This window comes from Stylophora pistillata, chromosome 5 (assembly GCF_964205215.1).
Source record: "Stylophora pistillata chromosome 5, jaStyPist1.2, whole genome shotgun sequence".
Lineage (NCBI taxonomy): Eukaryota > Metazoa > Cnidaria > Anthozoa > Scleractinia > Pocilloporidae > Stylophora > Stylophora pistillata.
In genome coordinates this window covers 26365914-26427857 of record NC_142523.1, presented here as the reverse complement: position 1 = coordinate 26427857, position 61944 = coordinate 26365914, and the positions used below count along the sequence as shown (strand labels likewise).

At 37.8% G+C, this 61944-nt stretch overlaps 4 protein-coding genes and 2 pseudogenes across 4 annotated transcripts in view; 3 read left to right on the top strand and 3 right to left on the bottom strand.

Moving 5' to 3' along the window:
- Positions 1-6997: 6997 nt before the first annotated feature.
- LOC111345804 (fibroblast growth factor receptor 3-like) lies at positions 6998-45293 on the top strand. Its single transcript, XM_088760045.1, has 22 exons — positions 6998-7837; positions 8599-8664; positions 10180-10221; positions 11362-11607; positions 20225-20398; positions 21335-21610; positions 22617-22940; positions 27507-27755; positions 28562-28807; positions 33540-33800; positions 34867-35148; positions 35557-35679; positions 36072-36081; positions 37107-37297; positions 39118-39234; positions 39688-39872; positions 41155-41274; positions 42360-42436; positions 42565-42605; positions 43339-43435; positions 43787-43883; positions 44236-45293. Exons 2-22 carry the CDS (start codon positions 8604-8606, stop codon positions 44386-44388), a joined length of 3372 nt encoding a protein of 1123 aa, XP_088616171.1. The 5' UTR covers positions 6998-7837; positions 8599-8603; the 3' UTR covers positions 44389-45293.
- Positions 23780-24415, bottom strand: LOC148731115 (uncharacterized; annotated as a pseudogene).
- LOC148731114 (uncharacterized) lies at positions 24612-25925 on the bottom strand (annotated as a pseudogene).
- Positions 45294-47136: 1843 nt separating the features above from the next.
- Positions 47137-54234, bottom strand: LOC148731113 (methylglutaconyl-CoA hydratase, mitochondrial-like). Its single transcript, XM_088760056.1, has 7 exons — positions 54010-54234; positions 52511-52578; positions 51863-51935; positions 51142-51393; positions 49878-50116; positions 48883-48930; positions 47137-48594 (listed from the first exon to the last, which is right to left on the bottom strand). Exons 1-7 carry the CDS (start codon positions 54194-54196, stop codon positions 48517-48519), a joined length of 945 nt encoding a protein of 314 aa, XP_088616182.1. The 5' UTR covers positions 54197-54234; the 3' UTR covers positions 47137-48516.
- Positions 54235-55810: 1576 nt separating this feature from the next.
- LOC148731112 (histidine N-acetyltransferase-like) lies at positions 55811-57476 on the top strand. The gene has a single exon (XM_088762325.1). It carries the CDS (start codon positions 55932-55934, stop codon positions 56895-56897), a length of 966 nt encoding a protein of 321 aa, XP_088618451.1. The 5' UTR covers positions 55811-55931; the 3' UTR covers positions 56898-57476.
- A 1039-nt stretch (positions 57477-58515) lies between these two features.
- Positions 58516-61944, top strand: part of LOC148731110 (leukotriene A-4 hydrolase-like) — an 11140-nt gene continuing 7711 nt past the window's right edge. The window contains exons 1-4 of the mRNA XM_088761564.1: positions 58516-58747; positions 60328-60461; positions 61399-61519; positions 61921-61944. The exon at positions 61921-61944 is cut by the window's right edge and continues 45 nt beyond it. Of these exons, the coding sequence (XP_088617690.1) occupies positions 58577-58747; positions 60328-60461; positions 61399-61519; positions 61921-61944 (450 nt within the window). The 5' untranslated portion in view covers positions 58516-58576. The remainder of the gene's footprint in view (positions 58748-60327; positions 60462-61398; positions 61520-61920) is intronic.

Here is a 61944-nt window from a genome sequence, read left to right as displayed (position 1 = left end):
TTAATACCACATTTGTCCATATTTACACCCAAAAGCAAATGGACAATTATCCTGTTTATCTTTAGGACAAATGTCATATTTGTCTTCAGGTCAATTACTGACAAATATGACAAACCACATTTGAACCACATTTGGACTGCATTTTTCTGACGTCAAATCTGATTTTTCGCCCAGTGTAACCGCAAAAAGAAGCTAATCGTTAACCATTATAACTATTCTAAGTTGTTTAACCCTGATCAGTATTCTTAGTGGACATGAATAGTAACCTAATTCGATTTAACAACACGGGTAAGCTATAGATTTATAATGAAGGCTTAAGAGAAAGCTACCTAATTAGTGGTGTCGTTAACGCGCGGCAAAATTAAGAGCAATGCTTCATTTCAAATAGCCATAAATTTGACTTTATTTAAATTACATCGTACATTATTGAAAAAAAAGGAGATTTGTTGGATGAACTAACCTAAGTTTAAAAGCACCTAACTTGGAAAATATTCTAAAGGGAGTGGGAAAGTGACAGGCTTAAATGAATTTACATGCATGGCGAGTTAAAAAACTTCTTTGGCACGGTAAGACACGAGAAGTTGATGAAAACGTTTCTTAAAATTACTGAAGGAAGTTATTTGAGTGAAGATAATTAAGGCTGAGTAATGTCTCTATGTTTTGGTATAGCCAAAACAATATGAAACTCATTACTTGTTACTGGTGCTGTGGTCGGATACGGGTCTGGTTTCGACTTCACAAAGACTTTGTTTGTAGCTCTAGCCCGTGGAACACGGAATTGTGCTATTCTTCCAAGCCCATCTACCTGCAAGGACTCTGTGGCGCGCTCGTACTCTGCCTCAGCGATTGTTCGAGATGATCTCTTTCCATGCTTAAAGGCTTTGTACGTTACTGCCGGTCCAGGTGACAAAAGGATGCTCTCCTCGACTGAATCGCTCGTTGGTTGTTCGATCGTTTTATCTCAAAACGAATTAATAAATTATTCGAGGAACTAGAGGAGAATAAAAGAGAGTTACACAAGAATTAAGGCATGTAAGAAAAGGATTGAATTGGGAAGAAAAACTTAAACGAGTATTTTACAATGAGTGCTCTACTGGTAAAATTCAGTTACCGTAGCCACAGACTTTCGACGGAGGGCATTCCTTTCAAATGTAGGCAAAATGCGACTTAATAGTAAAATATGTTGCTTTAAAAATAAACTTCTGTTGCTTTACCTGACATAAGATTCCCTTCTGAGTCTCAAGATGGTTAACGAAGACTGAGGCATTCTCCAGCGTTGACTTGCTTATTTTGGTTGGAGGTTCCGTGGAAGGGACGCCAGCGAGCAGTTTGGCTATGACGTGATTGAAGACGTGTAGGGCTGTAGCTAGGCGGGGGATAAGTTCTGGTGTCTTGGATTTTGGAGGCACTGTGCCGTCTTGAATTGCTTCATTTACCTCTGCGACAGACATGTCAAGGTTTTCTCGCACAATGGCGATTGCGTCGTCCTCAAAGGTGTAAACTGTATTGTTGGCAATATTATTAATAGTCAGAAAGAGTTCCTCGAAATCGCTTATGACTTCGGTTGATCGGTAGTCTTTAGCAGCCTCCATTTTGGAAAGCGTAGACCTGAAAGCGAGAGGAGTTGCAAATCAAATTCGGTCGATTAAACCGTGGCCATGGTCCATCTTTGCGATAAGCTTGGAGGCGTTTAACAATTGTGTTGAGCCAAGGATGCTGAAAGCAGTGTTAGGTGGTATTAGTCTCGTGTCTTCCGTTGAGTAGTGATAGGAACAGCGCTCACCAGAGAACAGTTTGCAGAGTAGCTGGACGTCTCCTGTGGCGTTTTCATCGTCTGACTTCATCAATCTGTTGATTCTGTAAAACACCTCCGGAGATAATAGAATGGCTTTCTTTTTCTGGGCCAGATGCTTCACCAGACCTGACGAAGTTGTTTTGCTGAGTACAGATGAGGTTAGGTCTGAAGCTTCTAAGGGATCTTGAGCTGCGTGCTGTATCGCAGACGATTTTCCTGTTGTAGAAACAAAAAGTCTTGTTTATGAAAAGGGCCCTTAAAAATAAGGGTTAAATTAGAATTAGCAAGAGGTTTGCAAGACTAACCAGATACGATCTAACCCATGTAAACCGTTGCCGAACGGAAGAAAAAGATAGGAAATTTTTGGTTAAGGCATCGTAAAACCAAATATACATATTTTATACTCACCAGTCCCTGGAAATCCAACAAATATGGTGAACAGGTTAAGAGGCTGCCTGTGGGTGGAAATGACTTCAACGCGGGAGTCGTTGCATGCGAGGATAAAGGCTGTTGTAGTAAGAAAAGTGGGAATAAAATAGCTTTCTGAGCTTCCAACCGATACAGCCTTATTTTTAACAAAACGGTGTATTTCGTTGTCAGTGAAGAGCTTGCTGTAAGGAAATTGTATAGAATTCAATCGTCGCTGTAAATTCACTCACGTCTGTTCGTTCTGCTTGTAAAGCTTGCAAACGGTATACATTCTTGAAGGGATTACCACGAGTACAACTAGAATATCATATCCTCAGCTTAATACAGTGAACTAAGAAAGAGGTTAACATGACTGGAATAACGTGAGCTGTTGTTTGAGACGCCGGCACTAAGATTTATGCTAGTGGTATTGTTCTGGCGAGTAACTGCAAGCAATTTTCGTTTGTTCATTATTTAAAAGTTGTTAAATCTCTGAAATTAAAATTTAAGGAATAAAAAGAATTTTGTTCTCACATTTAATAAGATATCATATCCTTAGGACAAACAAAGGGAGGCGGTTGTATTGATTAAAAAAGGTAGTTTATTGAGACATGTTTACAAGTGTGTATAGGATCGAAAAAACCTCGGCAATCCAGCAGTGGCACACAAACTCCACCTGAAGCCCAAAAACAAGACAAGGTGATGCAATGTGGCATGCTAAAGGGAAGTTATGCGCGAGATGAGAAAAAGCAGAGAAAATGGCGTTACGATGACTTGATTGTTTTACTGAACGATAAAGATAGACTTATTCAGTGGTTAATGGGGGAAGGTTTGCTGGCCAAATCTCGATTATGTTCTACTTGTGGAGGCGACATGAAACCTTGTTAATTGCGATGACCGCTTTTGTAAATATAGTAAAAAGTTTTCCACGATTAGCTTGCGCCTCCTCGGACTAAGTATGTAAGGTTTAATTTGAGATGTGTGTAATTACTATTAATAGTTCGCGTAAACGCGCGGCGATGACTGTATTTAATAGTTCGCTTCGCTGTTTGTTAATCGGTAGTTAATATTTATTAAAGTTCATAGAAAAAGAATTTCCAAAAAATTAATCAATTTCTTTATTTTGGTTGAGGGGTTGATGCGGTCGATTCGCAACGTGCGGCGATGACTGTATTTAATGATGCGGTCGGTTTAGCAAAAGACTTGCCACTGCGGACTGCGGGGGCAGCATTATTAAACACCACTGCGGGACTGCGGTGGCAATTTCTCAAGTAAGGCATTTTTGTGGCCGGATATTCTGCAATCTAGCCCGATATTTTCTAACCAGATCAGATCTTTTGTTCAGCAAGTTGACATTGCGATTGCTTAAGGTACATTAAACAAACTGACAGTGGTTTAGCGGAGTCTGTACTCTTATCGACAACGATATTCATCCTCACAGTGGTCAAAATGTTGTGGACTCTTCAAGCGCAACCGATTGGTCGACAACAAATATCGAGGTCAAATGAAATGATTATTTCATTGCGTGTCACGTTGGCATGAGCAGCTTTGTGTGTACTCATATCAACAACGGCAAATTGGCCGATCACATTGCGACATTATTGCCACTTGTGGTAAAAAAGTTCCTTGTAGTAACCAGTAATAGAAAGCACAGTTCCAACCGAACTAAATAACTTTTTAATGGAATTTTTTAATTAAAAACTTGAGCGTGTAATTCTGCTTTCGTAGAATACCCTTCAGTCTGATGATCGCTTAGTAGGGGAAACTTAAGTGATCTAAAATCGATAATTTCCTCAACGTATCTATCAGATCACTTTAGGACAAGTGAAACAACCTACGCAGAGTATATTCAGCTACTTAAAAAAGAAGAATATCATTCGCGCACAACAGTTTCGTTGTGTGTTATCATTTGCCTTTTTCAGTTTGGGATCATTGGCCTTTGTACACGTTAAATCTCTTACTAACACAAAAATGATTTCGCACAATGCGGTGAAAGAAAAAATGTACTATTTAGTATCGGTGTGTTCTCTTTGTACATGTGTAATCATTTTGTATCAAACACTTCAATTCAACTAACAATTTATTTTGTCGTTCTTTCCTCTTTAAAATTATGGTTTATGGACATTTTAGCGGGTAAGAAAATATTTTAATTCAGAAATCATGTTTCAAGCAATACGTTAAAAATTTGAAAATTTAACAGTACTTCCCGAAGCATTTCTCTTTATTGTTACTCTTCAAAGTGGTTTGCGATTCATGTAAATTTTGGTGAAATAAAGCAATTTAACCTTCTTAGCTTTGCAAAGTATATTAAGTTTTGTTTCTCTTGTAAGTCAGTCACTATTTCTCGCTATCATCATCATCTCTTTGCCTTTCTTTTTCTTCCTTTTTTGGCAGTGAAATGTCGCTTTATCTTTTGTTAAGGAACATTAATCGTTTTCGCATGCCTGTAAATGGTTCACTTATCCGAAAACAGGAGCCCATAACTTGGAGCGTTTGACTGCTCTTTGTTTCTGTTTGCTATCTCTTGTGTCCGCAAGAGATTATGATATAAGTACAAAAATATTTTCAAAGACAAAAGTTAATTCGCATTGATAATTTCTATATTAAACCGGCTTTAAACTGACACAACATTTAAGTTTAATTATGTGCTTTTTCTATTTTATATTGTCACCGACGTGTCATTGACAAAAAAGGTCGTAAGTATCTTCTTTTTTTTTTTTTTTACTATTTCTCATTCATTTTCACATTTCTGACGCACCAGTCAGTCATTATGAGAGAGACACTGAGTTACTACGATTTTTCGTTATCTCCTTTCGCGAAAGAGTAGAGTTGTAAGCTTTCCAGACAATGAATCGGGCGGGCATAGTTTTCGCCTCAGTCGTCGTTTATAATTGCAGCCAAGAGGAATATTTTTGCAAAGTGAACTTTTTACCAATGGTGGTTGACAATATGTCAAAGACTCTTTTTCGGTCAGACTTCCCCATTCAGTGCCGATATGATCACTATTTCAAGTACTCAACAGTTTTGGCAAGCTTTCCATTAACAAGACACTTTGTCTTAACCATACCAAGATCAAGAACTATGAAAGGAATAACAATTGTGCATCACTTAATAAAATTTCTCTCTTTTACCATTACCTACCTTGACTGACAAACAGACCGTAAGTATGTGGTTTTTTTAATAGTAATTTTGGTGGGTTTAGCATGTCTTTTCACTGTTTTCACCACTGCAGTAACCATTATGTAATATATATTTGTATTTCCCTATAATGTACTCTTGGTAATGATAGACATTACAATTTTCGTTTCAGAAATATTATTAGGAACAAATATATGGATGGAAAATAATGATAACTAATAAACACGATATTCTGAAATTCGCCTTACTACCTAAGTTGTATTTGCCTAAAACTGCTTTGAGCCGTTTTGAACTGGCTTCTTTTAAAAATATTCATTCAGGATGAACCATAAGTAGCTAAGGATCCGGTTTCGATCGAGTGGCTCAGTTTAGGTTAAGATTTAATGCCATCTACAGAAGGCTGTGACATTGAAGTGTCATTCATTTGATACTAAGGATTTAAGTCTTGATTTTATAAATAGTTATATATCAAAACTAGCTATTGTACAGAGGCTTTGGCCGACCGATTAATGAATATCTCTTGCTAGTTAGGTAATTGCTAGTTAGGTAATTCCATTTATTTTCCTGTTCTTGATTTTTTGTTTTTGATTTTTTTTTGTTTCTATTCCATGGCCTTGGTTCTGATAAAACCATTAGAACGTAAGTACATGCTTTATTTTTGAATAAAGCATTTGTATTTTTATGGCGCCTTTACAGCGCGTTTACGTTAACTTATTGAACTGGGGTACAGGTGTTATGTGAAGGAAAAATTTTGCAGTATCTCTTAAAAAACAACTGGATGTATTTGAGCTGAAGGTGCGTATTTTAATTTATTTCTATATGTTTTACTTTACATGCCAATTCTTCAATCACTTAGCTGGTAAGTTGAAGAAGACTTTTCCTGCGCAATTTTTATTCTTAATTTTCATGCTCAAAACGACAATTTTTTCTTTAGTGCTTAAGATCCCATTTACAATAGGATCCCGTGTGAATTACTTATTCTTTTCGGAGGCCATGTCGATTAAGTTTTAAAAAATCCAAGTTGTTGTAACCTATTGTTCCCCCCTAAGGGAACTTAAATCTAAAGGAAGCATATGGCATCCCGTGCTCGAAAATGCACTTGATAATGGATTGCTTATTCTTATTCTAAGTTAAGTTCTCGTAGCAGTGAATTAGGACAATGAAAAATCAGTTAAAGCTCTAGGAACTCATATTCAACGTAAGCAGTTGGCATTCAGCGCTGGAAAAAGCACGCCATTATGAGAAATAGTATTTTGCATCTGATTGGCTGAGAAGTTAAAATGAAGGATTTGACGTAGTAAAACTTCAATGTGACCTTGGATCAATACAGACACACCCATAAGAAGTTGCTTTTCCTTTTAATAGTACAGTTTTAATCAATGAAATCTACGCTGACATCCATCAGTGTGTGTAAGGCGTATTTCTGTGATTTGGTGAAGACTACCATAACTGACTTTTTATCCTCTGATCTACTTGTGCCCGCTATCGAGGAACATTCTCTTAAGTAATGCTAACGTTTTCTGCTCTGTGATAACGCCTGAATCTCGTCAAGGACCGCAAACAAAAATGTTTACGATGTCTGACTTACGATCACTGAGATTCTTAAATGCGTATTAAGAACGTTCATTATTATTATTATTATCACTATAAATTCTGCCAGGCGCAGAGGGGAGTTAAAACCGCAAGTACTTCAAAGACTGGTCATACGACGCATAAAATCAGTCAAACTCATAACGCGAAATCGACATGAAACATGTACATTTGAACTGGACTCTGGAAAGGCAATCCATCCTCAGTAGTTTGAATGAAGTTTTTGGGGACTTATTTTCCCGCATCGCATCCTGGGAAAATGTTTCAGAAATGTAAAGTTAGGTGCCATCACTCGCTTTTTATGCGTGACTGAAACCCAATTCCTTTTTTCCTAAAATGTAAGTTAGAATTTACGATGGATTGCTATTCCCTAACTTAAAACTGTATTTACATTAGATTTACATCATTAACTTCTCATGTTTTCTTGTCTCATCTTTTCTTCCAAGCCGAAAGGGAAGGTAACTATCAAAATCATCCGTTCCCATTAATGAAGAACTCTCCTGTGAGTTAATATATATCATTGACTCTCTGAACCACCTGCTGATCCGCAAATTGCAATCGCAAACAGAGCAAGGGGATCTTGGGGTGAATACGTCTGACGATAACCGATAACTGTTTCTGTTAAGTGTTAAAGTCGAAAAGACGTTACTTTCAGTTTTGGTCAGTTTTAATGTATTTCTGAAAACCTAGGTCCTGTAACAAACTATATTTGTACGTGTGATCATCATCAGATGTCAGTCATGTTAGGACTGATCGTTTGTTGTAACAAACCCTGTTATTTTATTTTACTTCAACGTAAAAGAAAAATAAGACAAACCAAACAAATTGGTTAGAATAGAAGTGAATTAACGATTTTTTTAAAATTATTTTTCTCTTTCATGGCATACTTTCATGATTTATAAGCGGGTGAGTACAACATGTTCAGCTAGTTCATGAAACTTATGATGCGGTTGTCAAGTAATTCAACGTTATATTAAGCCACTCATTTACTTATTGTATGTGCAATCTTTCTTTTTATGTTCACTTAACGTCCTCATCCTAACTCGTTTAACAGATTGTAAGTAGTTATTCTTGAACTATCGTTTATCAGTAGAAATAATAAAGTCCATTGAACAAACGAATAGTTCCCAATAAAAACATACAGGCAGAAAACAGTGTTCCTCTGTGGATCAGTGGATGATGCCAATACAAAGATTCATAATAGAAGCAAAACTTTTAAGTGTTACAGCGACTGAATATGAATGGCTTTGACCACCCTCTGGTAGGGCTTTAACAGCAACAGTGGCATTCAGAAGTGACAGCGTTTTAATCTTAGTCTGTTTCTTCAATCATTTTTGTACAGGCATCTATTTGAGCAGTAGAAAAAAAAAGAAAAGAAAAACCTCACTTTCCCGGGCTTGATAACATGATAAATCCCTGGGGAATGTTTGGAGTACATGGATGATGCCTATAAATAGGGACCTGTAGGGCGGCTGATTTATAAGCCTCAAGCCATCTATCTTTTTAACGCAGTGATTTTAGTTCAAGGTCTCTTTGGAAACTAGAAACCTAGGATATCGACAATGATAACTATTTACGTTCATATCCTTTACGGCAAGGTGCAGATTTATGCAGCTGGTAAAACATTTCCCCAAATGATTTCTTCGCACAACTTATTGTTTTTAAAGGTTGTATGGCGTGGTCATCATGGAGTGGCGACTGCAAAGAATGCAGACAGTACCGGGAAAGAGTTGGTAAGTGACAAGACGAGATTTTAATGCTGGTAATTCGAAAGTGCAATTGCTGGTTTTTGCCCATGGATATTTTTAAGACAGAAAATGCATTTTAAAGATTTTATTCAAATGAATTTATACAACTTTTTTTTCAAACTTCTTATATACTGAGATTGCAATATAGGCTGTGTTTAAATCTAAGGTGGCTGAACACAGTTTTTGATACCTTTGTTTCTTTCACCATTTTCTCTAAAGCCCTTGCCAAAACTGGCAGCAAGCAGGTTAACAACACAAACTTTGTTTTTTAATTAGTTGGACTGACGTATTGGCGTTGCCATGGCGACATGGATAGATATAAACAGGCAATTAATTTCTTTGTAGAAAATTTAGTCATTAGATTTTCTTTATAATTTGCATGCAACGAGCCTGTAACGGTACTCACAGGTTAATACCATTTTGCTAACAATTTAACAGAGAGATCTTTTAATTATCTCTTGTTGAAGGTTCACTCAATTTTCTACAATTTCCTTTGTTTAAAATCATTTTTTTTTAATACACCAGCTACTTATTTCCTAAAGTATTTTCGTGCCACATTCGTGAAATTCTAAAGAGTGGTTTTTAAGAAATAGGCATATTTCCGAGAAAGCAATTTTCCATTCAATCGCAAATTTTTGGCATGCGCTGCATTTAACTGGGTTCTTTCGATAACGACGAAAAAGCTGAGAATTGCTGGGTTCTTTGCACCGTTAACTTTTGTAATATACCCTTGTAATAAAAGATAAAAGACCTGAATACACTGCGCCAACTATAGAGAAAAATAGCACAGATAGTGCGCGTACGTGTTGTGTAAATAAAATTACCGCTCTTTTGACAGCATGTTTGTTTTTTGCTATCCCTGTGCGCGCGCTGAATTGCATCAGCAAAAGCGCGCGCAAAAACTGTGTTCAGCCACCTTGCGCTACACATGCACCGCCTCTCGGCGCTGGACTGTTATGCGGGAGGTCGAGGGCTCGAGCCCCGGCCGAACCAACACTCAGGGTCTTAAAATAATTTGAGAAGAATTTGCTACCTTTCAAAAACATCAAGAAATGGTTAGATATTCTAGTCTTCTCGGATAGGGACGAATAAATGGAGGTCCCGTTTCCTGCAGGGTTGGGGTAGGAGACGTTAATTCCCACATATGAGATTACTGTGTGATGGATGTCCTCCCCTGAGGTGGGATGGGTGGGATACTGAGCACACTTATTTGGAGCCTCGCTCTGTTGTGCGACCCTCGCCACACTCTGGTGAAAGTGATTAAGTAGATTAATAACCAAACATTAACTATTACTGTGGTTAGAAAAGTACCAAATGCATGTTCAAGTCATATTAACACGAGATTAAATTTATTTCTTGTCCGTTTCCTATTCTCTTAATTGGGAATTGTCCTAGAACCTTCACGTCTTATTATTTTTTTTTTCGCCGACAGAATCAAGAGGACTTAAACTCTAATCGCTTATTACTTTTAAAAGATTATCTGAATAACCTTGCTTCTAGAATTTAACTGCTCAAAAACTCAGGAGTCACGGCCTTGTAAATGTAAGTGGTTTGATGTATGAAGAGAAACAAGAGGACTCCAGAAGTGCTGGTCGAGAATACTCCCCCTCAGTCCCCCTCCTGTTTATTTATTTGCAATAAGAAAAAGAGAAGAAAGGGCAAAAAAAAAAAAAAAAAAAAAAAATGGACGCGTTGAATTAAAAAAAAATATATATATATATATACATTAAAATTTTACAGGACTTTTATCATTTCCGATTAGATGCTAGACTTATATTCTGTCAGGCAGAAGAAACACAATTTTTCTTTGGTCAGAAGAAGGCAAGATCGTTACACTTTCCTATTGAACAAGCGAGATTTTGGCTGGCGAGTGCTTTCTATTTTCTTAATCAGAATAATTATGACTGCCATCTTTAACTTTCGCAGCAGGGGAGAACTTGGGAGAGTTATAAATTTGCGCCAAGATTGTGAGCGACGGTCGAAAGGGGGAAGAGGGGAGGGGATGGGGCTTACCTTTTAAATTAATTATTAGTTTCCTTTTCAGAGATAAAAGGTCCTCCCCAATGAGTTCTCGGCGAGAGAAGTCTGTCAAACTAGGTTCCACAATTCAAATAAATTTGTTTGTGAGGGATTTCCCTAAGGCTGTGTTAAATTAGTTTTTGAGAGCAAGTACTTAGCATTTTATCAGTGAAAACTATATATAGATTTTAACAGCAGGGAAGAGGAAGGGAAAGACTGGAACTTACAACAAGGGGGTGAGCGACAGTTAAAAGGAAGGAAAAGGGGGAGGATGGGCGACATAAAAGAAAAAGTCCTCTTCAAACTAATTATCGGCAGTAAAATCTCGTCAAATTAGATTCATCAACTCGAGCGAAATACTTTATGAGGGGTTTCTTCTGAAACGGAGTTGAATTGGACAAAGGATGGAAAGTTATTTGGTAACACAAACATGCTCACCATTACTGATCGAGCGAATTATGGAGTCGCTGGTCACTACGCATTCATTGTAATGCGGCATTTGTTCAAATACTGAGAGAGGAAGGAAAGCAGCTTTTCGGATCAAATGTCACAGACTAATCTTATTTTACTTTTACTCTTTTAGTTATTCTCTCTGTTTTTCTGTTTTTCTTGTTTTATTATTTTTCACCTACTTTGAATTGTGTTTTTCAACTCTATGCCAAGTTCCTCCTGAAATCAATCCTCAGCTCAAGAATCAGTTGATTGGATATAATTCATCGCTTCAGTTCAATTGCTTTCTAAGAGGTTGCCCTACACCTGAGGTAAGCTGGACTAAGGATGGGGTGAGTCTCGGTAACAACAACACTCTCACGATTCGTCAAGCGAGATCGGATGACTCTGGCCAATACACATGCAGCCTCAAAAACAGCGAAGGGAGGAAGAGCTCAACCTTCTGGATTAAAGTGAGAGGTATGGTTCACATTTCTAGATATAAAGAGCTGGAGTCCATAATCAATATAATTTCAGTTAGATATGGGGAAAAAGCCGATTCTTAGGTTCCAAATCAGATTCAAGGGCTTCAAACGACTTATATATCTACTTCAAAATTGATGAAAATGATAAAAAACAAATTCATTGATAAGGGCATTTAAAGAGCGAGTACATGTCAACTGATATAAATGATGTGAGTTTATTTGTATGTAGACGCATGCAAATAGTTGTTTGGCAGTCCAAACCGATTGTTCTTTGGATTTTCGTTGAATATTTTTTGTACCGATCTCGACACCCCATCTTTTTTAACATGGCATTCAGTATAAAAATTCGTTTGAGATTTTAATTGACCTCCCATTTCACTCCTCATCAAAATGCTTGATGAATATCAGTGACAGACGAGTCATGATTTTATGTACATTATCAAAATTAGTAACGGTGTACGCGTTATGGTTTGTCAAAGCAACTATCGGCGCGTCTTTATCAAGTAAGTATTTATTATTGAAGTTGGAAAGCGATCTTTTTTTAAAAAAAACTTTCCTGAAAACATTTCACCGAATTTAAAATTGCTAATTCAGCGACCAAAAATTAGGAAGAGATATATGAAAACAATCCAGACGTCATTATGAACTTATACCCCTGTTAGAATTTGGATGTATAGAATGACAGATTTGAAAGGGACGTAGCAAGTTATTTTAAGCCTATTCCATACCTCGTAAGAATAGTGCAGGAATAGTAAAAACAACAATAATAATCGAATTTTTTACCCAGGATAACCCTTCAGTACAAAGTGCTGTTATCAGCAGGGTCCTGCTGGCTAAGAATTAAAGCTATAAATAAGAATTATTCAGATATGTAAAATAAAACTAAAGAACATATGAAGGCAAAAATGCATTAAGTTAAAAATCGTTAAAAATATTAAACAATAAACTTTCAAGTAATAAACGTCTAAGGATTGCCTAAATAGAACTCTAGAATTAATGTTTCTTAAAAATTAGAGGTAATGATTTAAAAATCGAGTCACCTAAAAAATAAAAGCTACGGTGCGCAAAATCCAGTCTGACCTTTGGTGGTGTTTCTGATTTCCCATTGTTTCTAGTGTTCAAAGCGTTATGATGTAATCGTTGAATTTAATCTTTCAATGAAAAGCATGCAGTGCCATTAAGGCAGTCAAATACAAAGTAGCGCGCTCTTTTTTGCAAAAAGTTATCAATTGTTAAAAATTGAAGATCACAGTTCTGCAGACTGCATTTCGAGGAAATGATGGCTTCGGATCTCAATGGAGCGGATCATGCGTTTGCGGGACTCTGACCATCAAAGACTAGTATAGCAGCCATACGTAAATATTTGTATAATCATCGATTGGTGAATTTGTCGGGCACTAACAGTATCAATGCTGGAACGGATGCGCCGTAAGAGGTTTGCTCTTCCAGCTACCTTCTTGTAAATTTTTTGAAAATGCGTTTCAAAACTAAGCGTCGGATCCAGATGCACGCCGAGGTACTTGTAACATGTAATGGTGTTGATGGGAGAACCATTGACTGAGAGCTTGACCTGACAGCCTTGAAACAGATTTAAGCGTTTACCGGTACCAAACAGCATCATTTCAGATTTTCCTTTCTTCAGATTAAAAATAAGTTCATTATCACGAGACCAGTTAGAGAGATTATCTAAGTCCTTTGAAAGGCTGCTTTGTATCGCATCGATGTCACTTGAGGATGTAAAAGTCCCCTTATCATCAGTAAAACTGATAATCCTACAATGACAAAGGGTACTATGCATATTATTAAAGAAAATGAGAAAAGGAGGGGTCTAAGGAACTCCAATGTTAATTGGATTTGGTTCAGAGGGCACACCATGAAACTGACCGATCTGCTTGCGATAAAATAAACAATCAGTAAACCATTGTAGTTCCATATCATATACACCATAACGGGACAGTTTACTCAATAGAACGGAATGACTGATGGTATCGAATGTCTTTGATAAGTCAATAAAAACGGCTCCTGTTGCCTTTCCGCTGTCGGTTTTCTTTCTGATGAAATCAGTGAAGTAAGTAACAGCTAGCTGAGCGGTTCGGATGGAAAGCAAACTGGTGCTCAAAAAGTAGACCATGACGCTCCAGATGAGCCATCAGCTGCTTGTACAATATTTGCAGACTATTACTAGTTGTTAATAAGCATGAAGATGAATATGGAGATGAAGATGTGGGAGATAAATGGACACGAAGATAAAGATGAAGGTGACGGTGATAGTGAGAAAGGGGTGAAATAGGAGCTCAAGGGTTGCACATATATACAGCTTACGGACTACACACAAAAGATGGAATAGGTATAATTCTTATTGAAGTTTCATTATTATCGAAGTGAGAATTTTCTCAAGCTTGAGGAAGCTCAAGAGTCAATACGGGCGATATCATTCCCGAGTAATAATATTATTGAGTGTATTACATTACAAAGGGATACGATTTGTTACAACTTATTCAGTTCCAGACCCTAAAAGAGCCCGCAAAGAAAAACTGCGGTAACGGCGCTGTAGTTTGTTGATTGGTACGAAATTCTTTATAATATGCTTGGGTCCTCTGTAATCGGATACGCTGTTGCAGTATCCCTGCCATTTTTGTTTTTCTTTGTCATTGATTGTCATTTTCAGCTGTGGGTACGCGAAGCGTGGAAAGAATGGTGCAGAATATGCAAATGTGTCAGTCACTTAAATGTAAACAAATCGATATGTCGACGGCAGACCAATTGATCGCGACCTTCCGAAATTATACCGTAACGCTTCTATCACGTTTCCAGAGTAATGCTGCGACGTTATAATTTAACTCGACCTTTCTTCGAAGGAGTTTCGATTTGATTTAAAATACTCGTCGCAGTTAGCATATGGGTAACCGAGTCAAAGCTCTTTGAAATACTAAAGGTGTAACTATGAGTGAAGACGCTTAATGCAATTGCTTTTGCGCGATCATCTTTCGCCATCATTTGCATTATTGTGGAATATTCCTCGCCGTTTCAGAGTATATTTTGTTTTTAACAAGGCGTCCAGCCCACAACCGTTCTTAAATACAATTTCAAGCCCTCATTCTTCTCACTGCGAGCCGTCAGTTTTTATATTGTTGTATATCGCTAAAATGAGTAACCGGCGAATTTTTATAGCGGAAAGCGTGACGTTGTTTTAACGTCGGACTTGTCAATTGTTTGCTTTTCTGATGGTTTTACCTTTCATCTGTTTAGTGACTACACCAACATTAATTTGTGAAAGTCATTGTGTGTACACCCCTGAATGTTAAAAATATAGCAATTCGAAGGAACAGTTTTAGTCTAAGTCATTTTGGTCAACAAAATGAAAATTTTAGAGGTGAAGACTTCGTATCACATACAAAAGCTGTCTTTTTTTTTTCAATACTGACATCGCGCGAAAAGAGAAGACTATACGAAAGATTGAAATTCTATTTGAGAACGATTGTGGCCGCTTTTTTAAAAACCCAATTCAGTGGCCACTTTTTTAAAAACAAAATATGCGAGGACACGGGCAAGTGATCATGAAAGAGATTGCAAAAAGCGACTGCGTGACACTCAGTAAGTTGTAAGATGACATATGTTCTCGTGTAACAGCCGAATATGGCAATTTGCGGTCTTTCCTTACATTTAGGCAACACGGAAAGCCGCAAAACTCTCTAACAAAAGTTAATCTTTCAAATCGACACTCTTAATCCCACAGGTATCAACGAACGCTTTTTATTCCACTAATTTATTTGTGTTTTTCTCGTTGCCATGTTCTCACCAATGGCGTACCTCCGCTTCTATATATAAAAACACATACAACCCACAATTCCTCCTTCCGCTCTGACGAAGGAGTAACGCTCGAAACGTCAGATTTTTTATTCGTTACGGTGGCCAATTTACATATTTCAACCGAGTTGATATAACCAAATTACATTGTTACTCCCACCGACGCAGCACCACAGTTTCTTTAGAAACTTTTAGCCTTTAGATTGAAAAAACAGTTTTCAAAGTTCCCAGTCTGCATTCTGTACCCAATGTGGAGTCTGTAGTCTGCATTTTGTACCTAGTCTGCATTTCGTACCCGGTTTGCAGTCTGTATTTTGTACTGACCGATAACTAAACTGTGAATTCTGACCATTCAGCCAACATCACCCCAGCAGTTCAAAGTAATACCAAGTAGTTTCAACTGTGTCCGGGAGTTACCCATTGGCATTTAGATATCTTCAAAACTCATTCAAACGCAATGTATTCACGACTTATTCACAATTTCCTTTTATTTATTTCTCTTTTTATCACGGTGGCCGTTGTTGTCTAGAAAGGTTAATGAATAAATAAATGAATAAATAAATAAGCATCTAAGGCGAAATGTCTTAAAAAAGGTATTTCTGCGACGGAGAGATCCAAAAAGTTCAAAATAGAGCGTTGGGAAATGACAAAGAAAGCGCAAGTCAAAACCTATTTTTGCATGTGATAGAAAGATTAACAATCTTGACAATGAACGAGGTAATGAAAACACGAAAAACTGCAAATATTCCTGAGCAAAATTTGCTGTAAAATTGCGATTAACTGTTCAAAACGATTCCTTTGGATATCTACTTCCTTTGCATCTATCAACAGCTTGAAGTTGTTTTGTGGATCTTTTTAATTCGTAATGAGACCCATTCAATTGAGACGAAGAATATTGCAGGCTTGATTATTAGGTGACAAGAGCTCTTCAATCTAGCTACTTTGTACTGGAAATGGAAAACGTTCTTTTGAATGGAGAGTAAGAATGAAAGATTAAAAAGTGAAACGTTTCAGCTAGCCGGTATGATTACAACTGCCAAATTTTAACCATTAGTCATAAAAATACCTAACCATAAAAAAAGACTTTTATTTTAATCGCAATGGACAGAAATTGACCGTAGGCCTTAAAATAGCTAGGGATTTAACTGTTAGCTGTGAGGGCCATCACCACATTGAGGCGTAGGTACTAAAAGTTGGAATCACCTGAAACCACCTGAAACCACCTGAAACCATCTGAAACCACCTAAAACCATCTGAAACCATCTGAAACCATCTGAAACCATCTGAAACCACCTGAAACCACCGATGAAACCACCTGAAACCATCTGAAACCTTCAAGGAAACCATCTGAAATTACCTGAAAATATCTCGAAACAATTTAAAACAACATGAAAGCACCTAAAAATTACGGGTAACATCAGAAAATAAGTGTTAACAATGGATTTTATCCACAGGGAGCCCGGCCTACGGATATCGTATATAATTCCGTACAGTACAGAATAGGCACCACAAACAGGTCTTCATGGAAACATTCCATTGTTCTTGTTGAAAACACACTCAATTAGCTCTACGAATGGCTGGGAGTTGCACGGGAATATGCGAATTCATTTCTTGACAAATCACTTGCGTGACAATAACAACATATGATCGCGAATGCAAAGAAGAAACTGTTTTAAACACGAAGGCGCGTTATAAAAGGAGCCTTAGGTCCCACTGGACCATTAGTCAATCAACCGTCGTGTGATGTAGAACTCTTAGAGTCAAGTCAGCTTGAGCTACAGATAATATAAAGCAATGAACAGCGGGCGCATTCCTCAAAATTGATTTATGTCTTCATCACAATACAAGAACTTTTGAGATTTGTATTTCCTTTCTCCAATGGAAACTGTCTTTATTTGTGGTGGTAAATTTGAGATCGAAGTAGGTGGTTCGCACGTTACCTCATGCCACCATGCTGGTGGAAGTAAACGATAGATATCTCATTAGCTCCTTTTGTTCGTCTACCAGCATTTAAATTTGACCCGCACACGTCAACGGTGAATTACAAATGAGCCTAGGTCTTCCCAGGGAAGACTTCCTTAAATAGCGCGTCTTCGTGTTTAAATCGAAGAAATACGTGAGATTTTTCAACAGGATCATGCAAATTATATATGAAAAAGCCCAGGAAGGCCTAAATATTTTCAAACTTCCTAAGGAAATTTTGAACATTGTGTTTCTTTTTAATCAGAGACGAATTTATAGCGTGACCTAGAGTTTCACTGACTTTGTTTTTGCAAGAGTGAAATATATGTGGATCTTTTGCATGGTATTTCACTGCAAATGACAGAATATAGCTGATGAATGGTGGCTTTAACTTTCACTGCCTAAGTCAGTTTCAGGTGGTTTCATCGGTGGTTTCTGATGGTTTCAGATGGTTTCATGTGGTTTCAGGTGGTTTCAGGAGGTTTCAGGTGAATCCAACTTTTAGTACCTACGCCACATTGAGGCCCTCCTAAGTGCATGACACGGTCATGAGTCTCTTGCTTCTCTTTGCAGAACTACCCATTGTTTAAATTATTCTAAAGCAGCCACTTCCCATAATGGATGGGGAACACTTTAATTGACTTGCCTATTCCAAAAATCAAAAGATTTAATCTGGAAAAAAGATGGTGCCTCAAGAATTCAAAGGGCAAAACTCGATATCGAAGAAGGAAAGACAATTATTGCCATATCAGATGTTGAAACTGGCGACAGCGGTAAATATTCCCGTGAATCGTCCAACATAGCTGGGAATAAAGGCTGATAGTTTCTAAAGAAACTGTTTGGGTCTGCGTCGGTGTGGGTAACGAAATAATTTCAATATATCAACAAAGTTGAAATGGTAAATTGGCCACCGTTACGATTATAAAAGCTGACTTTTCGAGCGTTATCGCTTTGTCGGAGCGAATAGAGGAATTGTGGGTTGTGTGTGCTTTAAAGGCAGAAAATGAAGCTACGTGATTGGTGGGAACATGGCAACGAGAAAAACAGGAATGAATTAGTGGAATGAAAAGCGTTCGTTGATATCTGTGGGATTTAGACTGCCGGTTTGAAAGATGAGCTTTTGTTCAAGAGTTTTACGGCTTTCCGTGCTAGTACCTAAGAGTAAGGAAAATCCGCAGATTGCCATATGTTGCTTAGAATGATTAGGTAAATTAAAATGTCTAGCGACTGGTTTTGATGTGTCCTTGTCATTCCTCTCCACGTCGCGAAGGTGTTCTCAGAATCTGTCACCTAGTCTTCTGCCTGTTTCGCCGATGTAAATCTTTTTGCAATAAGTGCAAGTTATGCAATAGATTACATTCGCAGAGGTGCACGTGAAGTGATCAGTGATCTTAATGGATCGTTTGGGTCCCGATATTTTCTCAATGTTGTGAATGAAAGGAAACGTTTTGCATCGTGCACGGGCGCATTTAAAAGTGTCTGGTTGGTCATTAGTCTGAAAAAGAACTTCTGACCGAAAAATTGCCTATGTTTTTGTCGCATTTGAATGAAATGAGCAGAGGCTGAGAAAAGATAGTGCTTGTCTCTGGATCGTTTTGAAGTAATGTAAAGTTTTTAAAAATGATGGATTTAACTGAGTGGTTGGGAAATAGATTCGCTGATGCGCGGGTAAAAATAATGGCTGGTAGTCTTTTAAATCGCAATGCCTTTTTTCGCCTCCCAGTAATTTTTTGTTTCCCTCTGATAGGTGCAAGTTACCATACACTCATGCTTCGCTTGTTGATGATCTGAAGCGGCGAAACAAGAAATGAGCGGAATTCGTTGCCGCGTATGTTTAATTTCAATCAGTTAAAAACCTTGCCGTCGCAAAAAGGTTTGTTCTGGGGCATTTTCGTTCCGAGGCAGAAAACTCTAAGGTTTGTTATCAGATAAAAACGGGAGAAAACCCTGTAACGGCTTTACAATGCAAATATTTTTTAAGCAGCTGAGGCGAAACAAGACATAAGATCGGAAAAAAGTGGAATTTAGCTTGTGCAGGCGAAGAAAGATTCTGTTTACAGCGTCGAAAGTTGACGAATTTTGAATGTGTGCAGTTTGTTTAAACTATATATGCGTACATTATTTTTCGGAGTTGGATGGTTACAATACTTGTGGATCTCTCAATGAGTTAAGAGGGGCTTGACTTTTGAGATTAAAAGCAACCCTGCATTACCGCAAGAACAATAACTACAAGCTCACAACCATGTTTTATCTCTAGATTAAGTGCTTTAAGTATGAGTTAGTCGTAAGTATTCTTTGACTATTTCCCTCTTTACACATGCATCTCGCGTGGCCTTGCGGCCACGATACGGGCAAATGAAAGCGTCTCTTTGTACATCTCGTTATTCATTTCTGCTTTTCTGAACTTGCGTCAGCAAATGTGAGGTTCAAATGGTTTTTCTTGAACATTGACTACAGTTGATAACATAAGAATAATCTGAGTTGAACTAGTTTTGCTGGCGACGTCCGTAAACCATTCATAACGTTCGCGTGACTAAACTCAGTTAAATCCCAAACCTGCATGACTCACAACTAAGAGTAAATCAAATTATTTTTCACTAAGGATTTTTAAACTCGAGATACTTCAACAAATTATATGCAAACTCTACAACATCGCTCCTTACCAAATTAATGAGCCCACCGCAGTTAAATGTTAGCTTGAACATTCAAATTAATGACAATGGAAGGTCGAAATATAGACTGTGCCTTTGTCGTACATACCGTAATTTGTAAATGATCTTAATATATCGTCTATGGTTGTTTCTCACATCACAGTTATTTGCAACATTGTACTTTTTTTTAAGTCGATGGTGGCTGGAGCGACTGGAACTCATGGAGTATCTGTACCAAGCCAGTTGGTGGTATACAAACAAGGAAAAGAGAATGTACTAATCCAGAGCCAGCAAATGGTGGGAAACACTGCAATGGGGCCAGAGCACTGCTGAGAGAATGTAGCAACACGTCCAGTTGTCATCAAGGTAACATACAAAAGTCTAATTTTGTGATTTCAGTGAGAGGAAAGTCTCTGACAAAAAAAAAAATAATGAATACACGAATAGATATTAAAATAACAATGAATTTAGGACAAATTCTGGGTTTGAACTTTAATCACACACTATCATGAAGGCATGTATGTAAAAACCACAAATTACTTAAAGTAAGGATTTCATTAGAAGTCTCACATCCTTCATTAATGCATTAAAACTGTACCTGTACAAAATTCACCATGTACGTTTTAAAAGAAAGAGAAAAAAACTCGTTCCATGTATATAAATTGTCAAGTTACCGTTTTCTGATAGCTATAGATTATGCTCGTTTTAAGATCTCTTCTCCTCTTCTATTCAGCATAGCAATTATTACAATGAACGTTATGTCGAGGGTCCTACTTTGATTACAAAACTTTTTCATACCCGTTTCACTCAACCTCGATGGCATCATTATTTTTGAGACTTTCCGTAATCTGAAATATTTAGGTGTTTTCTATGGCATACGAGGGAAAATTCTAAGGACATGAATTCATAATCTGCTTAATCATTTTAATCGGCAAACATCATTATGTCTGTAATAGAATAAGAAAGAAGGTAAATTTTGAGCTCGGTAAAGAACGAAATAGAGAGGGTGGTTGTTCGTCTTGTCACAAGCGTGGGACAAGGAACAAATTCTAACTCTCCACGAGGAATGAAACCTAAGACCTTCATATTCCGTGCTCCTATGCCCTACCACTGAACCACAGAGACTCCATCGTGACCAAGGCCCCACATAAAGTCCATGTATAACACGCGTCCTGCATACTGCTGGGATGTTTGTTATTAGTTTGATTATTATCGATGTTATTTCCATCATCAAAACAATGAAAAACAAAAAGAACAAACAAACGAAATAACTAGATTTGTTCCTTTTTTTAACTTTTAAAGCATTTCCACTGCGTTTTAAAACAGACAAGAACCCATCTGTCGGTAAAATGGAAATCTACACGAACAATAGCTGGGAAAAGCTTTGTACCAGTCAATGGGATGAAGCTGATCTAAATTCAACCTGCATGGCCATGGGCTATTATAACAACGGTGTTTATGTTAATGACACACGGTATGCAGAAAGAGGCAACGCCTCCAAGACATCCATCTACCACAACTGCACCATTCCAACTACATGTGATAAAAACCTGGCAAAGAAACAGCAATTTTGCAAAGGTAAAAGTGAATTGTACTAATTTTCCGGCCTTTATACCACGATAACTTCAAGTGCATTGACAGAAAGATAAAATTGCCTGAGAGAAATTATTTTTAGTCTTCGAGGTTTGCTCAGATACAAGAAAGGTATCAAAAATTAAAAATTCTGCCACAGCTGGCAGTAATGTCGCAGTATGATTGGCTAATGTCTTGTGGACTCACTCGACTGCGCCTCGTGAGTCCTCAAACTATTGTCGATTAGTTGATTTTAGCTGTTTTCTACAACTCCAGTTACATGCTTAAAAGATAGCTATTTAATATAGCTGTCGAAGTAAGAACCTGCGCTATCATGCATTTATGGCTGATAAACGTCATAGTTTCAAAAGAATAGTCAAATTGATACTTTTAAATCCTTAATTTCAGCTCCCCTAAAACTTTTTTCTCCTTTTCATTTCCCATTTTTCCTCTTTTACGTGCAATAAGAAAATCTCCACATTTCCAACTGACACCTGAAAGAACGTCTCTTCCTTCAGAGTTTATAGTCTATCATATGAATTTCCCGATTGCACTCTCACAGTTTAGCGTAATAAAGTTACGAAAACATGCTTTCAAAAGTTCTAAAATACTGCAAATATAAATTAGATCTTGTTTGCTTTCAAGTTAGTATAATGATGAAACTTGCGAGGTGAATCACACGAATGCTTTAATTGTAAAAGAGGATCGTCGACCACATCGCCTCAAGCAGACCAACATTATGCAACGTAAACGTCTTGATCCACATCGGAAAACAAATGACACCTGCAACATCGAAACTATTATTTTCCGAACCGATGAAAATTGTAGCCTGACGGAAAATATAAAACAATATGCCAAGAATGTTGAAGAATACAATCACTTAGTGATTTAGTGGCACTAACTGAATAATTCACTACGTGATTTATGGCCATTCGTAATGTTTCAGATATTTATCATTCCTATAATTAGCGAATTTTATCCTAGTGTATTTAACGTTTTATAATTTCCTAAGTTCCTGTTCGCTTGAATGGTGCAAATGTGGAGTATGGAGGAAGAGTGGAAGTATTTTACAAAGGTAAATGGGCAAAGATCTGCAGGAATGGATGGGATTTTGACGATGTCAAAGTCATTTGTCGTCAACTTGGCTTTAAGGAGGCTTCGGCGAAATTGAATGGTTCAGACTTAAAGGATGAGGGAATTCCTTTTGTAATGTCAAATGTCTCTTGCAATGGAGATGAGCCAGAACTTGCATCTTGTGCTCGTATTGATGGAAAGGTTAATATCCCACCTCAATGTTTATCAGATGGCAAGGGTTCTCAGGCGTGGTGTCAACCAAGTAAGTAGTTCATTATCAAGCCCGAAAGGTGATTCTGTTCTCTCGTGTTGTCTCTCTTCCACGGTTAGAAACTTTAGGGTAAAGGAAAGTCAGCTAAAAACTCGGAGCTATAGATGACTAGTAGCTCTTTTCTGAAGAGTGCCTGTTGGAGTACGGCTCGCGAAAAAGCATATATTTTTTTTCGCATATTTTACACTTAAGATAAAGATATGGCTCGGACTGGGGGTGACATGACTTGCTTTGGGGTGACATGACTAAGCTTATTGGTGATTTTACTTAGTTGGTCTGAGGTAATATGACTCAGGTGAATTAAGCTAGGGCTCAAATGACTTTTATGGGGGTTTCAGTGGCTCTTTATCGGATTTCATGACTCGGTGAAGGGTTACCTAGGTCTTTCAGGGTCTTCACGTCTTTTCAAAATTTGGATGTAACATAAATTGACAACGGTTGACATGACTTTGTGTGGATTAATGTAACTTAGCCTAATATAATGTACGAAAAATCTACAGATTTGTCAGTTTAAGGATTGGTATAGGTAAATATACTCATCTTTCCTTTCTGTACCTGTGATGGTACGGTCAGAAAAATCTCCCACACTGATAGAATGCGGTGGATTTTAATCTAATTTCCTCCAACAATTGTTTGAAATTTAGGTAGTAGAAGGTTCGAAGCTGGATTCATTTGAAATTAATCTCGCCAATCGAGAGCATTCCATAATTAACCATGTCACGCGACAAATTTAAGAGACCGAAAATAAGGCTTTTTTAATTGCAAATATCTCCAATGGGCAACGTTACATGTCGATCAACATGTGATCACAGTAAAAACCAATCATAGTGCTATGTTTCTGCCGAAAAAATTTTTTGGCCTCTGAAATATTTATAAGCGAGATTTGCTTTAACACCGGTTTCCTCTCCCTGGAATAATGTTTTCTGAAAATTAAAGCGAACACGCTCGGGAAATTGGATTGACTTCTTTCTCTACTCCATTGCTCAACCCTCCTCCACTGATGGATTGTCATCAGCGGCTGATACTGATGGGGTCTCTGTCACTGACGGAGCATCACCAACTTCACCTTGCCCATAGTCTCCTGTAACAGTTTTACAGGTCTCTGCCCACTTTGCTACGATGCTGTCATAGTCCGATTTTCTTTCCTATAATTTAACTTGATTAGGTGGCGTCCAAAATCAAGATGTTTCTCTACACCTTTCAATTCCTTGTAGACTTTGACACAGTTGTTTAGGGCAGGAATAGGAGACGACCAATCGTTTTGCTGACTCAGCCTCGTCTGATTGAATTGTTTGCACTTCCGTTGGCGCTTATGGTCCAAGAACTTGGGCCTCCATTGCTCCTGCACGTAACGTGCCGACTTCTTGTAACGGTTGGCTAAATGGCTGAAGTTCTTTTATACCTGTAGGACCTTTAAGAACAACTCCTCCACATTTCCACAAGACTTTATTCTTGATGATCTCCATTCAAATTCAACGCTTTCCGCCGGAGCTTCCAACAGATTTGCAACTGAACTTTCCTTCTTTCATTGAGTTATGTTCGAGTCTACCAGAACATGTGTGAAGTAAAAAATCCTAGGTCAAATATCAATCAAGTCATCGCGTTCCCATTGGATACCTAGACAACAGTACAAATCACGTGCGACTGAGTAACGAAATCTATTTAAGTAACGAAATCGATAGTAACGAAATATATTTTCAAAACATACTTCTGAAGCTGTGCCAGCGCCAAAAGCCTGCCGGTGCCCACATTGTATGCCTTCTAAGCTCTCAGTCCAGCTCAATCGAACAAGAAATTGTTCAGTGCTCGAGTTGCAGTCATGCTACGTTTCATCATAATAAGAAAAGAATCTTGGATTTCTACTACAGTGGCATAAAAGCCCTTTACCCCACCATACGATTCAATTGCAACCTTCATGTAATTGGCGGTGTTTATGTCATTTCCCTCGTTTATAAATCGCCGCTTGTGACATTTACGAGTGGCTATACGGCGGTCACAGACATCTTTGCCGGCTTGGGGATGCTGAGGTCATAGCGTAAGATTCTGATTCCGACGCGCTCGCCAAGACTTGCCAATGACAGAATAAGATACGCATAGTGGTAGCACTCAGCGTTATCAGATCGTAAGAAAGCTTCTATGAGGCTAGAATAGCCAGTCTTTAAAGCCACAAGCGTACTTTCCAAGATTGATGCCTCTGCAAGCCAGTTTTGGGTGCATTTGTCGAAAGGGTGGATATAGCTTCTTGCCTAGAGAAAAAGGGGATTGTATTACCTAATTAGTATTGTCACCGTTAGGCATACAGCCAATGTTGAGGTAAAGCACTATATTGTGAAACACCGACGCAATAGGGAATTTGTTTAAAGCATGTACTTGCATTTTCGGTTTACCAACATTTTTACCTCCAGAAATTGCGTAAAATGTGTAAATCAACTTTTTCTGGCCAATGTCTTCTTCACAGATATAATATTTGCTGATGTCTTGGTTGCGGCATCGCTTTCACTTTATTGCGTTGATCTAAGTTAGTCTGATGACTACTAGATTAGTTTATCACTCCTTCTGTTACGCTGGCGCAGAGCCTTAACCTGTTTATAGTCGAACGTTATCGACTACCTTTTACCTTGTGTGCAAAGTAAATGGTCAAAATTTTTTTTTCCGTTTCCTACTGAAGCTTTTCTGTAACAAGAAGTAAGCAGTTATTGTCATATTGACGTGCGAAATAAACTATTTACAAATTCTGTTAATTTCCCATCCAGTTTAAGTAATTTCATCTATTAAGTATTAATTCTCTGGCAGAAGAACAAGGAATACCACTGGTGTCTATCTGGTTCGAATTTTGCAAGAGACATGGTTCCAAACAGGAAAATTAAAAAAAAATCATACCTGCACCGACGGGAACAAGAACTCTCCATTTCTCTATAATCTTTTTACACATCTGTAGGCTTGCTCCTCTTTCTGGTTTTCGTCGCTTGTTGCCATGTAGAATAAGGTAACATTTTAGACTTGGTCTCCACCAGGTTCCTACCGGAGCGTGATGCTTCGGACACACTGTTATATCGTCCCCTATCTCATCAAAGAATCCCACTGTAGCTAAAGTGAGGTCTTTTCCCGACCAAACAGATGTTTGGGCAGACTTCGGTTGTCGCAAATGAGATTTGATATCCCTCCCACAGGATAACAAAGGAAATAATTCATTCTTCTTTTGAAATCTCACTGAAAAATCACAAGTGCTATTGGGATGCCAAGATAACAAACAAGACAATTGGGCAGCCATAGCTTTGGATTGCCGCTAAAAAAAATCGATCAAGTAACGAGAAAAAACAACGGCAAGACTTCACTGACAAGAAAAGACTACGTGTTTTTTTTGTCATCTTTGTTTACTTTTCATGGCGACGGCGTTTACATTAGCCTGATTAAAGGAACTCTACCTCGAAAATAATCATGCAATCAGACTTAACAAAGGTAAAAGAAGATAAGTTTTTTTTAAAGTAGAATGGGAATTTCATTCCAGAATTCATGCAAGTACATGTGACAGGAGCACGTGTCACGCCACACACCTAAATTTGCATGACGGCTGTTTTTTCTCTGGAAGGAAATTAGTCAAGTGCATCCTAAGTTTGATAGTAGATTTAACAAGTATGGAAGGTAACAAAATGTACAAAATATACCTCGCATATTTTGTTTTTAGCTGTTGACTTCCAGCGTATAAACCAGAATCGGTGTTATTAGATCTGCTAGTAACTGTCAGTGAATTGTGTCAATATCTTGGAATTGGTGCAATTTATTCAACGCCACGATTTGATTCGGCTCATTAACTAGCAGCTTGTGATCACAAAGTGCTTAAATTAACCTTGCCTGTCACGCACTTCGGAGGAATATGATCACGACTATTTCAAATAAGCCAAAAATTGTTTTTCGTCAGAAACATAGCACTCTGATTGGGTTTTACTGTGATCACATGTTTATCGACAAGTAACGTTGCCCATTGGAGATATTTGCAAATAAAAAAGCCTAGTTTTCGGTCTCTTAAAATTGTCGCGTGACATGGTTAATTATGAAATGCTCTCGATTGGCGAGATTAATTTTAAATCAGTCCAACCTAGAACCTTCTATTACCTAAGGTTCAAACAATTGTTGGAGGAAATTAGATTAAAATCCACCGCATTCTATCAGTGTGGGAGATCTTTTTTGAAAGTTCAATTTTAGGGCTAATTTCGGAGTTTATCCCTGGGATTTGATGTGAAAGCCCTGTACCCCAGAGATTAACCGGGAGCCCAAACCACTTGGAGTCTTCAATAACTTTACGACCTTAATCATCTGTGAAAGTCTGAGAGAAATCGGTGAGATGGCATGTGTCACGTCTGCCTGGTCCTCTCGTGGACAGACTCAACTCCTGACTCGGTCCAACGCGTTTTGCGGAGATGAAGATGAGAATTGCGCAAAATAGGCCTCAAACACTTGTATAAAATCTCTATCAGATATGTTGATATTGGACAAGAGTACTTTTTTCCGTTTAGTGATGCCACCGTTTTCTGTTTTGGTTTTTCTTTAACCTCCTAGTTCGACCAAAAGTAAACATTTCTGGAGCAAGCAATCTCATCATAGAGGGAAACAGAGTGAACTTGACGTGTGAAATTGTGGCTGGTCGGCCTGCGCCTGAGATAACCTGGCTCAAGAATAAGACTTTGCAGGAAAAAGGCTGGTCTCTCCTTTTCCCTAAAATAAAAAAGAGCGACGAAGGGCGGTACACTTGTAAGGCACAGAATCCCGCGGGAATATTTACCAAATACGTTGATATTTCTGTTATGGGTGAGTTTGTTAATCTCACAGTTATGTATTTGGTTTGTCTACTGGGTGAAAATCAATGTTCCGTGGGCCGGACTTTGGATTAAGGGGTCTGGGTCTGGGCTACAGGATCATTCTTTAGGTAAGTAACAACTTGGTTTATGAAGGATGACACATAAACGGTATGAACTGTTGAACTAGTGGCTCTGTGCCCTAATAATCTTCTAAAGACAATTAAGAATAGTTTAGAAACAGGCAGAACTTGAGGAACTTATAGAATTCTTCTTATGTATTTCTAAAGGGATTCCATTCCGTAGCTTTACCCCACGAACTTGAAAAGTTCTACCTTCTTCCGTTTCCCTGTTGTACCGAGGGCACATTAAATTGTAGTTCCTATGACGACTGACCCTACTGTGTAAGTCAGAATTTCTGGGAACTATCTGCGTTAGATAACTTTGACAGTCGGTCTCTCTGATGCATGTTGTGTTGCTGAGTGAGATAAAAGTACTAAGTAGAAATGAATCTTAAGAAAACCATCAGGAAAAACTTAACATCTAACGTTTCAGCAATGTTAACTGCAATGAATTAATTTGTTAGAACCAGGTCCATGATAAGTGTTTTTTCAGACCGCTTAATCTTATATCTGTTGGTGCGTGATGATTTTAAAGCTCAGTTAGGATTTTTCAAGCATTTGCATGATAAAATCAAAGCCTGTTTAATCATCGTCTTTATACTTATGTATTTGAGTGGTGGTGGTGCGGTGGGGGTTTTGAACATGTAATGACTATATTTGCAATTTGCAGTGTGCGTCTTTTCTGCTCGCCTTGCAGTTCCACCCCGTGTAAACCTTAAGATCAAGAATGTTAGCATTGAAGTAAACTCCAAGTTTACTGAGAAGTGTTATTGGAGTGGTGATTCAGAAGTTTCTGTCAACTGGACCAAGGATGGAGTGCTTCTTAGTAACAAAAACACCCTGGTAATTAAACGCGCGACCTTTAAAGATAAGGGCAAGTATGAATGTACTGCTCAAAATGATTATGGCAAAGCTGACGCCTCCTTCTGGATCGATGTCACAGGTAAACTCCATACTGTAGCCTATGTCATATATTGAACTTGTAACTCGAGAAAGTGTTAGTTTATGTAGTTTAAGTGTCTCTGTCTGAGAAAGTGTTCCAGGGGCCAAAAGTGGTGGTCAACCGATTTGGCTGAGACTTGGCACAAAGGTTGAGTGTGATAAGATATTTCAAAAGCCACTTTGACCCACTTCTCTCACTGTTCGTTCTGGAGTTTCAGGGGGTCCCATTTGTGGCCTATAGAGCACCAAGAATTCATCCTTTTAGGTGGCATTTTGAGAGCGCTATAAAACTCCATTAGTAAATTGTCCTGCCAACGGAATTTGACCACGGAGTCTACTTAAGTGGAGCTTTTACTTCGTAAATGTAACTTTGTTCTCAAGCGATTAGACATAGAGGGGCCTGGGGCTAAAGTTAGGTCAAATTTGAGGTCAAAATCACTACCCAAACTTGCCACTTTTCAAAAAACCATAATATTCACCTGCCTTGTTGTATAACTTTCATACCAAGTCCAGTATGCACTTTAGTAAACCATTTATCAAAATCAGTTGAGAAAAACTTGGCTTATTTAGTTTTGTTAAGTTTTTGGCACAAACTCTCCATGCCCCTCTAAGGCCAGGCAAAATGGAGTTTCGAGCATAATTCACGCTATAAACTGACCAAAGTCTTGACATACAGCCTTTATTTTGTATTTGTGGAGTGAAAATGAAACATTAAAGCCAAATCATTGTCATTATTTAGAAATACCTCGACTCAGCTTATAATTACTCTAATAAGGCCTCCGATTAGAATTGCAAATCAGCGGTTTAGCAAAATAAAGGTAATTTTTTCCTATGAAAACCTAGTACTCATCATAGCCTAAATGATGATGTTCTGACCTAGATATGGCAATATTTTTTAAAGATGATTGAATTCTTCCTGATCTATGTTTGTTAGGCCATATTTCCATACATATTATACTCCAAGCATGCAAAGTCTCAGGCCGTTTTTTAATTGAAAGTAAAGTGGCCTTAACCCAGCCGGCCTTAACCATTAACCTCGGAATAAAACGATCGTTAAAAGATGATCTACGCCTGACCTTTGAATAGACAGTGAATAGCTTTTGCAAATACCCATCACTTATAGCGAGCATGACCATAAGCTTTACACACTTTATTTTACACACTTTATTTTTTCTTTTTCTTACAAAATGATTTAGATTATGTTGACCCGCAGATAGCAAATTTGCTATTCGAGGCGGGTCAATCATCAACAAACATTATTTACAATATATAAAGAAAATTAAAAACTAAATAATTAGATATTGTTAAATTATAAAAAGAAGCATAGCTGGCAAATACATCAATAGTTGTTCAATAAAGTATAGAAGCAAATACATTAGTACTGAAAGCAATCGGATCAATTTGTTTTAATTATGCAGTCCTTAAGTTTAGAGGAGATCTTTTCAACATCAAGATAAGAATCTTCATTATCTAGTATCTGAAATAAAGACGTTTTAATTTGTTTATTAAAGGAATGTTTTGATAACGTTTTGAATTCTTTCGGTATCTTATTCCAAATTTTGACACCAACACGCGAGAAAGCCTTTTTTTGTAGGTTAAGTCTAGAGTACTTTGTACTAAAGAGCTGCGATTTGGATGATCGAGTATTGTAGGTATGAATATGAGATGTTTTAGTAAATAGTTTCAAAATATTAATGGGAGCCCTCTGGTTGTGCACGTCAAACATAAGTTTACTTACGGCTTCATAATATAGGAACGTAACAGGCAGAATTTTTGCTTTGGCAAATAAAGGGATGGCATGCTCTCTTCGATCGGTGAAATAGATTAAGCGCAAAACTCGCTTTTGAAGAACTAAAATCTTGTTTAAATAAGCATTTGACGCATTGCCCCAGGCAAGGAGTCCATAAGTTATATAAGGTAGAATTAATGAATTGTAAATATTTACAAGGATAGTAGAGGGAACGAAGTACCTCAGCTTTGCAATCATCCCTATTGTTTTACTTATTTTTACGATAACAGAGTCAACATGGTTTTTCCATGACAAATTTTGATCAATTAAAACGCCTAGATATTTGATATAACTTTTTTGCTCTAAACTAACTCTTCGGTTTGTCTCACAATCTAAAATACCTATTTGTGGAGAAAAATGCATTTTTTTCCGATGAGGACGGAAAATTAAGAAATTTGATTTTTTTGTATTCAATGTCAACCTATTTGTAGTTAACCAGTCATGTACGTTATTCAACTCTACATTAACCGTTTGCTCGATCGCCTTAAGATTCTTATCAGCATAAAGTATATTAGTATCATCCGCAAAGAGATAAAATTTTAGCTTACGTGCCGCAGTGAGCACCGTCCAGGTGACTCGTGATCCATCAGAGATCTTAGGTACTTTAGAACTGAATAAATGGAACCATCCAACAAGGGGGAATCCACAGTCAGAAGAGCTGGATGACAAGAAATTATTGTTGCTGTTTAAATGTAGCAAATGGCCTTTTTAGTGCCACTCTCGCTAAGAGCGGTCCTCTCAACTTCCCGTCCAAACAAAACTATCCTTAAATTTTTTCCTATGAAAAGGATTTAGGAAACATGTTTCAAAATAGTTCTAAGGTTTTCCTGTTTTCTTTTGCATGAAGATTTCAACTTTCGTGAACTCTCTGCCAAGGGAAGATTAGCTAAGGTGTTGCAAAAGCAAAAGCTCAGTCAACTACAGTCATTGTGCGAGTTATTTGACGTTGAAATTATAGGTAGTACTAATCGTAAGGCATCGTATTATGAGCCTCTTCTACAGTTAGCAAAATCCTGATTGCCGCAAGTGATGGTCAACAAACCCGCGTTACTCAAAACTCAGTAAAGGTTGCGTGACTCCTCGACTTGGTACAGTCCTCTCACTCTCACGTCCAGTATGGTGGGTCAGTCGATACAATAACAATCGCATCTCGAGGTGTTGCATGGCATGTTTCATATAAACTGCAGCACAAAATATTTGTTATTCAGCTCTCCTAACTGTGGATTTCTTATTTACTGTCGGATGATTTGATTTAATCAGCTCTAACGAACCAGGGAAATCAGATGGATCACAAGTCAACTGGACGCTACTCACTACAACCCGCATGTATCATCCTGCTCTTTTACTGATGCCATTGTGCGTACAAGAGCTAGCATGGCTGGCAAAAGTTTAACCATAGATCTGTTAACGGTCGTTTTCGTTAAGCTCACTTCAAATCGCATCTAAAAATGGGCCTGAAATAATATAGAGACTTTGCATGCTTGTGAGTACAGCATATATGGAGATATGACCTGAAAAATATAAATCAGAGGAAACTTTAGCATCTTTAAAAAGAATTGTCCTATCTAGGTCAGAACATCATCATTTGGGCTCTATGATGGGTACTAGGTTTTCACTGAAGGAAAAAAATTACCTTTATTTTGCTAAACTGCTATGTGTTTGTAGTGCCAATCAGAGCCTGTCTTAGAGTAATTATAAGCTATGAGTCAAGGTATTTCTGTATGATGACATTGATGTGTCTTTAATGTTTCATTTTCACTCAACAAATACAAAATAAAGGCTCTATGTCAAGACTTTGGTCTGTTTATAACATGAATTATGCTCAAAATTCCATTTTGCTTGAATTGGCTTTAGAGGGGAATGGAGAGTTTGTGCCAAAAACTTAACAAACCGTAATAAGCCAAATTGTTCTCAACTGATTTTGATAAATGGGTCACTAAGGTATATACTGGATTTGGTATGAAGGTTATTCAAGAAGGCAGGTGAATGTTATGGTTTTTTGAAAAATAGCAAATTTGGGTAGTGATTTTGACCTCAAATTTGACCTAACTTTAGCCCCAGGCCCCTCTCTGTCTAATCATCTGAAATCAAAGTTACATGTACGAAGTAAAAGCTCCACTATTGTAGAGTCCATGGTCAAATTCATTTGGTAGCATAATTTACCAATTGAGTTTTATAGCACTTTCAAATTGCCCCCTAGAAGGATGAATTTCTGATGTTCTATAGGCCACAAATGGGACCCCTCCTGAAACTACAGAGCAAAGAGTCAGAGAAGTGAGCTAAAGTGGCTCTTGAAATATCTTATCACGCTCAACTTTTGTGCCAAGTTTCAGCCAAATCGGTCGACTACCACTTTTGGCTCCTGGAACACTTTCTCAGACAGGGACACTCAAGCCAGAATAATAGGACATCTTTTTCTATTTTCATTCATTTCCTTTAAATATACCAATGACTAAGGAATAATGATCTCCTGATACATTTTCATTACATAATGATTTATTAATGACGTTGGAATAAGATTTGAAAAGAGCTTCCATGTTTATTTTAAGTTTCAATTTGCCAGCAATACTTCGTTTCTCTGTTGAAGGGTTCTTGATTATATATAGTTGATTCTGGTCCACAGACAACCCGCTAGTACTCTCCGAAGCTAAATTACGACTAAAACTACAAATAAATTCATAAAAATAACTCCCACTATAACATTATGACAAATACTTCATGTGGTCTCTTTTAGCATTTCCATGCGTGTACTCATGTTACGGGAAGTAAAACTTAGAAAAAAGCTAATTAGGCTTACTTATTGTGTGGTTTATTTGTTCGTTTGTTTGTTTGTTAGTTTATTTGTCTGTTTGTTTGTTTTTGCAATTTTACTTAGGGTTAAGAGGAAAGGGTTAACGTGGTCAATGTGAACCTCTGTTGAATCTGTTGGTCTTTTTACTTCAAGTTTCTCCGCAGATCACTAAGCCTCCGATAAACCAGTCTGTTACCGAAGGGCATCCAGTCAACTTCAGTTGTCGAGCCTCAGGTGTGCCAACACCAACCCTAGTCTGGAGTTTTAATAATGGTAGCCTCAATCAAACCGATCGCGATGGAGAATCGTTGCTAAAATTGCCAAGAGTCACAAAAGAGATGAAAGGCACTTACAAGTGTGAAGCGAAAAACAAAGCAAATACTACTAGTTCCTCTGCAACACTGCGCGTTTATGGTAAGTTTAATGATAATGATAATGAGGACAATGACTTTGACGATAACGATAGCGAAAACAAAGACGATGACGATGGAGAAGGGGACGGATATGGAGATAAGGCTGTAGTGATTTGCGAGACGAGAACAAACGAAGAAAAAAGTAAAATTGACGGCGCCATCAAGGGTTGACTAATACGAATTAATGCAATTGCTGCGGGGATTATAGAGATGTGCGAGGTTTTTGGGAAATCGAGCGGGTAAATTTTTTGAATAATCAGTTCCCTGGCTGGAAAACATCGCGTTTGCAAATTTGTAAAAGGTGTGGAATGATGTGACCTGTCTGCTGATTGGATAACTTTCAACAAGACTGGCAGATATCGCCAGCTTTTAAAACTGCGGGTTGACGTGTGAATGAGAGTACATATCAACCCTGACAAGTGAATAGGCGAGTGCTGTATTTCCTGTGAAGGAAGGAGCAAAAAATCAAGACCAATGGAAACCAACTAGTGTGCGTTTGGCCGCTGGTATTACAGATTTATAGCTTGTTTGGCTACTGCTTGTAAATATTTCGAGAAAAAATGGGCATTCTGCGCAATGTGTTGTTGAATAATTCCCGAGACGAAGCCTTCCGCGCGTAATTCTTAAAAACTCGATGACAGGCAGCTGAAAAAGCAAGACGCAAATCCATCAATTATTTATGCGACGCACAATTTAGAATCTCAACTATGAGCCTGGGGATGAATGGATCGGGATACATAATCGATCTGTGGAGTCCTTTTGATACGATTGTCAAGAGGTTGATTTAAAATTTCAAAGTATTGGAACCGTAGGAAATTTTTTATATTCTTAGTCGTAATTTTGAGCGGTTGCGACATTAACCAGTCATTTATCAATACGGGGCTTGAAGTTCTTTTGTGAGGCCTTTTTCAAACCTTTTCTATCCAAAGCAACATGTTCCAGATGTTCCTTTTATGAGGTCAAATTTACCTTTTTTCTTTTTATTAATCCAATTTTGTTTTACTTTGGAGAGTTGTATCTGTGAGTTACGATTTTTTCCATTCAATTACCCCTTATTTACAACGTAGGAAAATCCTCTGCTCAAGTTGTTCCAGATCCATATCCAACACTCACAACAGGAGATGTCCTCACATTGACCTGCCAGGTCAACGAAGACACAATAAATGTAGCTTGGAAGAAAGATGGAGACTTGCTATCGAAAAGAGCAAAGATTTCTACACAATTGGATAAGAAAGAGAGTAAACTTACCATTAATAAGGTTTTGGAAGAAGATGGGGGAAACTATTCGTGTGAAGGACGTAACAAGCTTGGGTTTGTGGCCTGCTCCTTTGTAAAAATAACTGTCAGAGGTGAGCACAAAACTTCAATAATGAAGTAACAAGGTCATTGTTATAGAAGAAAACTTCCACCTTACTTTCTTCTCATAGTTTACTATTGGTTTTTGTTTACTGAAAAAAAATTATTTCTTCAAATTAAAAAGAGATGACAAACAGTGGCAGAAACTTACACATGTAGATATCTACATACTACATGCTTTCCCCATGGAGGATCACAAGAACATAACCTCGGATCTCTCCATAGAGCTGTAAAAGAAATTTAAGTTATTTCGCTTTTAAAAAAGAAGTCAATCACGGGCTAAAATAACGCACAGTAGGGATGCGCACAGCCATTCCGGACGGTAACATGACTATTATTACTGTAACAGTTACTATCGTTGAGGTTTATCTTATGGCTTCATATTTAACTGACACAATTAGCTGAGCAAGTGTCACGAGCCATGCAAGGTTCCAATTCTTTGTGGTATTACATTGGTGGATCATTGGCAGCAGTAATTGTCGTTTCGCTGATTGCCTGTTTCTTTTGCAAGCGTCGAAGGACAGGTGAGGTCCAGTTGTCCTGTTTTATTTTAGCTAGCTTTGTTTAAAGTAAGAAAAGCTAAAAATTGGTTAAATTGATTATTTTTGTCTACCTCACCCCACACTTTAACTGTTTCCTCGAGCTTACCCTTACACATAGAAAAACCAATAAAACGTACCAACGGAAATTGGATTTTTTTCATTATTAATATTGTAATAGTGATAATGATAATTATTATTATTATTATTATTAATGTCGGTATTTTGAGAACAATTGAAAATGTTAGCTAATATTCGGTGCAAATTCAAATCATGCTGCCATTGTATAGCAATTTTATAAGATACTTGATTAACTAAAGTAAAACAAGTATTTTCCTCTTTGTCTCCTTCCTTAAATTCTCCAATTGGAATTGCAGCTATGGCTCTGTAAGTCAACTGTTTTACCTTTTAATCACCAAATTTCTACACGTGGAGTTCTCGCCATGTGCTTTAATATTTCCCATGCTATCTCTATAGTCAGTAACATAAACTTACTATTGTTTTGGCTTTTTTGTGAAGTATTGTTCACTTTCAGCCAAAAAAGGTTAAATTCTCTCGTTACCCTTCTCATTACTCACGACCTTGAATGATGATTGTAACAGAGATAATATCACTTCTTTTATCATGGTCAATATGCCCAATTATTATATGGCTGTGTCTGACAAGGACTGGGAACTACAAAATTCACGAATTTGATTGGCTGAAATCAATATTGAAAGCGGTCTAGATTTTCCCATCTAGACCGGTCTATAAAAAAAAGATAGTAAGAATATAAAAAATTGGCATATAAGACACAGCCATATAATAAACATCTTATTAACCGAGCTAGGTATGTCTGTGTGGGAGAATCTTGATCTCGGTCGCTGGTACAGTCACTGCACTCGGTCTGTACTGGTGACCTAGGTCAAGGTTCTCCCATACAGACCTCCCGCTCGGTTAATTAGAACTAATTAACATTCATTAATTGTTATTTAGAATCAGCTTCATTTGTTCGTTTGTTAATTCTTTTCTTTCTTGTCTAACAAGTCTCTTTGAATTTCATTTGTTTGTATCATTAAATTCAATGTCTTTTTTCCTTTAATTCAGCATTCAAGTACAATTTTCTGGTTTAGAAACCAACTAAAAATGTTTCCATGATTGATTTCAACAAACAACGTGGTTATTTTTTTTTTTAACTTTATCCGATTCGCAGTGTACTGGCATAATCATAGTTACAAACGTGTTTTGTGAAAAAATAGGTCCCTGGTTTGGCAAAACTTTGTGTTCTCACTATCTGTATGGGTGCTTAAAATTGATATAAGTCTGGGCAATCAATCAGATTATACTAGCATATTAATATAAACTTTTTTGCGTCTGATCTCTTTTTACTTTATCGCTTTTCTTTGTAAATATGTAATGCTTCCAATTTTCAGTCCTGATCAAGAGCAGGCAATTCAGATGGAGCCATTGAATGTAGAGGTAGATGAATGGGAGATTGAGATGAGCCGTGTCCTGCTTCAAGAAGTCACTGGGCGAGGGGCGTTCGGAGCCGTGTGGAGGGCTCTGCTGAGCTCACCAAATGGAAGACCTGGAAACCGAACAGTCGCCGCTAAATGCTTCACACGTAAGATTCCTTTGACTCGATATGTTAATACATATATAGATTCCAGGGGTGGATTAAAAAAAAGTTTATTCTGGAATCAATACACACCCTTCCCCACTCTTCTCCGCCTATAGATAAACACAGAACAAACAGGAGAAGATGCAAACAAATTAATTCAATAGAATCAGCCAGTTTAGCGATACCGTCATTGCAAACATTTTTGTGTCGGGTATTTTTGAAGGGGTGGAGAGGGGGGGGAGGTGGTCTCCTGGATCTTCCCTCGAGCTCTAAATTCGCCACTGGATCCACTGCAGCTTACTTTTCCCTTAAACTATGTTTTATCAAAGTGCAAGTACTTCCGATATAAAGTGACTCATTCCCATTTTTCCAGTGGTTGACTTCTCGGGTTGACGGGGGCATTGTAACAGACTGATTGGATGGTGGTTTTCGATAGTATTTCCGATATTGTGGATGGTCAACGCACGGCCGTCGCCCTGGGTTCTCATACGGGACATCTAAGTTTTCATTCAAGCGCGCTGGTAGCATCTCCGAACGGCAAAAAGGAAAATGGAAGGCCATCGATTTCAAACCTCTTTGTATCAATCACTTTTTCGCGATTTCGTCATAATGTTGGGTTAATCACTGTAAATGTTTATTGGGAGTTTTCTCGAAGCTTTCGCAAAGAATTTTGGTTTAAAAGTTCCACTTTTTTCCCGGTTGCCAATGCAACAATTGTTTAAATTGATATTTATCATTTTCAACGATTATTCTCAGCATTTTTCACCACTACATAAATTCCATGAACTCATTACCTTACATATTATATTTATTATCGAATAACCTTTATTTTTAATATTATATATATATATATATATTTATTAAAAACTGGATCATTGGTTAATGCAATTCAGGAATTTTTATTAGCTTAGCCATTATGGTATATTAGCCAATATACCATAATCTACAAATATGGTAAGCGTACGCGTCAACTTAAAATTAAAAGGGAGCGAGAAAATTTAAGTGAATAAAGGCTGATAGTTTCGAAAGAAACTGTTTGGGGCTGCGTCGGTGGGGGTAACGAAATAATTTGGATATATCAACAAAGTTGAAATGGTAAATTAGCCACCGTAACGATTACAAAAGCTGACCTTTCGAGCGTTAGCCCTTCGTCGGAGCGAATAGAGGAATTATGGGTTGTGTGTGCTTTTAAAGGCAGAAAATGGAGCTACGTTATTGGTGGGAATTTACCGTTTCAACTTTGTTGATATATCCTAAAAAATTTAAGATTTGGTAAGATATGTCATATCTTGGGGGCGTTTTGAATAAAACAATTATTCCACTCGCGCTTGTTGGATATAAGATGATTATAGCCAACTCGGCGCTACGCGCCTCGTTGGCTATCTATCATCTCATATCCAACGCTCGCTCGTGGAATAAATGTTAAATACAATGCTTTTTATTATTTCTTTGTCAATCACATTTGTCATAGCCTCTGGCTTGGGAGATCTAGGCAACCACTCCCCGTGTAATAGACTTTAAATAAAATACGGAACAAAAGCCACAACAAAAATAATTTACATAAGGATGCTAACCAAAGAAAACCAAGAGTCCATTGTTAGTATTTGAACCTAAGCTGGTTCCGATCTTATATCGACTCAGCAGTGTCTAGGGAGAACTCGTCAGCGAGTTGAGTAACGTACTGGTTTCAAATAATTTCATCTGAATGGTAAAAGGAAGATGTGAGGTTTGAAACCCAAATAGACTATTTCTCAGTGTCAAGCTTGAAACAAATGCATTTATCAGAATGATTATCTATACATCAACATACCCTGTTGTTGTAGCCACTGCTGGAGAGGAAGGAAGGAAATGTTTGATGAGAGAAATTGAGCTGGGAAAACTTATCGGTGAAAACAATCAGCCAAACATTGTAAAGTTCATGGGCTGCGTTACAACTCAAAGTAAGTACTAAGTGTAAATCATTTTTCTATGTATAAGTTATTAAAACTACTACACTACTTCTTTATATGAGCTCCATAACCAGAATAGCATGTTGATCGGACGAATTTGTGATTTCTTTTTTTATTGTTTTGTTTTTTATGTTTCTTTGTGTGTGTGTGTGTGTGTGTGCGTGTGTGTGTGTGTGTGTGTGTGTGTGTGTACACGCGCGCGCGGTAGCGAGATTGTTCCTCTTTGAGAACATTTATCGATAGCCCGGTCACGAAGATCTTGAACGCACGACCAGAGTATCTTATATCACTAATCTTGGTAACTGGGCTATCTTGCTTCCTCATTTAAAAAATTTAGGCCAAAGTCTCATGAAGGAAAATCCTTAAAATGAGTCCTCTTCCGAAGTTTTTAATAGATATTGTGGTCATGAGCCTTCACTTTTTTTTCTTTAACGCCACTTCAAGTTCACCCAATTCTCATCATGGAATACATGCCATGCGGCGACCTACTTGGTTACCTGAGAAAATGCCGAGGAGTGAGGGATCGGTATTATCTTGGTGATGGTAGGGCTCAAGATTTGACCAACTATGATCTTGTGATGTTTGCCAAACAAATCGCTGCCGGTATGGTGTTCCTTGGATCGAGAGGGGTAAGTGAAGTCCTTCGTTGTTGTCATAAATCAATTCTAACTCCGAAAAATCTCTCATGGCCCAGTTGTTCGAAGGCCGATTAGTGCTAACCCAGGGTTAAATTTTAATCCCGGTTTCTGTATTTCTCTGTTCAAAAGCAGTTTTGGAATGATTTTCACAATTCTTTTCAGAACAATCGATCATCAAATTTTAGACAAATGAAATTACACTGAATTTTCTTATAAAGCTTTCAGATCTAAAATCGAATTTCACACTAACCCTGGGTTATCTTAATCCATCTTTGAACAACCCAGCCCAGATCTTTAAACTGTTTGCCATTAGCTTGGATGCTGACCAAAATTTGTAGGTACGTTTCACTTATATAAAGTCTGAGACCTTCTTTGGACCGTGGTACTTTTATCACAGTAAGCAGATCACTTCGGATGTCAAACTTATAGGACCGGTTATTCAAAGAAAGTTTAGCAGTTGTTTAACAAAACTGCAATCTAAACTATCTTCATGTTAACCGAACCTTTTGTGTGAGCCTTTTATTTTTATGATCGAAGCTGAGAGAGCCGAAAACTTACAGTCGAGGGACATTTATTCAAATAATAGAGAAAACCCGACGCCCATTGCTTGGGTAAAACCGTGGTTGGGTTGGACCTCGTTTAAATAACTAAACCTTATTGATGAATGTGGGACCTTGTACAAAAGGTATTTTTACTTTAATGAGGAAAAAGATATGAGAGTAATTTTCATAATAGTTTGGTTGAAACAGCTAAAATAGGATGCCTACTGAGGTATGACTACCCTAAGAAAAATGGATGCAACGGTAAAATGGTGGGATACACGCCAACCATATTAGATATTGGTCTGTTGTGAGACACTCCACTACGCTACCAGGAACAGGAAAAAAAGCAAGAACCGAGCCTTTTTTGCCAATTTTAAGAAAAAAAGCGAAAAAACGGAACACCCCTCGATATTTGTAACAAGAAACGAAGGTAATGAAAGGAGCAAATTGTTTTTCTGAACGGTCTTCTGTTGGTTTACCATTTCTAAATTTTATTTCACTGTCATAATCATTATTACTGTGATTATCATAATCATCATCATCATCATCACTACTGCTTGCCATTTTTCCTGAGAAGATAGACGACTTAGTCCTGACAGCCTTGAAGAACTATAATGCCCTGCCTAGTTGTCTTTTTCTCTTCGCACATACTCAGACGTTTAACTCGCCGTTTTCTCATGAAATGAAATAATTTAGAAGCTTTCACGTCATGGATCTTTGTCTCCTGGTAGATCATCCATCGTGACCTTGCGGCCCGAAACATTCTCCTCGATAACAACTATGTTTGCAAAGTGACCGACTTTGGCATGGCATATCAAAACTTCAAATATGGCCATGGAAATGCCAAAAAGGTAGGAAGTGCTTTTTGTTGTTGTTGTTGTTGCTTTATCGTGGAGCTTTCCAGAAACAAGCTGTAAACGCCAGCATTTTTTCAGCATGAAATTAACTTAGCTCGACCACCAACATGGCTTTCATAGTTCACATTGACCTAAAAAAAAGGGAAAAAGACAAAGTAAAACGCTAAGGATCGGGGTACATAAATTTCACTAAAGTTGTTTGTAGAAAGTCTCGCAAAAGGAAGTATGTTTTCTATTTTCTAATAGGGCTGCTTGAAAGCTTTTTTTAAAGAATGGCAAATTTATTTTTGTTTTACATTTTTACATAATTATATTACGTAGCTTCACATTTTGTAAAATATGACTTTGCCGAAGAAGAGAGATAATTTTTAAAGCAAAATCTAGATCTGGGGAAGCAGACATCTATTCTCGCCAAATGCTACAAATAGCTTCACTCATTACTATCGCTACTACTCGGTTGCCCCCTTCAGTCCTCTCATTTCCTCTTGATTTGAGTTTCTTCTTTTCCTCCTCTGTCTCCGACTCATTCTGTTAGAGGCTGTATGCACTGATCCGAAAGAAGTTTCCTTTGGATACTTTCTTTATTCTGCACTAATCCATAGTTTTCATGGGAGCAAAACCTCCTGTATGCGCCTTTCCCATTGCCATCTTAATTGAGTCTTTCTCTTAATTTAATCATGCACTTATTTTCTCCAAGATAATCAGTTGTAATGCATCTCGCTGTTCAACGACCCAAAATATTTAGCTCTTTTTCTTTTCTCATTTTCGTTAACCACTCTTCTCGTACTTGTTTCATCTTCCGCGTAAAAAAATTGACAACTTTATTTTCTCAAACTGAATGAAGTGCATGACGGACCAACTATTCTTTTGGTGTTCAAAATTTCACAGTGTTTTTGCTTACACTACCACTCATTTTTCTTTGCAAAATAACAGATACTTAGGAAGAATTAATATTGAAGAAAATAATAAAAAAAAAGATGTAAAGCAAAAATAACAAAAAACAATTAAAAAACAAAGCAAAACAAATAACATTATGATTATGATAGTTTAAACAGAGGTTTTAATGTTTGCTTCCGCAGGGATGTTTGCCAATCAAATGGACTGCACCAGAAATTCTGCTGGGAAATCTCGCTGGACTTTCCACTTTGAGTGATGTGTATGTATTGTGTATATTCTTCCCTCACCTCAACAAAATGATCATCCAATTTGATTTTTTTTTGTTATTACTTCACATCCAAAATTCACTTGGCATTAACTGTGGAATATTTCTGATATATTCATCAGGTGGTCCTATGGAATCGTTCTATATGAGATCGTTACCCTTGGTAAAGTTCAATAAGAATAATATTTTATAATAAAGATTTGTTTTTACTTTTTTCCAGACCTTTTATTCCTGAAATGGGCCCTAAACAAGATAATATAGATGGCTTACATCCTCTTGCCTTAAGTTAATTGACTAATGTTCCAGTCTTGTAAGACTGATCAAGTAGTCTTACTTCTTTTGTTAAAATGAACCCTGATAATGGGTTCGGGTGGAATTGTATAACCTCCAGGAAAAATGTGAGACAGTTTTCGTTTTTAGGACTATCCCGTGTTCAGTACAGATCATATGCTTTTTACACCTGAAAATCAAGTCTCAGTAACACTGTTTTCATCTTAATGTGTAGCAAACTGTTTATCGATAGTTAATCTCATGAAATGAAATGAAACAAGAAGTAGAAGGCTTCCATAATGTTCACTTGTTAGAGACTACTACAAAAACCAAACACAACAAACAAACTTTAAACTACACGGACTAAGAAAAATTTAGATTTGGGCATCATCAAGCTATGTAAATGCAGATTTCTTTTCTGTTTAAAATGAAGTCAAAAAGGAACATGACGTCTAAGCCGTGGCAATTTCGTGGAACACGTTTATACGCACTCTTATCATTTCACCTGATAGGTGTTTACAATTGTAATCAATTATTAAAATTATAGCTCTCTGACTACAATTTCAACAACTTTATCAGTGATGTATTCAGTAATATCACATGCACACGTCCTTATGCCTTGACAGGAGGAATTCCATACGATAGATGGTCAGAAGGAAGGGTGGTTGCAGAGGTCACAAAAGGATATCAGATGCCAAAGCCTGATCATGTTGATAAAAAACTGTGAGTTGCACCTTTCTGGTGCGCTATCGACGTGTTCCAATGTATAGCCTAAAATTCAACACATCACAATAAACAGTTCTACTTGTAGAATTCTTTGCAATGGACAAATTATAAAAGCTGTCTTCTTTTAAAACTGTGAACTAAGAGCATAAGCTATTCAGCTCTGCTAATGCATGCCTACGTACTTTGACGAGGTCAGAGCGAGTGAAATAGTCCAGATATGTTTGATGACCCAAAACGAACCTAAACCAATATTTTCGTTAAAAGGGTTCCTGTAGAAGAAACTTCTTGCAATTCTTCGCATAGTCCAAAAAACGTAGTTGACAATTGAGTATCATTGTTTAATTTCAGGCATGATATGATGAAACGGTGCTGGAATTTTAACCCTGACTTCCGTCCTCCATTTGAAAACCTGCGACAAAGAATGGACAAATACATTCGTGAGGAGGTTTGTTTTAAAAAATTTAAAACTTCCAAACATTCTATGAATTTTGAAGCCTCTAAGATTTCTCAGTACTTTGACACCATTTAGTTTCGGGAGCAATGCTTGATGTGATTGGTTTTGTACCCCAAAGTGCTGTAAACGGCTCAACTAAAACCATTTAGATCCCTGGTCAGCGGTTATTTCATGCTCGTCACGCCATCTACGCGCATTTCACCATTTTCAGTTTATAAATCTCTCTTAAAACCACAGAGATTCTCAGTCCACCTTTGAAGTAACTGCACTTTTCAGCTTAACATCATTGTACATAGTGCTGTGTTGCAAGTCTACAACCCTTATTTCTTGCTTTCCACCCCAGACATATGAGGAACTACTTAATCTGGGAGCTTATGACAAGAAAAAATACTCCAGGGTTGAGGATCTTGGAGATGAAGATGCAGGACCGAGTGAGGAAGTTGTAAAGAAGGCCGCTGCAAAAAGATTGGGAAAATGGTCCAGTGCCCGTCGTTAGGGTACCCTTCTGTCACTTCACAGTGCTAAACTATGGGTGATAACAGCGATGATTTGAAGGTCTTTCCATATCAGAGAAACAAATGAGGTCTTTGTTTTAGATAATAATTCATCAAGTTAATTGTTTAAAGATACAAATAATTACTGAATCAATTCAGTTGAATTCAGAGCAGGAGAATTTGGGTAGATATTTCTTAAATTTTCTTAATTGATTAAAACAGGAGAGAAAGAGATAAAATAGTAACATCCAAACAATTAAAAAGCAAAACAAACTTGAGAAACGGCCCGTCCATACTCCTTAAATTTGCGAACTGTTGCAGTGAAAACGTTCTGCCGTAAATTGTTTTGTAGCAAATCTAGTAAAGAATCCTCCCAAGGATATTTGAAATTTGGTAATTTTTTTCTGTAGTTTGGTAATGTATTAGTTGTGTGGTATTAATCACCATTGAAGTATCCCGTATGTTGACATTATCGATTCCATAATATGTTCTTTACCTGAAATGCAGTTTGCTCTCATATTGCTTTGTTTAACTTTCGATCCATTGGCATTTGAAAACAATTCATTGCATTGTTATTGAAATGTATTGCTTTGCTTTAAGAGCTAAATGCTTTTGTCGTAAACGGAGACAACCGTCTGAATAGAGTGAGTAAATTTAGGTTAATTTTCTTAAGTGATTTCGGTTCGTACGAGAAAAAAAGGAACCCCTATTGAGGAGAATTCGTTTTGGTTAACAGACACTACTTTTCCGTGCTAGAACGGAATTCTTATTTGAAAACTGAATGGAGTTACATCATGTAGATTTATGGGCGTTATTTCAGTACTATACAAAAATCACACAAAAAATTGTGTTTAGTGTTATTTCACACACTCTATTTAATATCTGCAATTAAAAGGTTAGAAGCATATGTTATGGCTTTTTATTGATCGCAAAATTCCTTTAAATTGATACATTGCCGTATCCTTGCTTAGCTTTCCTAGGGATGACGTTGTCCACAAAGAAGAATTGTCAAAAAATCAATGGTGTTTTTCTCTTCAGCGGTAATTATATTCCATCCAAGGGGAATCAATCAATCAGACACCTACACCAACTCCTATTGTTGAGCTCGTAAGAGAAAGTTTTAAAGTGTGTCCACCTGACAACCCCATACAGACGAGTCTGCACGACCCCGCACCGATTTCGCTCAAATTTTGCTCACTTGTTGCCCACAATGAACCTACAATCGAGACCAAACGGCTTATCCAGATACTAATTTTCAAAACAGCTAAACAAGTTTTAAGTTTTTGGTAAAAGATGCACAAAAATCTGTGCAAAAATGCAGTGAATTCATGATGTGGGTATCAGTGTCCAAAATCTCAAGCCAACAAAAATATTTCGCTATAGTTAATATTAGAAACCTAAATCTTTACGTGCGAATATAAAAAACTATATGATTGTCCTGTTTTTATATATGTGAGCTATCGATATCAAGCTTAACAATTTTCACCATTTTGCGAAGTAACAGAGAATACTCCAAAAATAGCGGCAATACGCGACAAACGGCCTTGTTTTGATTTATTTCAATACCTTTTCCAACTCGAATTGATGATCTAAGCAATTACAGAAATAGAAGTGTGTGATGTTTCCCTTTTTTGATGAAGAATTTTCCCTTGAAATACATCAATCCGGCGTGCCTGGGAGGGTCACGTGACCGAAGTTGAACTGAGATTTGAAAAGAACTCCCATGTTTGCTACGTTTCGTTTTGCCAGCATTAGTTCGTTTCTCTGTTGAAGGGTTCCTGATCATATACAGTTAATTCTGACCTACAGATACCCCGCTAGTACTCTCGGAAGCTAAACTACGACTAAAGCTATAAATAAATTGAAAAAAACAACTCCCACTATTACATTATGAAAAGCGCTTCACGAGGTCCCTTTCAGCATTTTCGTGTGTGTACTCATGTTACGGGAAGTAAAAGTTAGAAACAAAATAGGCTTACTTATTGCGTGGTTTGTTTGTTTGTTTGTTTGTTTTTGCAATTTTACTTAGAGTTAAGCAGAAAGGGTTGAAATGGTCAATGTGAACTTTTCTTGAATCTGTTGGTCTGTTTACTTCAAGTTTCTCCGCAGATCACTAAGCCTCCGATAACCCAGTCTGTAACCGAAGGGTATCCAGTCAACTTCAGTTGCCGAGCCTCAGGTGTGCCAAAACCAGCCATAGTCTGGGTTTTTAATAATAGTGACCTCCCATCTGACATCAATCGAACCGATCACAATGGAGAATCGTTGCTAGAGTTGCCAAGTGTCACAAAAGAGATGAAAGGCACTTACAGGTGCGAAGCGAAAAACAAAGCAAATACTACTAGTTCCTCTGCAACACTGCGTGTTTATGGTAAGTTTAATAATAATGATAATGATTACAATGGCTTTAACGATAGCGATGACGAAAAGAAAGACGATGACAATGGAGAAGGGAACGGATGTGAAGATAAAGCTGTAGTCATTTGGGAGGCGAGAACAAACAAAGAAAAGAAATAAAAGTGACGGCGCTATCATGGTTAATTGATACGAATGACTGTATTTACTCCGTTGATTAAAGAGATGCGCGCGTTTTTTGAGAAATCGAGCGGGTAAACTTTTTGGCATCCTCACCTAACGCTTATTCGCGGTTTAATGACTGAGACATGCGCACTACAGGCTTTAAAATTGCGACAAACATGCAAACACTCAAAGATAACGAATACTCAATATGAAATAACATCTAAAACAACTAAATCACAATCCTTTTTTAGTAGTAAAATAGGGCGAAACACGAAGCCGTTAGATAGGAAAACGTCAATCTTTGACAAGTCCTGCCTAGCCAAGTCCGAACATCATTATTATCTGCTGCCAATATGGGGGAATATTTTACCACGCTTAAAATTTTATATCAATGTACCCAGAAGACAGGGATTTGCTGATTCAACAAGGAATAACAAGTCAAAAGTTATGAAAAATAGTTGCATTCATTCCAACATCATCATATAGCAGGAAAAAATATGAAACCTCTTTTCAATAGTATCCAAAACGGCTTTTTCATAAAAAAAAATCTTATGCTATGGATTCAGGAACTGAAAAAAGATTTGGTGATGAATGGAATTCATTCAAAGAACGACAAAAAAGTAAAGCGGTGTTTTAAAACTACCCTTTGTATTGTCTATGTTTTCCCATTATCTTTAAACTTTCGCGTAGTTTGTCCAAAGCCCTTACTACTCCTAAAATGCCGAGTCCTAAATCATTTAAAAAATAAAGCTCAGCAAGCGGTATTCCTTCCCAAAATTTTATCAGATGCTGTTTACTGGCATCGGTGATCTGATTTCCACTCAGATCAAGTGTGGTGAGTTTACATGTTGGTGTCTGTAATGCTTCGCATAGACTGACAACACCGGCATCGGTGATCTGATTTCCACCCAGTTCAACTGTGGTGAGTTCACATGTTGGTGTCTGTAATGCTTGACATAGACTGACAACACCGGCATCGGTGATCTGATTAAAACGCAGATCAAGTGTGGTGAGTTTACATGTTGGTGTCTGTAATGCTTGACCTAGACTGAAAACACCGGCATCGGTGATCTGATTTACAGTCAGATCAAGTGTGGTGAGTTTACATGTTGGTGTCTGTAATGCTTGACATAGACTGACAACACCGGCATCGGTGATATGATTCCCATTCAGATAAAGTCTGGTGAGTTTACATGTAGGTGCCTGTAATGCTTGGCCAAGACTGACAACACCGGCATCGGTGATCTGATTTCCTCTCAGATCAAGTTTGGTGAGCTTCCATTTTGCTCCCCTTTTAGAGGCTCCTTCATTCACTTCAGATTCTCCCTCTGCATCGATGTATATATTCGATACATATTCTCCATACAGTTTTCTATGTATTTCTTAAGGTGCTGACAAGGAGAATTTGTTTAACAATCAAGAGCTGGTTTAGTTGGTGATCATTTTCTTTATTCTCCTAACCTTAATGTTTGATTCAGGGGTGATATTGTAAGGAGAAATTAGATGCCGGTCACTCTTAGGGAGTCAAACAGTTCACCAGAGTCTTTTTTCTCTTTTCCAGTTGCACATTTACTTCATCGTGTCCATGCTTTTCTGTCATGTTATTCTCTTCACTCCCCTGTGTATTGTGGTGTTCTTTTCTCTTTGAATGCTTTAAGACCCTCAAGTCTGTCTTTGGTGGGTATAACCTGATGGAAGAAAATTCACAACTTTTGACTCATGTAAACATTGTTTTACATAATTTCAATTTATATACCAAAACATTGTTTTGTTTGACAATAACAGTACAGACCACCCAAACCACTGTGTTTTTCACCACAATATCAATGTCAAATAAAACGAGTCTTTCAGTGCATGGCATGTTGGAATATGACACATTGACATGAGTAGCATTGTGTGTACTCTCTTATCAACAATGGAAAATTAGCCAATTAGATTGCGACATTACTGCAGTAAAAAAATATTTGCACCCATACCTGAGCATAACAACCTTCTTCAAATGACATGGCTGACGTGAGGTCAACCTGCAGAAAGAAAGAAGACACAAATCACATATTCTGGGAGTAAAACCATTTCATTATAACAAAACCTTGCTGTATTGAATGCATTCCATGGTTTAACATCAGCGTGCATATTTTCCATACTGTTCTCCACACATTTCTTATACTACCATCAAGGAGGATTTGCTTAACAGTCAAGAGCTCCTCTAGTTTGTGATCAATTCTTTTATTCTCGTGACCTTGGTATTTGATTCAGCACTAATATTGTAATGAGAAAATAGCTTCTAGTCACTGTTAACTGAGTGATTAAGGGGTTCAACTTAATTACCTTGCAAAGGGTGTCACGATGATACAAAAAATGCTGGTTACTTTGAATAAATTTTATTTTTCCTTTTTTTTTTTACTTGTCAGACTTGTCTAGTATGTATTTAGAAACCTCAGATGTGATCATGAGATTTGAGAATTAAAAAAAATGAAAGAAGAGAATCAAATAAGGGAAACCATACAACTGCTCGTTGATCATCAGTTGTGACCCTTTTAACCCTAACATGATCAGTCCACATATTCTCCATACTGTCCGCTATACATTGCCTAAGGTGTTGACAAGGAAAATTTGGTTAACAATCAAGACATTATTTTGTTCGTGATCATTTCCTTCATTCTCACGACCAGGACCTTAACCCGTCGTTAACGTTAACTGTCACTCAATGAGAAATTCTGTGCCAACACAAACTGATATAACATTTTTCCAGAATTCTAGCTTGTTTCCGGTTTCAGAGGCCAGTTCAATCTACCTCTCCCGTGCCAAAGATTTGATGATTACTCTCTAACTTTTGACGTGTTGAGAATGTCATTGAGTAGGTTCAGCAAGCAGTGAAGAGGTTAATGTGGGATTCAGTGGTGATATTTCAAGGACAAATTAGTCACTAGTCACTCTTGCAGATCAAAAGGTTAAAAAAGAAAGGACTTACCTGGATTCCCTTCTTAATTGCTAGTTTGGCCATCCTCACAGCAACAGGTCCTCGGGGAAGAATTTCTTCAGCTAAAACAAGTGCTCTTTGATATGCTGCATCACCAGTTTCAGTTTGTTCAGCAACATAATCAGCCAAACCTATTTCTTCGGCTTCTGTACCATTGATCATTTTGCCTGTAAAAATCATTTCCTTGGCTTTTGAGATACCTACTAGCCTTGGTAGACGTTGAGTACCTCCTAAAAAAAACAGAAACCGACAGGCTGTCAGACCATTTTGCACCAACTTTATGAAGTGTGATCAAAGATGATAATAAGTGTTTTGGACTAATTCTAACATCAATTAATGTCTGACGTTAAAAACACAGTTACTCATTACGTTCCAGAATGCTGAAAATCTTGTCTTAGAGAGTTTCAAATTTCAAATTTTTCAGGGGAAGCATGCCCACAGAACCCCTCTCCTTGAGGGACCTGTTGCTTTGCAACCATCACACTTGCAACACAATCATACAGGCTGCCTACTCAGTTCATATCATACATTTATTACACCTTCTAATGACAACCCTGTAAAAGCTCTGTGATATCATTCATTTCAGATGCCAAGGCTGAAATACCATTAGCTGACTTGCACACAAGACTTAATGAATGATGCACTCTTTATGAATTGGAAAAAAGGGATTTAAACCCTCTAACTCCCAGATGTGATCATCGCGTAACTTCTTCCCATGAGTTCAACATGCTATCACCTTGCATTGGGTTATGAGAAAAGACAGGCTTATCAGCCAGAGGGTGCGATCATGATCTAACATCAAACTCTCCCCTCTGATTTCCAAGGAAATGTAGAGTGATTAGAGGAGAGAATTGCTAATTCGATCTTGGGAGTCAAAGTGTCAACCTTTAACTCCCACGAGTGACCAAGAAAGAATTTCTCCTCATTTCTCCATCAATAAAAAATCAAACAGAAAAGTAATGAGAATAAATAAAATTATTCATTGGTGGATTAATTACCAGTAAGTTGATGCAACACCAAATTCTCAGAACTATAACATAGATTGAATTGTAGGACAGGACCTCTTCTGAATTGTCATTGCCTATTGTTGTGAAGAGTAGCCTACTAAATGCTAAGGAGGGGGGATGGGTGAGGCAGCTTGTGATAGCCTAAGGGAAGAGGAGTTAGGTCATTTGTGATGGCCTTCAATTCCATCCAGAGACAATGAAATTCCTAGCTGCCATGGATAAGTAGCAGAATCTTATGAAAACTCTACCTGCCCCAGGAATAATAGCCAAACGAGTTTCTGTTAGCCCTACTTTAGCGTTACTTGCAGCAATCCTAAAGTCACATGACAGGGCCATTTCAAGGCCACCACCGAAGGCGTGGCCATCTAAAGCAGCAATTGTAGGCATTGGTAGGTTGTGTAGTTCCATTATTGCTGCCCGAGCCATGGATACAAATGGTCCAACCTCATGCGCTGCCATTTTGGCTCTCTCTTTGAGATCAGCTCCTGCACAAAAAATACCTGGGAGTGACAAAAGATAGAAAAACTTGAGTAATACCAACTGTAATAAGGGTTCTACTAGAAAACAAAAACAAGCATGAAATTATTTTAGTTCTAGAATTCTACTGGTTGACAAAACACTGGTCTACTTGTGTTCTTATCCAACACTGTCTTTCTCCAATCACGGGGATGAACAGTGCTCACAAATTAATTGCAAGGAAAACTTGACAAACTGTTGGAGTTGCCAGGGATGACCTGGCATCTCTTTTGGAAGATACCATGATAGCCTACCTGCAGCTGCCTTCTATCTAAGTATGCAACAATCACCAGGAACTCCTTTCCAATTTGTCTGGAGGGGAAGAGGCTACTGTTTACAGCTAAGCTACTTCTACTCAACTCAGAGAACCACCTGGGTTCCCAAGACTATTTTATTGATGTTCCACTTCTACTACTAATACTTGACCTGAAGTATCACTTTTGAAATTTTTACCTTGTGCATCACTTTTGATGATAACAGTTCTTACATTCTTGTCAAACTTCACACAGGCAAGGGCATCTGTAAACTAAATAACAAGAAGCTAACTTCTTGAATGCTTCTCTGCAAGGATCTTATTGTCAAAATCAAGTTAACAGCTATAACTAAGGTACTTAGTGTACCCTCTGGTGAAGAGCTAATCTTTGACAAAATTATTTTCACTCAATCATGTCTGACTCCATTCAGATTTGTGCATATTTTTGAGAAAGTTGTAACACATTAAACATGATTAAAGCAATAAGGGATTTTCCTGTGTTTCGTGGAGAATTTGCTAAAGCTGCATAAACCCAGGATTCTGTAAAGGGCTGGCATATAAATGTCTCCAATTCACCTGTACCCCCTTTGTTGCTGTTCAGATGAAGCTATCTTAAAGTAAGGGAAGGGTGTGTTATTGCCACTTTAAATTATTCTAAAAGAAAGAAATAGCTGAAGGTGATAAGTGCAACAGAGGGATTCACAAGGGGTGATCCTAGAGCACCCATTAGGACTGGGGCAGGCAAGAAGTATAAAGCTGCAAAAGTCGATGACCCCTGGAAATTGGCAAAAGTAGGGTGGAAATTGACCCCCTTACTGATATGCACAACAAAATGAAAGGGGTCTCACCAGTCTTAAGAAATTCTTGCTCATGGCATTTTTTGCCTCTGGTCTGTTCATCACAAACAAGGCAATCCCTGTGATGGAATACAGTTTATCATCATTCTGGAAATATTTCAGTTCAACTGATCATAGAACCAGGCAAGATTTCTGCGCAAACCCATGCATACAGTTCTTAGATAAAGAAAATAATAGATTGCCTTTAGGTGAATAACTTTTTTTTTAGTATATCCCATTCAGAAACTAAATAAAATAGTTTGTTTCCGTTAATATACCAAAACATGGTGGAAAAGTAAACTGTTGACATGCAGTGCGTGCGGTCTTCAAAACAACAACAGAGACATATGAGGAACTTCTTAAGCGTGCTAAGTTACCTACGCTTCATAATAGACGCTTACAGGACATAGCAACACTAATGTATAAAGTAAAGAACGATCTAGTACCCAGCTACATATCTGAGATATTTACTCGAAAGGGTACTCGTTATAACCTTAGGAATAATGACTTTGAAATACCACGATTTAACACTATACGCTATGGTAAACACACACTAAGGTATCAAGGACCATATATTTGGTCCAAATTAGAAAATGGTATGCGTGAACTACCAAGCCTTAGTATCTTTAAAACTAGAATCCGTAGAGTTGACCTGGTCAGCCTAGTGGAAGACAGTGGCAACTGCTGCAATCTTTGCAGCACGTGATTTTTTTTTTTTTTTTTTTTAATTATCTGCATGGTACAAGTATTTTTATGTTATCTGAACACTGTTGATATTTCTAAATATTTTAAAATTTTAATGCATAGTTTATCGGCTGTATTGTTACTTATTATGATACTGTACATAGTTTTTTTTATTAATTTAGTAAAAGTAGGTGTCCCCAATTAGCTCTATGAGCTAAATACATTGACACGGTAATAAAGATTTTATTATTATTATTATTATTATAGTTTTGTCTCTTTGATTGCCGGAGGTGAATCGTGCTTATCGATTACTTATGGAACCAGCCAATTAGCACGCGTGAAAAGCAATATTCACCTGTGTGGTATTTATTAATATGGGGTTATTTAAGGCAAAGACTGCACTTCATGTTGGTTTACCGGCAAAATAATCCATGCAGGATGATGGGAGAAACCGGAAAATTTGGAAAATCTCAACTTAGAGGGGAAGTTAAATTACGTGTGTGAGTTCTACACTCAATAAGATAGATCATTCCATATTTTGGAAAATCACGCCGGTGAACCGATACAAAAGTGCGATGAATGAATGAATGAATAACTTGTTTTAGACACGTGACATCGATACGTCTAAGAAAAAGACTCGTTACAAAAACGTACGTGTATGCAAAAAATTATGTACGTGTATCTATTGCGATCTATTGCTTTTATAAATTAAACTTGAATTTTCCAAGGATTTTCCGGTGCAAAAGAAAAAATAGGTTCTTGAACAATCGGGTCGCTCGTAATATCAGTCGCTTTACTAACGAAAAATCTTTCCACATCTAATTTACCTTCGTGTTTACCGTTCAAATACCGAAGACTGAATTCTTCTGCCGCTGATGTCGCGCTTTCTGTGCTGTAATTGGAATTGTTTGGAAAGCATAAACTTCTGCAAGCAGAGATCTTTCTCCAATGATGGATTACAGAAAAAATGCCAGCATTGTTACTTCTTGGAAATCTTTTCAAGATCGCCGCCATTTTGGTCCTCTTGAGATACTAGTTATGTAATTGTCATCTGGTACCCGTCCCTGTCCCCGCCTCTTCCAGTCCCCAGGACTGAGCGCGGCCATCGATTGTTGTAACATGTTACCATAGTAATGGTAAATCTCACTGGGACACCCCTAAGGTTTGCTTCAATACGTTGTATGATTGCTCCATTTAATAATGAAAATACATATATACAAGACGTACTGTGTTGAATAATACTGGTCAAACTAGACTTCAGCCCGAATTTGATCAGTTTTTTAGGTGGCTCTGAATCTCATCTTTAAGTTCTGGGAATTTTGCAGCAAGCTGAACCTTTTTATCAGCATCCAATCAATTTCTTCTCTATTTTCAAATTTAGAGAGTAAACTTACAAACGAAAAATTGGCGTGATCCATTTCCCCATCTCCAGACTCAACTCGATACACGAAATGACCGCAGCTGTCAATTTTTTGGCAAGAAATAAAAAATGTCAAGGGTTCAATCTCCCATCCATCTTTAATCATCACTGATGTCTTAGTTTTCATCTTTAAATGTAGCTATGGTTTCGATTATGACACAATCACAACATTGCGTGACTTATGAGCGTTGGTAATAATACATCTCAGTGAAGAATGGGTGTCATACTTCCGTCACGCCCTTGCGTGACAATCTCTGAAGAGAGTCATTCCATAAGTTTTTGTCGTTGCCATGCACCCACCAAGAACGTAGCTCTATTTTCTGCCTTTAAAAGCACACACAACCCACAATTCCTCTATTTGCTCCGACGAAGGGCTAACGCTCGAAACGTCAGCTTTTGTAATCATTACGGTGGCCAATTTACCATTTCAACTTTGTTGATATATCCAAATTATTTCGTTACTCCCACCGACGTAGCCCCAAACAGTTTCTTTCGAAACTATCAGCCTTTATTCATAAGATAATGGTCGCAGCCTTGTTTTTCAGTTCGAATATATTTTTATTTTAGCGTATCTGTTAGACAGCCAGTCATCGAAAGATGGATATCTGTTTTTACAGCGCTAGAAAATAAACAGCAATGTTTATTCAATGGCGATTTGGGAATTTGTTGTAAACACATGAAGACGTAAGTCGAAGCAGGAGGAAATTAGTACCACTTACCTTTTCCTGTGAAACATGCGAACGCGTTTTTTTAAATGAAAGACAAAAAAAAGTTTTTTTAAAATGAAATATGAATGAGTTTTCAAATAAACCTGTGGATTTTAATTTCCTTTTAAATGCTCCCTTTCTGAACAGCAATCCAAGCGGGGTTTTTAGAAACAATGACGTTCAAACAATAAAGCTTCTCAGTTTGATGCTCGACAAGGCGTATTAACATAACACAGAGGGACTTAAAAAAAAATGGAGCTAAAAACGCGAGTTTATAGAAGTTTTTTTGAAAGTTTCATTTACGTGAAATCTTGCGTGATTTCCACACAGAGCGCTTCAAACCATTTAAATGGCTTTCCTTTACAATGGGTTTGTGAATTTGTAAACACAATTGTTGCAAGTTTTATTTTGTTTACGTTGTTTGTGTGGAATAACTAATTACCTTTAAGTCATAAACAACCAATTGGAAGATCGGCTATTGTGCATAACAGTCAGTCATTATCTCGAATTTCTGACAAAATCATTGAGAGATCAAACTGTTAATAAACATTACGTGACATCGAAGTTTTTGCATTTGATCGACTTGTGTTTGTGCAGCAAGTGATTTTAAATCTAGTTTGCTATGGAGAACTTGGAAATCCGCCTTGCCTCTGTAGCTGACTACGATGCCGTAGTAGAACTCTTCCGCGCAACTTACGAAGACAAAGCGGACGAAGATCACGACTATATCCCCAAAAGATTTCACGGTTGGCTTTCGGAACCCAAACGAGCTGTCTTCGTCGCAGAAATGGAAGAACAAATCGTTGGATTGCGGAGTTTTGTGGTGGTCAATGATGACCAAAGCTCTACCTGCGACGTGGAAAAGATCCATCCTAAATTCCGAAGTCAAGGGCTTCAAATCAAAATGATCGAGGCGAACCAAGACTTTATCCGTAAAAAATACCCGAATGTGGCCAGAGAACTCTTTTACGCTCCGAAGAAGTTCTACACACAGCGACAAGAGCTGTTTGCTGATCAAGTTCTTTTCAAACAAGACATAATTGCCTATCATATCGATCTGGAAAACCTCGATGTAGAGAGACTCAACGAAGTCGCTACCCGTCTTGCACTAGAGGTTAGGCCTTGTACCAGGGAAGAATTTCTTGAAGAGATCTTATCGATTGCCTTTAAGCTCTTTCCGAGCGAGGTCTTCACTATCGATGGGTTGGCATTAGAAGCTACGCGAGCCAATACGAGCGCAATGGTCCGAGACGGAGATAGATTTTTAGTCGATTACAATGAAGATGATTCGGAGCCGTTTGAGTCGTACAGTCACGGGAGAATTTTACCGAGAAATAATTCGCTTCACTGGGAATGCTGTATCTACACCAAAAGTCACTTCCTGTTTCAAGTGCATCTATTGGGGCAGGTCAGATGCGCAAGCGAAGTTCTGGCCGACAACAAGAACACCGTGATTGTGATTCATTTCCTCTCTGATAGCCGACTGGTTTCTTACGGAAGGAAACTGTTAGAGGGTCTCTTGGGCTTCAAACCATGTGACCGACTCAACATGAAACAGGAGTACGTACACGAGGAATCGCTAGAGTAATCCGAGGGTCCAGCTTGTTAAAGTCCAGTCCACTTAAGAATTATGACATTGCTTAAAAATTTTTCTTTTTTCTTTAGATAGAAATAAGACGTCGTTATCTAGATTTACAATAATCACCTTTTGCTAATTAATCATTTTTAGTTTAATGTTACTTCCACGAAGAATCGCTGGAGTAATCCGAAGGTCCAGCTTCTCAACGTCCAGTCCACATAAGAATTACAAAGCTTGTTCTCAGAGATTTTTCTTTCAAATCGAAATGAAACATTGTTTTGTTTTTCTAGACTGATGATTACTGCCTCTTTAGTTTACGTTTTGCCATAACGTTGATTAATCAGTTTTTAACTGTAATGTTATGATTTAGTGTCTCGCTTGAAGGCACGTAGAGTAACTGCCTGTCCCGTCTTCGCAACACGGTCAGGAGGCGGGTTTCATGCGACAGATGGAATACAAATTTAACAATTAATTGCAGTTTCAATTATCATACAGTTCTCTTCGGGGAACTGTATAAAATTATGTAAAGGCATTAAAAGAATCAAGAAAGCAATTAGACAATCAATTTTTAAAAATATGTATTTTATTGTGAAACAAGTAGCAATTAAAATTGATGAATTGAATAAAATTTCCATTTTTTTTTGTTCCGACCCTTCAATTCCCATGAGTGACCAATACTGAGTTTTCCAAACAACAACAAACATATGAAACATATGTGTGAACTGCGGTTATGAGACGTATATGAGAACGATCCTTCGCAGTAAAGCACTATTTGAGCAATAGTGAAAATCAGAGAAGAGCAGAGGTCAGTGGTTCGAATCCCGTACAGGCCTGAAATTTTTTTCAGGTCTGATTTTCACTATTGCTCAAATAGTGCTTTACTGCGAAGGATCGTTCTCATATACTGAATTTTCCGTTAATTTATCGTTACAATATAAAGCAGACAAATGATGAGAATAAAGAAAAAGATCAATTAGCGGATTATTAGTTGATCCAATAATAAATTCTCCAAACTACAGAGGAACCTCTATTTAACGAAGAGCCAAGGGACTGGGGAAATTGGTTCGTTGTGGCATACATTTTATTGTAACTTTAGCCGGGCTGAAACTGAGAGGAACATAGAAGATGGTGAGGAACCAAAACTAATTATTTCCTTGATGGCCACGCACTAAGTGTTCTGTTATACTCCCATTTAAAAAATAGTGCAGTGGAAAAAATTCGCGGCTACAGACAAATTTGCCACGGTTTTAGGTGCACGATCTGATCATGTGCGAGTCGAAAGTTCAAGTTGTTGTTTACTGCGGAGAGGGAGTTTTAGTGAGTTTAGAAGCATGACACGTGATTCACGCTCCTTTAATCGGAAATCGTATTTTAAAGTCCGGTGATGGCGTGGAGGAATCTTTTTTTTTTGGGTGGGGGTCACATGGTTTTCATGGGGGATCAGTCGTCGGCTACAAAATTGACTGCCAATGAGGGGGGATCATAATGATTAAGTCCTTCTACCCTCCCTCCCTCCCACACACACACACACACACAGGCGATAAATAATGATCGATCAAACGCCTACATGTGTAGCCACGCGCGCCAATCACGTGTGGAAACTAACTGAGGAAGACTAGGTTTGAATTTACTCTTTGTGTGCCTGTCGCTTTGCGTGCCAAACACCTCGTTTGACCTAGGGTGAAGTCATGGAGCCCTCCAAAGAAACGGTTGGCCATGATCCTTGCTCGTTTTCCAAACCAAACCAATGTCTCTGCACATACATCAGCTGGTTCGTCGATGTCCTAATGGATAAAAAGATCCTCGATTGCCGCGTTCAGCTTGAGTTCGAAGTGAAAGAGGACGGAGTGAAAAAAATGGTAAGGTTCGATGTGAATTTCATTTGCATGAGCATTATGGAGTGAAGGTAAGAAGGCACGAGGTTAAGTTAAATACAGTTTAGCTCGAGAACCTTACAATATTCTTGGATAACTATAAACTCTTAGCTGATTAACTCCAGAGCTCAATAACTTGGCTACTAAATCATGCACCAGAAAAAGGTACAAATTTGAAACGTAAGTTTAGAAGGGCGGAACTAGTACGGTAAGCTCTTAGCGAAAATTGCGTGCTCGAGTCTGGGTTCTCCACCTTTACATTTGCACAGGAAACAGTTTGAATCGCACATCCTTTTTTACTCTCCTTGCTTGATAATACATTTACACGTGCAATGCAAGAGTGTTGCCTCAAAGTGTAAAGCGTTTGCAGTTTCTTACCACTTGAATTCAGAATCACTCGGGAAATGTATTCATCATTGGTTTGTGATCAGAGGGGTGTTTCCCTAAAAGCCAGCTTCATGCAGTTTGCTTTGTTATCTTGTCGATACATTGTTAATAGTATTTCTTTTCCTGCGGATATTTAAGTCATTTCTTTGCATATCCAGCTGTACTGGTCTTTTTCATGGGGAAGTAGTCATATCGTCATAAACTGCGTGTTGGGTTGTAAAACTCAGCTCTTGAGTACCAAGCTAATCTGATTCAAATTTGATAGCTACAGGAGAAGTCAGCATACAAACTGAAAGTTTTCATAGTTTGTAGTTTTGTGATGCATTAATTAATCTTAGCTTGGCAACTACTGGCACGTTCTAGATTTACCACTCTTACAGACAAGAGTTCGCAACTTTACGACCATGCGAATAATTAAAGCAAAAATGTCACTGCCTGACTGAGATAAACTGATTAGGAGAAGCTGTGACTCAAAGATTGCCTGCGGTTAATTATTAACGAAGACTTAAAAAAAATCAAAATCGCTTTTCCTTGCTCCTTTCAGTCTACTATACCCTAGTCAACTGTACACATGAATATCAAATTCCAATTTTAATTACACTACACTCTTTTGTCTTGGAAGAATGTCTAATTTTGGGGTTGAGGCTGAACATTCTTATTTTTTAGTGCCATTTGAGTCACAAATCCTTCTTAACTTGTCCTTAAAGTTGTGTGGTGTAGCAATTCAAGAAATAACTGTTATAAAAATGTTCCTTAATGTTTTAGTTAATTGTCCTGTCAGATCACAATTTTACATTTCTTTTACCTTTATTTATACTTCTAACCAAAAAAAAAAAATTAGCAAAAAAAGACATTCTTAACTAACTCTCAGTCAGGGTATGATCTCCGTATTTTCCTAAAATTGCGGTTAATGTCAGCATGAACATTCTTATAAAAAAGTGGCTTTCTTTCCCAGTTCTCAAAATAACCTAGTCATTCTTGATTGAAAGGGCAATCTTTTGCAATGCTTTATTGACCAAGCTTGTTCATTAGGGATGGATGGATATTAGCTTCATTCTTTTTTTGCATATTTATGGACCTAGACTTAACCACAAAAGAAAAAGCACTTAGCCAATATTCAGCCATCTTGACCTCTTGCTTGGTTGATAACGTAAAGATGATAAGATTCTTTTGTTAAGGCCCTCGATACCAGAGACTTGACAGTTCACAGTGTCATAGATGGTAATGGAGAGAGTCTGAGTTTTAGCTATGGTGAGAAGCACAAAGCATTTGGAACACCACTCAACATTGAACTTCCTTATGGTTTAAAAAGGTGATAATTTTATTTCTCAGACAATGAGTGTAACTATTTAGTTTGTACTCAAGCAAAGTCATCCACCCAGCTGGTCAGCTTATCCTTTTTTTTTTTTTTAGCATGTTCAAGGGTATTACTACTTCCTCCCCTCCCCTGAATGGGATACCAGTCCATCAGAAGGTTACCTCCAGTATTTAATGAGCAGAGGTTTCGTCAAGGGCCAGGCACTCGGCAAATTGCTTGGGTGTGAGGACAGTTTTGCCCACCTGGTTTGATCATCTAGAGGAATTAGGTTACTGTCCCTTATAAAAGTCAGTTCAGTCAAAAAAAGTTTTGCCTGTCTGTGAAAACCAGTGGCCCTCCTGCTGAAAAAATTAATGAAACCCCTGCATGAGGCTTCCCTGACAATTTTACTAGTACCCATTTAATCCTGGGTCCAGTTGTGTAAAGGCCGGGTAACACTATCCGTGTGATAAATTGGTATCTGGCTGATAAGTGTTAACAAAACGCACTGCACTATCCGCCATATAGTGATTTGTCCAGTGGACAGCGTTATCTGTGCTTCAAACAACCAGGCCCTGGGTAGAGAGAGGCACTGTGATACAGCGACACTAGCTCATTAGCACAGTGACACTTTTCTCCCTTTTATTCGGCCCTCGCGGAATATTTTATCTTATCTGTCCCTGATGATGCCGTTGAGTGGGGAAAGCTCGGACTTCTACAACATTTTACAGTGATTCGAGGCCACATTAGTGTTTTTTATTGTAAAGCATTTTGTCCAAGAAATATATATCATGATGGCCCCGAGCCAGGTCTCGCACGCAGAGTCCAAAGCACATCTGACCATAACAGGCCACCATATATGTCTCCCCTAACTGTTATTGACTTCATATTTATTTTTAAACCTTTGGTATATATCATCAAAAATTTTCAAGATTTTATTAATTTTTACTAGTGGTTCCAAGCTCTACCTCAAGATTAGTTACCAGACCTCTGAGACTGCCTCAACTTCACAGTTCCTCACCCCTGAACAGACTGCTGGGAAAAAGTACCCTTATTTTTTCACCCAGTGTCAGGTAAGATGATAGGTTATTCCTCAGAAAAAAAAAACCAATCAATTTTATGGTATGTTCATGTAGATACATGAAGCTTGCCAGATTGGTAATCAGGCTTTGTATAGTGCTACTCAGAATTATTTTTCTATCTTGTTCTTGAGCAAAAAATAATATGAGTGAGAGACACATTTTTCAATTTTTGAACTGAAAAAAGTTAAGTTTACAGAGGCAGAAAAAGAGTTGTATGTGACATGTGATTATTAGCCCACAGTTACTATATGATGCATAAAGGCAAGAGGTTGAATGAGATTTTAAGTTTTTCTTTTTAAATTTGTGACACATGAAATACTGTCCTCTTCGGAGCACTGAACCACATTACATGCTATAAGATTTAGACTGACAAGTATTTATATTTCCTTTAGGCCATTCATGCTCGCAGTCTCATT

What these genes read in the sequence shown, in the direction of transcription:
- LOC148731113 (XM_088760056.1), bottom strand. Translation starts at nt 54,196, where the DNA reads ATGGCGGCGATCTTGAAAAGATTTCCAAGAAGTAACAATGCTGGCATT. An exon ending in TTTGAACGGTAAACACGAAG is followed by an intron (nt 52,579 to 54,009) that starts GTAAATTAGATG and finishes ATTCCATCACAG; the next exon opens with GGATTGCCTTGTTTGTGATG. An exon ending in AAGAAGGTTGTTATGCTCAG is followed by an intron (nt 48,595 to 48,882) that starts GTATGGGTGCAA and finishes TTCTTCCATCAG; the next exon opens with GTTATACCCACCAAAGACAG.
- LOC148731112 (XM_088762325.1), top strand. Translation starts at nt 55,932, where the DNA reads ATGGAGAACTTGGAAATCCGCCTTGCCTCTGTAGCTGACTACGATGCC.
- LOC111345804 (XM_088760045.1), top strand. Translation starts at nt 8,604, where the DNA reads ATGGCGTGGTCATCATGGAGTGGCGACTGCAAAGAATGCAGACAGTAC. An exon ending in GGGCTGCGTTACAACTCAAA is followed by an intron (nt 39,235 to 39,687) that starts GTAAGTACTAAG and finishes CGCCACTTCAAG; the next exon opens with TTCACCCAATTCTCATCATG. An exon ending in ATATGAGATCGTTACCCTTG is followed by an intron (nt 42,606 to 43,338) that starts GTAAAGTTCAAT and finishes ATGCCTTGACAG; the next exon opens with GAGGAATTCCATACGATAGA.